The sequence below is a fragment of the Dipteris shenzhenensis genome, chromosome 33 (genome assembly GCF_047967505.1).
Source record: "Dipteris shenzhenensis isolate YYH24624 ecotype China chromosome 33, Dip_SZ_1.0, whole genome shotgun sequence".
Classification (NCBI taxonomy): Eukaryota; Viridiplantae; Streptophyta; class Polypodiopsida; order Gleicheniales; family Dipteridaceae; genus Dipteris; species Dipteris shenzhenensis.
Window position 1 is genome coordinate 42023686 of NC_141628.1, and position 72089 is coordinate 42095774.

The window sequence follows — 72089 nt, forward strand, 5'->3', positions numbered from 1 at the left end:
TTCTAGAACACAAAAAAACTTTAAAATTCAACAAGAATCATCATTTTTGTTGTTTTTTTATGTGTTTGGACATCACACACTCATTAGCAATCTCACAAACTAAGTTCCTATCAACTCAAGACACTAAAAAGCATAAAAAACAAGCTTCAAAAGATCCAAAATGACTTTTCAACACAAAATGACAACTTTCGCACTTTTCCGTCCACAATTCTCACTTCTTCACTCTTTCTTCTCCTACAAATCCACTAACAAAGCTCCAAGTTAAGCTTGAAGCCTTGTGCAATGGATAGATAATGAAGGAAGATAAGGGCAATGCAAAAGCATACCTTTATCCCCAACAGTGAAGCCAAAAATGTGTGGGATTCGGTGGTGACTCAAGTGTCATGGGGATGTTGAAGAGATGCTGATGGAGCCTCCACTCAAAGCTAGAACCCTTAAAATCACCACCACATCAAAGTATGCATGCACAAATGCCAAGTGGTTGACCACTACCACCTTGGATGACCCTATGAAGTTTACCATACCAACATGTACTAATGCTAACACAAATGCCAAGTGGGTGACCACTGTCACCTTGGATGACCCTATGAAGTTTACCATACCAAGATGTACTAATACTAACACTGTCTCCCTCTTTTTTACCATACCAAGATGTACTAACACTTTCTCCCTCTTTTTTGTCTCTTTTCCTCCACTTATCCCCTGTCTATGCTCCCTCTTTTTCCTCTCTTTCCCCTCCTCTTTCATCCCTCTTTTTCCTCTCTTTCCCCTCCCCCTCCCTTTCCTCTTTTCCTCCCATGCTATTCCCTTTTTTCCCTCTATCCCCTCCTTCATTCTACCCCCTGTTGAGAAACCATCTCAACATCATGTGTTAGGTATGTGCATAGCACTAACCCAATAGAGTGCTATAAAGGAAAGGGTTAGATGCCCTAACCCTAACCCTAACCCTAAAAGGGTTTGTATATATTCTACATTTTTAACTAAATCTAGTGTACAATTAGTCATTTGTGCTGTGCTCTCTAGCTGTGCCTCTGATCTTCACTCTTCTCCTCTCCCCTCTTCATATTTTGTCATGGTATTAGAGCATCCCTGTCTTCCACTGAGACATGGCGAACCTTGTGTGAGATTCCGTTGAAATTTCCATTCATTCAGTGTTCAATTCCATTGATTCATTTTCTTGAGCGCCCATTGAGTGATAGTTCAATCTACCTATTGAGAAAACTAAGAGAAGGAGCTTCTCCTACACTCAGTCTAAGAGCTTGAGTCTATCAAGCTTACAAAGGTGCCAACTACTAAAGATCTGGCACTACAACTACAAGCCAATTGGCTCATACAACAACAAACACGCTCGCACCAAAGCCTTCTACGAGCCTCCAATGCAACGGCAAAGGAGTTCCCCATGTCCTGCCGACTCTATTAGGTCTAAATCTCCCTCTTTATCTCCATCAAGCACCTATATAACATGTTTGTTGAAGTTTTAAAGCTTGTACAAGTACTTACTCCAAAACATTAAAATCAGTGTCTTTTTTTTTTGGGTATCAAACTTACCATCGGACGTATGCCAAATATTTTTAAGTTCATTTAGTACTGCACTAATATCGAACGGTACTCATCAAACATAATCGTACGTGTCAACCATGGTTTTGACATTCCAAAACATGCAGGTTATGGGATCCAATCACAAAGAAACCTCATTCTTTCCAAAGATATGTATTGGTGAGGCACCCTCATACTAAAGTGAGCTTGATTTAATCGAAAAATCTATGTCATCATCATGTGGCAAAATTCAAGCTTCATTTCTCTTACAAAGCAATTACATCCAACCTTGTTCAAAGTAATAAAAATACAACCAATAGGCTTATGATAGCAGCAGGGCTATGTAATGGCCAACCTCCTAGCCCAAACACCCTCCATGAGCTACTCCTAGAATTTGGACCAATAATTCATGATGGTCATGGTGGAAGTGGAATGGTCTAAGATTCAACAAACCATAAATTGCCTCCTAATATTCAATCCATCTCCATAATCTAAAGATTTACCAAAAAACATCAACACCCAATGGGCTGTGACTAAGATACATTGCCTACCTGAGTTGACCCTAAGTATATTTCTTTATTATACACAATGGTGCTCGGCTTCAATTACAATATTAATGCAAACTCTCGGATAGAACTAGAAGTCCTAGTACAAGAATAAGTAGTTCAAAATATATACAATGATCTCCTGATGAATAAAAAAGTGAGAACTCAATACATAAAACTATACAGAAATGTAACTAGTAGCTCTTGATTAAACCCAAGTGAAGGTGGACCAAAGCTCACCATTCTTAACAAAATATCTCTAAAATTATTAAATTGGTACCAACACATAATTCAAATAATGAATAGTTATTACTTTTACTTAAACATGGTTAGAATCTTCAAAATTATAAGGATATCTGTTAGGAATAAATAAATTCAAGTTTTAGAAAGGCCTACAAGTGAAAAATGAAATCTGGAAACCCTTGTCAAATGGGCTTATAGGTTAATTGAAATCATTATTTTTCAAACATGACCAAAGCTCTTAGAAGTGGGTAGGTTAGAAATAAAAGAATTCATTCCTAGAAGTGATCAAAAGTGAAAAACAAAATCTGTAACAAAGAAAAAAAGCTTGAAATTGAATCACAATTTTAGTAGAAGGTTGAATCTTAGAATTATATTTACTTCGAGACTTGTCGTCACAATTGTGGAAAGTGGGAAAACAATAATCTCAAGAACAATTTGAGCAATTCGTCTCAGTAGACAGCTGAAGGACATCGTGAAGCAATAGAAGAGGGAAGCGTAGTTGCCAAAGGGCAAGAGGATAGCAACGAAAGAGGGCAAATTAGCAAGAAGAGCAATAAGGATAGAGTGTGAATTTGCAAGAGAGAGCAATTGCACTACTTAGAACTGATCGCCATCTTCTTATAGACCTTGGCTGAAAGTAGAAAGCTTCAAAAAGCTGAGAAAGCACAAAAAGCAAGTTAAAAAGTTGAAAAAATGATTTCTAATATCTTGTTTTATTTTAATCCTTTAATTAGGTATCTTAAAAATTTTACCCAATGACCCCTCTACCCATGCACATAACGATAAATTAAATTGATGGGCCTAGACATCCTAGGTTTGTGAAGCTCATAACTTAACCTAGATAACTATGAATTTACCCAAAATCAAGCCATAATTTAGACCTCAGCATGCTCCATCTAATGTTCATGTGAGTGATTAAGATGCTAGACCTAACACTCAAAGATTAGGGGTTCCAAAGATCACATCCACCTCATGGGTAAACACTGTGTGAGCTTGATGTTCCCTCATTAATCCAAGCATCATTGCCTAACACATGAAGGCTCACCCCCAAATTCAGTCTGAAGGTGTCAAGAATAAACCATGGGTACCAGAGACCCATTGGGTGCTAGGAAACCCTTGTGGATGTGCAAAGCATCATCAGTTTTGTATGGCATGTTGATAATTTAATATAAAGTGGAGAGTGATTTAGTAGGAAATAGTCAAACGACTCGTAACTTTACAAATGTAAAGTCTACCTCATGTACTAGCTTCCAATATCTTGTCACTAGATGTGACTAATCATGATACTGAGATCAATCACCATATTGTATATGGTGAAAAATCATTAGAATTATTTAGTCTACAAATGGGCGATGGAGAGTCACTAGCAATGCATCTCAAGAAAATGCAATCTGTTATGAATTGGTTGCTGCAAGATCTCTCAATTCAGGTTGATGATGATGATACTAAGGCAATTCTACTTACTAATCTCCCTCCCTGGTATGCTGAATTAGTCACTATTCTACGCTTTACTTCAGATGCATTTACCTTCCAAGATATGGTATTAACTAGAAAAGAAATCAAAGCATGAGGCTTCACACTAGGCATGGCGACGCTCGAGGGTTATAGAGGAAAAGGGAACGTGAGGGGAGAAGCGTTAACATGGGTGGGGAAAAGGGATTAAGAGGGGTGGGACAAGGGGGAAGGGAGAGGGGGAAGAGGAGCATGTACATGATGGGAGGTGGAATGTAGAGATGGAGACATCAAGGGGAGAGAGTCATGCTTTATTTGAAAGGAAGGATGGGGGGAAATCAAAGTACTAGCTAGGTGGCCTTACAAGAATGAGCGTGTCCCATCAAAGAATGGCCCCCTCCTTTTATAGCCAAGAGAGGGGGTCTCTCCCAATAAATGCATCCTCCCACATGCATGGTGTGTGTGGAGGAATCTCCCATGTGGGCTAGGTGGGTACGCACTCTCAATTGTGTGCGACAACCCTTTGCCTCATTTTTCCACATAAATTAAACCCGATATCCTAAGTCTAAGATACTCCCTTGGTCTCTTCCCAATTTTATAATCCTTTCAAACATCTAAGAGGACAAGTGGAGGGTTGGCACAAGGAGTCTTGCCACCTCATCCTACTTTCCCCATTATTTAACTTGCATTCTTGGACTATCTACACCCCCCCCCCCCCCACATGGGCCTATTCTACATGGAGGGAATAATCAAATATAATATCCATCTCCACCTATTTTATATTACTTCTCCCATGGTCCTTGGGCCATATCTCACTAAATGCAAGCATGGGACCACCTAGTGGAGGGGTGGCACATGGAGGAACCATGCCACCTTAACATTTCATAATATTACTACCATGGATTATGTACAACACACCTTATGGGTCCTCTTACATGGAAGGGTGGCACATGGTCATGCCCTGCCACCTCAACCATGGGCCCTATGCACACCATATTTTATTATACTATTGCCACACATACAAGCACACACACATATTTATGCCTTTTACCTTGGTCCCCCAGGGTGTGGCAAATGTGGTTTTAAGCACATCCTCCTCGGCAATTCTAATTTGATAAAACCCGGAGTAACCATAACAGAAAGTATACATCTCATGACCACTTACCTTCTCAAGAATGAGGTCTTGAAAGGGCAGAGGATGATGGTCCCTCTTGGTGGCCGCATTGAGTTTCTTATAATCTATGCAGACCCACCACTTGTTGTTTTTCTTTGGGGTGACTACCACTAGTGAAACCCATTCAGTATTGTGGACCGGAACAATAAACCCAACTTCTACAAGCTTCCGCAACTCTAAGCGTAAGGCGTCGCTATAGGGGCCCTAACCTCCAATACTTCTGAGCTACTGGCTTAGCATCATGCTTCTATCTTGTGTTCTATGGCAATCACATGGCGAAGTTGGTGGTAGCTAGTTGCGAAGAGGTCAGGGAAACCTTTGAACATTTCTAGGAACTCGTCTTTCTCGCTCGGAGTGAGGTCTGGGGAGAGCATAGATTCAAGCTATTGAGGACTAGCTGTTACCTTTTCTGCGGGTGGCGGGGTCAGAGACACCCCCATCATGTAAACTTCTTCCTCTAAGAACTCCTCCCTCCCTTCTAAATCTTCCATTGATTCAGACATCGAGGATGAGAGAGTATCACTGCCCTGCTTCTCTTCTTCTTCTGATTTAGTGGCACCTGGTTGCACTAGGATCTTCTCCTTTGAAGCACCAAAAGACATGTGTCTTGTCTTCCAATAGCTGACTGCATCACTCTTTCTCAACCACGGTCTCCCGAGTATGGCGGGGTAACTCCTGCCTATATCTTCAATGTCTACTACATAGAAATTGACAGTGGTGGTCAACCCATTGACAGTGATGGACAAATCCTCAATGACTCCCAGGGTGGCGAGCCGTCGATCATCTGTACCTTGATTCGAGTGGAGGAATGCCTTATGCATTTCAAATTCAACTCCTTCATGATACAGGGCACCATGATATTACATGCAGCTCCCCCATCAATACACACACTTTTGATACAGCAATTATCTATGATGACATCGACTGTATGCGGGTGCCGATCAACTTCTTCAGAGATAGAAGAAATCTCTCATACCTTTCCCTTCTTCTTGCTCTTCCTTGTTGAGAGCCCTTGCTACAACTCACGTCTCACCTTAGGGCTTAATGCTATTAGTTGAGGAAGCATGATGCTCAAAGACCGATAAGCAAGGTCCTGAACGACCGAATAGTCTCCTTACCCTGAGCCGATAGGAAAATCCAAAGGCGACCACTTTCTCCTGCGAGATCTTTTAGTCTTCTCTATTGGTGGGTCTGCCATCTCAGCATTTGAGGGCTCTGAGAAGGACACCTTCTTCTTGGGGCAGCCTAGTCCATGGTTTGGAGAGGGGTCCAAGGTGGTACGACTTCTCTTCCTGAGGTCAAGGACCTCTACGTCAGAATCCTCGGTGCTTGATCCATTTAGAAGATTCACCCTTGAAATATTGGTGTGGGGGTTAAAGGTCACTGTGCCTTTACCCCGGTTATGTACAATACTCAAACACATATATGAATGAATGAAAAAGAAGATTAGGGCGTTCTGCACCCACCAAAACTTGTGTGGCTCTCTGTTTCTCTCTCTCCCTCTTCTGTTCCGCTTCCGTTGAGAGCACTCTCAACTGATATCAAAGCCCGGGTGATCTAGCTGAGCGTGCATGAATGCCTGGAAGCACAGTATCTCTGTGGAAGGAAGGAGAAGCTCTATGGGAAGCTTTGTGGGTGACTTTACTTGCATCCGAGTGTGCAGAGACCTTGGAGGAACCTTTGGAAAAGTCACTTTGGTTTTGCGAAGTGGTTTTGAGAGCCTGTTAAGTGTTTTTAAAGAAAAAGTCGTTTTTAAAGCTTTTCCCTATTCCATTCGACGACAGAAACTCCGTATTGACTTGTAGAGGCAACTATTGCTTGCTTTTGGTGTCCACTTCACTTCAGGAGCTTGGAAACACCTTCATTCTTGAATCAAGGATCATTTCATTGGATTTCTAACTCACTGTGTAAGTTCTTACGTTTTTCTACCCGAGTGTTGGAACTCAATTTTGGAGCAACCATTTGCAGATCTGTCAGTTCCAGTGGACTCAGAAGATCCTAAAACTTCTATGTTGCTCATCATTCGCACTCCGGTGGAGTTTACAAACAGTTCTGTTTCCAAAAACTTTTTTCAGTCCATGTGTTGGACCCAGTGATTGAGACCATGGTTTCCAAAACCATCTATCCCATTGCGTTTCGGACGCCCCAAAACCCCTACCTGTCAGTTCTTGCGCGATTCGATGGAGTATTTTCAAAGTTATAGATCTCTATGTATTGGATTTCGTCTCTCTGTTATGCATTTTTCATTCTAAGGTTTTGAAACCTTAGATTTATGCCACATGGCAATGGATAAGTGTTGACTCCCATTTCTCACTCATCGGTTGGGATTTTGGAGTTCCAGTAGAAGAGAAATATTTGCAAATTTTCTTGCTGAGTCCGATTATGCAATGGTGCCCATGTTTTGAGGCATCTCAGGTTCTATTTTTAGTAGCGGTCATTTCTGTGGGACCATGATTTCTTGAGCATACCTTATGCAGATCACTCTGGTTGCAGTTTGAGCCATGTGCGCTCATTCATGGTGTGTTGCAGTGGATGATTTATAGGCCATTTGGATGCATTGCAATCCTTATTGGATGCGCTGATAGGCCCGAATTGCCTTGTGGGATGCTATTTTTTATGGACGCTTTGCACATGGATGCTATTTTATGCTGAGGGACAGCTTTGACACATTGTAGGTGATGCACTGATAGTGTTATGCTCTCTTGGATGAGATATTGGTAATGCATATGCTCATGGACAGTGTTTATGCTTGAGCCATTTGGCACTTATTGGCATTTTGGATTGCCATTGCAGTTGGCATTTTCTTTTGGGCTAGATTTGCTCATATGGATGCATAGTACATGCACATGAGTCAGCTGTATCTTTTGATGCTTTGAGTTTTGGTGATATTTCACTCTATTGTGGCATACACATTTGGGTGCACCTAGTATTTGGTGTGATTATCTCTTGCAGGCACTAGCATTTGGGATTTTGCTTTATTTGCATCATGGCATCCTCTTCCATGTCTGAAAAGGAGTTTTTCAACATTAAAAAGTTTGATGGGAAAAACTTTTCTTTGTGGAAAGAACAGATAAGGGATGTGCTTATTCAAAAGAAGCAGATTAAACCCTTGGCAGGGATTGAAGCTAAGCCTGCAAATATGTTTGAGGATGACTGGAATGAGTTGGGTGCATTAGCAAAGTCTACTTTAGACTTCATCTTGCAGAGTCAGTTTATTTCACAGTAGTAAATGAGCAGACTACGGAAGATTTGTGGAAGAAACTATGTGCCACTTATGAGAAGGAAATTGCATCTAATAAAGTTTACCTCATGAAGAGGTTGTTTGAGCTACAGATGAAGGAAGGGGTCTCCATTGCTTCTCACTTGAATGAATTCAATATTATTCCTGATAATCCTGGCAGTATATGTGGATGATATGCTATTGGCTAGCAAAAATACTTATGAGCTAGATGCATTAAAGGCCAAGTTGCATGAGGCCTTTGATATGAAGGATTTGGGACTTGCAAGTCATATTCTTGGTATGTGCATCACGCATGATCAGAGTAGGAAACTCCTTTGGCTTTCACAGAAGGAGTATGTTACAAAAGTATTGTAGCGTTTCAATATGGAGGGGGGGAAGCCAGTGAGTACTCCATTGCCTCCATATGTGAAACTGAGTCATACAGATAGTCCCAAATCAGATGAGGAGAGGGCCATGATGGCCAAGGTACCTTATGCATTAGCGGTTGGGAGTCTTATGTATGTTATGATAGCTACTAGACCAGACATTACATTTGTAATGGGAGTTGTTAGCCGATATATGGCTAATCCAGGAAAGAAGCATTGGGAGACAGTTAAGTGCATTATGAGGTACATGAAGGGTACCAAGGAGATGTGCATCTGCTTTGGTAGAGGAGACATGCGTGTACTTGGGTACACAGATTCAGACTATGCAGGGCATGTGGATAGTAGGAGATCCACTTCTGGTTATGTGTTCACCTTTGCAGGTGGTGCAGTGTCGTGGATGTCTCGCACACAAAAGTGTGTTGCTTTGTCTACCACAGAGGCTGAGTATGTTGCAGCCACAGAGGATTGCAAGGAGGCTATATGGCTTGATCGGCTAGTGGGAGATTTGGGGATTCATACAGGTGTACCGACATTGCATAGTGATTCTATGAGTGCTATTCAGCTAGCACGGAATCCGGTCTTTCATGCAAAGACCAAACACATTGAGGTCAGGTACCATTTCATCAGGGAGGTACTTGAGTACAAGTGCATAGAGCTTGTCAAGGTTCATACAGATGTGATAACCCTGTAGATATGCTAACGAAGAGTGTACCTAGTCAACGGTTTTAGTATTGTCGTGTATTGATGGGCATTGGATAGTATGCTCCCTGGTTGTTCTCCCTTAAAGGCACATTATCCTTTAAGTGGGAGGTTGTGGGGGTTAAAGGTCACTGTGCCTTTACCCCGGTCATGTATAATACTCAAACACATATATAAATGAATGAAAAAGAAGATTAGGGCGTTCTGCACCCACCAAAACTTGTGTGACTCAGAAATCAACAACTAAATTTCTGAGTTCAAGGAATATGCTAAATTTTTACCTCTTCAAATTGTTTGCAAAGTTCCAATGCTTATTGATGTTGTGGAACCAAGCCTTCGCTCCGCACCTTTCACCTTCCACGAACTTGTTCACACATGAGTTGAGAATCTCCTCGCACCTCAAGTTGCTTGATGTGATGTTCTTGTGCCTTTTGTGGCCCAAAAATGAGTGCCGAGTACTCAACTTGGTTGCAAGTACTTGCAAGTGCAGACTTGCTATAACAATACACCTCACCCCCTGGTGAAATAAGCTTCACACCCACACTAGCAGCCTTGGTCAAAGGTTTGTATGCTCTGTCAAATTGAAGGATCCAAGATGTCATTACACCAAAACTAAAATCCGGACATCCCAGGTTTCTCAGTAGTCCAAGATAGGCAGAAGGAGAGGGTGGGGAGAATTCAATACTTGAGCAAGACATTCAGCACCAAACAAACTCACTATCCTTTGTTGATAGTTTATCTTTCGACCAAAAAGAATTACAACATGAAGTGCAAAATGTGGCGCAAAGGGTTGATTAGGTACAAAGGGATTCCTTGGTCGAAACATCACCAACCATAGCCGAGCCCTAGAAACCTTTGTAGTGAGGTTGAGAAGAAATTATTCAAGACGAGCTTATCCACAGGAATTAACAAGCAGATGCGCCAAATCTCACCCCAAGCTTGTGGATCATCCCACCCTTGGAAGAATGTCACCCTTTTAATTACCTTTGATGCAGCAAGTAGCTCGATCACCGCACAATGAGTAGAATTAGAATCAAAGCCCTTCCAATGCGTCACTAGTTCTTCACCTTGAACCATCCACGGTATATCATCCCACCCGTCGTCTGCTCGAGCAATGCCTTGTACAATCAGTTGTTGAAGGTTGACATGAAGATCAAGAAAGAGATCTCACCAATTGGTAGCCATAATGAGCAGAGGACCAAGCACCAAATCCTTGAACCCGTCGAGAAGTGACATAAATATCCACCCTCCTCATGTGGCGTACATACTTGAAAAAAATTCACAATCTGCAATCTAGTATGAGATATGAATAGAGCACATGAAGTGAAGTACTTTTTCTTTTTATAGCAAGAGGAAACTCCCCACGGTTAGAGAGTTACAGTTCATGAGGTTTCAACATATAAGCAATATCATTACATTTTCATCACTTTCTATTTGCTGGCCCATTGGTGAGTCTTCCTTTTGTGAATGGGGAGGTCTTGGGTTCAATCCCCACTCCTTAATAAGAGGAGAGGAGAGGAGAAAGAGAAGGAGAAGAGTATAGAGGAGCGTGAGGTCTGTTAAGGGAAAAAAATTTTTGGGAGAAGAGTATAGAGGAGCGCGAGGTCTATTACGAAAAAAAGTTTTTTTGAGGCCTGCGACCAGAAGGCACTGAAACACACAGCGCGGTGCGCGTCCATGTAGAGACCGCGTCCAGAACACCACACGGGCACGTTCGTGCAGAGACTGCATCACAGGATCCAGAAGACACGTGATTGTGCCTACGACCAAAAGATACATAGGAGCTGCGAACAGAAGATACATAGGCTGAAGGCACAAAAATGGAGAAGATTTGCAACCGCAGAGATGGAGAACCGTGAGAAGATGTCACCGATTGGAAGTGCAGAAACAGAGAACCGCGCATAGTAGATGCCACAGAAGTGCACAGTCATAGGAATGACAGATGTTGATGGATGGATTGTATGCCAATAGCCGTGGAGACTTTGAATCCCAGCAGCCACACCAATTCTATTAACTAGAAAGAAATCAAAGCATGAGGCTTGACGCTAGGCATGGCGATGCTCGAGGGCCATAGAGAAAAAGGGAACGTGAGGGGAGAAGCGTTAACATGGGTGGGAAAAAGGGATTAAGAGGGGTGGGAATGAAGAGGGGGACTATGGCACAAGGGGGAAGGGAGAGGGGGAAGAGGAGCATGTACATGATAGGAGGTGGAATGTAGAGATGGAGACATTAAGGGGAGAGAGTCATACTTTATTTGAAAGGAAGGATGGGGGGAAATCAAAGTACTAGCTAGGTGGCTTTACAAGAATGAGCGTGTCCCATCAAGGAATAGCCCCCTCCTTTTATAGCCAAGAGAGGGCGTCTCTCCCAATAAATGCATCCTCCCACATGCATGGTGTGTGTGGAGGAATCTCCCATGTGGGCTAGGTGGGTACATACTCTCAATTGTGTGTGACAATCCTTTGCCTCATTTTTCCACATAAATCAAACCCCATATCCTAAGTTTAAGATACTCCCTTGGTCTCTTCCCAATTTTATAATCCGTTCAAACATCTAGGAGGACAAGTGGAGGGTTGGCACAAGGAGTCTTGCCACCTCATCCTACTTTCCTCATTATTTAACTTGCATTCTTGGACTATCTACACCCCCCCCCCCACATGGGCCTATCCTACATGGAGGGAATAATCAAAATATAATATCCATCTCCACCTATTTTATATTACTTCTCCCATGGTCCTTGGGGCCATGTCTCACTAAATGCAGACATGGGACCACCTAGGTGGAGGAGTGGCACATGGAGGAACCATGCGACCTTAACATTTTATAATATTACTACCATGGATTATGTACAACACACCTTATGGCTCCTCTTACATGGAAGGGTGGCACATGGTCATGCCTTGCCACCTCAACCCTGGGCCCTATGCACACCATAATTTATTATACTATTGCCACACATACAAGCACACACACATATTTATGCCTTTTACCTTGGTCAAATTTATCCATAATAGTGGTTTCAATCTTGTTGAGTAAAGAAAGAAGAGTAGAGATGCATTCAGTTGGCAATGGTTAGCAAGCATTTGCAGCTAAGGGGAAAAAGAGCACCAAGGACAATGGAAAGAAGTTGATGGTGACTTGCAAATATTATGGGCAAGAAGGTCATGAAGAGAAGCATTGTTACAAGAAGGCATATGATGACAAGCATGGCAGTAGCTCGAAGGCTTTCCTACTCAAAGACAATGGTCCATATGAGGTATTCGGGTTAGCACGTGAAGGTGGTACTCCTATAACCGACTTGGAAGATGACAGTTACCTTGATGATGATTATGCTTTTTAGCTCAGAGCATTACAACTTTTTTGGCCTATAGTTTTTGGGTTGACATACATCTTGGTATGGTAAACTTCATAGGGTCATCCAAGGTGGCAGTGGTCAGCCGCTTGGCATTTGTTTATGCATACTTCGACGTGGTGGCGGTTTTAAGGGTTCTAGCCACTATCTTCTCTCTAACGAGTCATGAGCTCCATTAGAGTCAGAAGGTGATGACTTTTGGTACTAGTATGGAGATGCCATGAAGCAAGTGGATGAGCTCTATTGGTTCCCAGATGCTAGCAAAGGTTGTTGATTAGCATGGTGGTTGTTCAAGTACTGAATGGCGCTGACTATGCTCTTATATTGCTCACATCTAGATTGAGGGAGTGCTCTCACAGCCAAGGTGTGTGTTGCCATTCATTAGAGCTTTGTGCTCACTTCATAGAGCAGTGTATCTTTGCTTGTGTGTTCTTCATCCTTAGTGCAAGGTGTCTTGTCCTGTGTGACCTTTATGGCCGTTTGCTCGATTGTGTGTCAAGGTTTATGGTCACTTAGATTAACTGTAGCATTTGATAATTTTTGAGTTGTAACAAGCTTGGTCAGGCTGAGTAGATGTATCATCATATTGTATCTCTATTGTCCTAGAGAGTTTTTGGTATTAACAATATAGTCGACATCATTATATTGTTAGTTCTGGTGGTATTGATTTTTATATTAGATGTGAAAGCTTGTCTTTGAGTTTGTGAGCTATTACATGCATTCTAAATCCTCTACATTCCAAAAGAAGGATTGTGAAGGTGGAATGGGCGTAAGAGTGGATGTAAAGGATAGATCTGAGAAATAGAGGATAGGGAAAGGAGGAAAGAGTAAGAAGAGGGTGAAGGATGGGAGAGGATACATGAGAGAAAGAGGAGGGGGGGGTATTGTGAAGGTGGAATGGGCGTAAGAGTGGATGTAAAGAATAGATCTGAGAAATAGAGGATAGGGAAAGGAGGAAAGAGTAAGAAGAGGGTGAAGGATGGGAGAGGATACATGAGAGAAAGAGGAGGGGGGGAGAAGGATTGGAGGGTACAAGTCTAAGGAGGGTTGCAAGGATATTGGGGTAGAGACATGCTAGTACATGTTGATAGTGCACGGGAGCATGGATACAAGGAGAGCATGCACATTAAAACAAAAGGTGAATCAAACATTGATCCCTAAAGATTGTGGGCTTCCTTTCATTTTGAGGTATTTTCTTTCCTTGATGTTCACTAAAGGGAATAGTTTGCTACTCAAACACGTGCTTTTTGCTATGTGGTAGTTTGTTCCTTGGATTGCTCCTCAGATTGATGCACAAACAAAGTTAACGTTAATGTATGCATGCATGAGATGGAGCTTCAAACCAATGAGCACACATGTGGTTTTAAGCAATGGGAAACTTGTTGTTGTTAGGACAAGAGAGTGAGCATACATGCAATAGCAATAGTAGCTTTGGTTGAGTGTAAATCCTAATTAATTTCTGAATGGATTCATGCTAAAGTGCATTCATGTACAAAGTCAGTGAGTTTAACCCATGCTGCAAAAAATGCATGATAACATGAAGGTTGATGGTGGGAGTGCATTTAGGGCCTAGTAATTAGTAGGAGCCGTTAAAGAACTAAGCAAGGTCCTGCTTACAAAGTAATAGTAAAAAAACTTGAATCTTATTGAATTAGAAAGTCGATTGTATTTTATGATAAAGTTGCACCAAAAAGGTAGGAGGAATATTAAATGGTATAGGACACAAAAAAATAGGAGGTCTACATAAGGAAAGAAATTGGTTTATATAACGATCCTTAGAACCGAGGCTTTATGTGTGGATGTTACAAGAGTCATTATTATCATTTAACTTACTATAACATGTAACATAAAAGCTAGTGTAATCATCGATATATATTTAATGTGCATTGAATATGTTTATTTATATGACAATATTTAGAATGGAATTTCAGCAACTTGTTGGGACTTAGATATAAAGTGAGTAGTTGACCCTACTAACTCAAACTACATTTACCCTTCTTATTATACCAAAATATAAACTTTTCGTTGATGATAAAATTTTGAAACTTGTTTAAACTACAACCTTTTCCTTGATGATAATTTCATGAAAGTTTTTTAAAATACAACCTCTTTTATCATCCATAAGGTGGAAAATGCACTGTAGGAGGCCAATCTCATCTTCGAATTCAACCTCAAGCCATGAGCAATAAGGACAATGTACTTGGATGTGCTTGGGCAATCCTATTGAGTGGAGTTGTAATCACCAATGGTATGGAGCACCATTATGTTTCACATAAGACATAATGAATCGAGAGTCAATTGTGAAGTGTGATTAGGGTAGTTAACTCTTAGAGTATATGAATAGTGAGAGGGCTTCCCCGTGCCTACTAGTGGCACTCACCTAGTCCCACTAGCAACAAGGGATGGGTTAGCAGAAAAAGCTGGGAGTCGAACTCAACGAAAGTAGTGGAGCGTTCCACTACTGGATTGGGACATCCAACACCTACCATTGCCAGAGGCCAAAAGCCATCCTTCGTGCACAACGTTATGTTGTTTTTTTTCTTTGCATTGGGGTTGTAGTAAACTGGCCAGGGTGATCATCGTCGATGACTTAGGATAGGCAAGGTATCAAAAGCGACCGCCTAGTTGACAGTCGACTGTTGCTTCCCAAAGCTAGCGGGGAGCTCCACTTAGACAACAAGGGGGCCATTTGATGTTGCTGAACCAACCAATTAAAAACGCTTTCCCTCGTTGGCCAGTAGTGCTGGAGAGGGCTATTGGCTTGGCATTTTCATGGTCCTATGTCTTCATACTGCCCTGTGAGTCGTCTAGCTTGGCGTTGCACCACTAGCTTAGCTCCATGGATTTCCAAGATTCTAGCCCAGACTAGGATCTTAGCAAATAACTAATTCTTCTGCCTCTCCAAGCTAATTCTCTCGTGTTGGAGACTTGCAAAGTAGGTTCCGGAGAATTCATCCCCGTCAGCCATCGTAAACTGGGAGGATTCATTCGTTAGTCTGGGAGCTGACACACGGGATGCAGAGGGACCTAGTCTCCAAGCCTCAAGCATATCATTTGCTAAGAGGTGTTGCCAAGTGGGCAATATAAGACATTATCATAACATGTCTCAAAGAGCAACCCTCTTTTATAAAGGAGGCAAGACTGATTGTTGTGAGCTCCAAACCCTTGCCAAAAGCTAGCATTTTACTGCCTTTTCTTCATTGCCTCCCCTCCCCTCCATGGCCTCCAAGCGCATCCTCAAGGAATTGAAGGACCTCCAAAAGGACCCCCCCACTTCATGCAGTGCAGGTACCCCCTCCTTCCTTTCTCCTTTCCTTGTCCATCTCCAGCTCTTCATCGGATTTCGATCCTTCAGCTCATAATTCTTCACCCTTTTCGACTTTCTTATCTCAATTGCTTGTCGGAAATCAACTTCGTGCATCGTAGCTTTCTATAGAAATTGGATTTCAAGGGCCCTCAGTATTTGCAACCCCAGCTGATGATCTGAATTCATCCCGGCGAGACCAATGCGTCGGCGCAGATATTAATATAATAGCATCCCCTGAGTAGTCGTGAACAATTACGGCGCAGGCTCAAGGGGGTTTTTGCCTCCTGGTATGAGCATTGGGCCATGCCGTGACTTAAATTTTGGGACCTCGCACACTAAAGGGACGTCCCTCCTTTAGAGCCGCATATTGTTAGGACAGGAGTAAGGGAAGGGAAGAAAAATAAAACAAAGTGACGAAATAAAATTTTAACGTTCGTGACGTTATGATTTGTGGTAATTCTTGTTGAGCTCGGCTGGAAGCTTACGCTGTCGTACTTTATAACGTTTCTCTGGCCATAGTTTGGAACGGTCCAATGGGTCTCGTAGGTTGTGACACGTATATGCATGGCCTTTACGCAGGGCAATGGTCTTCTGAGACCTGAGAAGTATCAGTAGTAATTGCATGTATGGATACATGACAGGATGGAAGCCAAGGATAGTTTTCAGGTCAAGCACGATAAATCACATTCTGTGGTCTGATGCGTGAGAGGAGCAGTAGCTATGGATTACCAGGTGGGACATCCCATTATCGGTGTAGCCCAACTAGGAACAACTTTATCATGCACGGACAGATGACTGACCAGCGATGGTGCAAAGGATTACATCGCCCCCTATAAGTGGTTTGCCAAACTAAGAATAACTTCACCAAGTTCTCCATGGATTGGTTCCTATACCACCTTCTTCCATACCTCTTTTTCTCACCCCAGTGTTTGTTTCGTATGTTTCAAGAAAAACTTTAATTTATAAAATTGGATTTATGAAGGCATATATGAAACAAAAGTAAGGTATGATGTTTATAAGAATTTGGAACGCCAAGTTTAGAGCTGATCCTAATCCCCAGTAGCAAAGGATTTGACTTTCTTGACTCTGCAGGTCAAAGAGCACAATATTTTTAAAGTCTCTACAAGGAAAGTTGTGCTATAGTTCTTTGGCTATCTAAAGCTGGGTTAGAAATTGCAATGTGAAAATAAGGAGAATTGCACTCCACCCATCAGTTATGCAAGGAGCTCTGTTATTTGCTAAGCGGTCCATGATGAAAATGATAACATAATTTTAGACAGAATAGGGTATGTTGGGGGCTCACAAGAATCAAAGTGATGCCAAATTCGGCCAAAAGAGCCACTAAAAGAGCACCAAGCGATGGCCTTGCAGTAGTTGATTGGTAAATGAGTTAAAAGACAGCTCTCATGTAAAGTTGCTCTTAAGTCCTTGAAGTTCATTTTGTAGCATACACTCAGCTCATTTCTTTCTGTGGTCATACTACCTTATATCTTTAGATGTTCTTGAAGACAGAGGCTTTATCTTGCAATCTGTCTAATGTGCTCTGTAGTACTGCAATGTCTCTGGATTTCGACTTGTATAAGGTAAGATACTTCACTTTCTCTTTGTGGTCCATAGGATGTTTGTAAGACTCAGGCAGAGGGCTACAATTTCTCATCTTGAATCTATTGAATGTAGGTCATGGAATTAGAGAACACATCAATATGTGGACACATACATAGAAAAACATCCTGCCCATGCTTTAAAAGTTTTGATTGATAATAGGATGTACCATGCATTGCTAATCAGTTATAACATGTAATAAAGGGTATTTGATTTCAAATAGCAAGGTAAAAAAGTTCATCAAAGTGTAAAAGACTTGTTAGCAAGGAGAACATCGCGTCAATGCCTTGTCGGTCAATCCAAGGAGACATCTATGTGTACAGCTCCAAAATGAGGATAGCTATGCGCCAAGTATTAGGATATGTGGAGGGCACTTTGGCTAGCAAGGCTTGCATGGGACCTGATATCCCAAGCCCGTTTTCACCCTTGGGGAGCCATATGTGCCGAATGTTAGTAGCTGTTGTGCGACCTTTGAGGGGCAGTTGAGGGCCTTAGATATGTCGAAGTGCTGGTCTGTGTCCCTGAACAGTAGACTTACCAAGGGTCAGTTACACTGGCCCTACACCTGATGAGTCTGCTGGGCGTTGGGCAATTTTGGAATTGGTGTTAGTAGTGTGGGACACTCATTTTCATGGGTAGCAACTATTGAGGCAAGCATCTATGTGTCTGTATGAGCTTTGAGACAGACTCAAAATGACAACAAGATTTAGGCTCTGGTGATTCTTTGAATGGCAGATTGTCTCGTGGACTAGATTTGTTTGGTTTTTACCATCTGTGTCTCTAGATACAAACGGAACTCAATCTCAAGGCTGATCTCATCATGTTTTCAGCGTGCATGATTTTGGATGTAGGAATGAATTCGCAACGATTAGGACCGTTGACATTTTGAAATTCTAATGATCAATTAAGTTGCATGAATTACTGTGTGATGTTCGGTTTGTTTGATGCTTAGCATCCATCACAAATTTGTGCTTTACAATGTCCTTGCTGGGAAGTCATGTGTAGAGTGTTTTAACTCTTGCTCCCTTTACAGCATATGGATGCTCCTCTTTTTCAAGGTTTGTTGGATTCGTCTGTGTTCTGATTTTTAAAGTGAGGCATGATTGATCAATATCTTAAATATGAGGCCTTTTAGTTTTGAGAATTTAATATGACAGTGCTGTCACGGGGGCGTGAAATTCTAAGTACTTTAATGTACTACAAGACCGTGACAACTTTGGTTTTAAAAGTCTAAGCATGGGCTTAATAATGTGTAATTAAACGCGGCATGGTGCTTAGCACATAAGCGTAATTAATCCCTAGGCCCAAAGGCATTCCAAGGAATTAAAAGAGTGGTTGTTGCTTTGCTTGCTAAGTATGTCTTCCTTTTGCTTTTCATAAAAGTTTTTGTTTACCTCTTTTTTCTTCTCTTTCATTTTCTCTTTTATTTTCTTTGTAGATTTTTGATCTTTAGAACAACAAAAAATTCTAAATTTGTATGATTGGACTTATTCTAGTCTTACAAAGGTATATGAATTAAAAGAGTGGTTGTTGGAAAATGATGATGTGGCATTTTTAATGGGCCCCATGTACCTTCAGTGGCCCCCCTAGAGTTCCAGGTGGCTCTAGTGCCTTCTACATGCTCCTTTGCCATTCTTGGACCTTCCTGGGGCCTTCTAAACTTCACATGTGTGGTTTTCTCTCTCATCTTCTCCCTTTGTTGAGATTTTGGACTGGTTTTTCAGCCTCCTTCAGCTGAATTTCGTTTTTCTTCATAACTCACTCGTTTGGATTCCTCGACTTCCATTTGGCCCGATGGCTTCCCCTCTGCCTCCCCTTTGTAGTGATACCCTCCGTTCTAAACTTTACATGTGTGGTTTTCTCTCTCATCTTCTCCCTTTGTTGAGATTTTGGATTGGTTTTTCAGCCTCCTTCAGCTGAATTTCGTTTTTCGTCATAACTCACTCGTTTGGATTCCTCGACTTCCGTTTGACCCGATGGCTTCCCCTCTGCCTCCGTGATATGCTTCTCCCTCCGTGCGTTTGGTAGAACGGGCAGAGCTGAGCACTTCTTTTGCTGGTTGAATTTGCAAAAGTGGCTTTTTCTGGACCTTTTTGCTTCTACCGCCTCCTGGGCCTCTCCTCTTGCAAAGATACAGCTTTCTGTTGAATTTCGAGTGGTCCCACGTGCTGGTTGACTGGTTTTTCTTAGTTTTGGAGGACTTTCCGGTGATGAAACTTCTCTAAAACCTTCTCAATGCATTCCTCTCTGAAGCACGCTTCTTTTGAGCCCAAGAACTCCCATTTCTTCACGACAGAAGTGCTTCTTTTCGCATTTTTCAGTGGAATTCTTGCTGGTCGGCTCTTGTAAATGCTCTTTCTTCATGCCTTTACACTCCTCTTTGGTTGAGAATGCAATTGGGCATTGGCTACTATGTCCTCTTGGCGATTGAGGACTTGGTTCGAGTTTTCAGGTCTTGGTGAGTTGTGATTTTGCTGCTGCAATTTCTTTTTGCCATAAGCTATTGATTGGCCTCGTGTGCTGCCTCTTTCTTGGCTCACAGGTGCCCAGGCAGTGCTACACGAGTCATTCTTTGGTTGGGTACTTTGCTGATTTTATTTTGGAGCTTTGAAAAGCTTTGTGAATGCCATGTGGAAACCACTCAAAGAGAGTGCAGCTGGGGTGTAGTGTGATTGCATCTGGACAGCCAATGGAATTGCACTCGGAAAAGAGAATGCCTTTGCATTGAGCCTATGGGTTAAGTGCACTTATGTGATGGTGTTCTATGCTTGAAAGCCTTGCGAAGGCTTAGTGAATTGGGGCTGCGTGCTCAGTTGCAGGGAAGGTCTCCCAGATGCAACTTGTAATCATTTCACTGTGAAATATAAAGAAATACCGAAAGGGGCACCACGGTGTTTGGGGCCAATCGGGTGCACTTGTCTATGTTTGTTGCGAGCAGGGGCATTCTAGCCTCCATCCCTTTTTCAGTGGTTTTGTTTGTGAACAAATGGGTAGATGCCAAATGGTGATCATGCAATGGTTAAATAAGTGCTGAAGTGATTAAAGGTTTAGTTCCACTGCCCTCTGAGTGATTAGAGGCCGGTTTCAGTACCTCAGCTGGTTTGTTTTTTAATTTTAGAAGTCTAATCTTGTTTTGTTTGCCATGGAAATCTGAATATTACAACCATAAACATGGTGAGTACCCATGAGCAAGAGAGCTCCACAACTCCTCAAAGGAGAAGCCAGGAGAGCCTTAATGATCCAGCTAGTGTACAGCTGTAGGGAGCACAACAAATGCCTTTTGAGCAGACCACACATGAAGCTACAATTGAGCTCAACGGTGATACTAGTTCTAGCAGTGAGTCAGATGATGCTACTATGTTTAATGCACAGCTTGCAAGTGCAGTGACTGCTTTGACTCGGCTGGCTCAAAATTTGGCTCAAATTGTGCAAACAAATACCAAGAAGAAGAAGAAATCAAGAAAGCACAAGCACGGAAAGAGTGAGTACACACATGCATTAGTTTCTCATGGCGGACCGCAGACTCATGCATCAGTTTCCCATGAGGGACAGCCATAAAAAATGACTCAGAAAGTGACTTCCAAGAGAGAGGAATCACCCAAAAGAGCACTTGAGAAAGAGGTACAAAAAGTACAGCCAGTGCAACAGTATGAGCAGCCAGCACAAGGCCTTGGTTTGGGTACTTCTACTCCTCAAAATAATAATGTACAGTCCATAAATGTGGCTCAACCACCTCAGCCATATTTGAGGCAGCAACCTGAATATTTTGGTACAGATTCTATCTTTGATGCTATGTTGATTTCACGGCCAATTGGGCATAGAAAGCAATCCATGTATGACAATGTGGGAATGCAGCCAAGCATGCAAGCCACATCATATGCTCCCATGCCTAATGTTCAGCCAGGCATGGTTCTCCCTAGTGAAGGGAATGCTGCAAATATACAGCCATCTTTGGGACAGCCAATATCAAATGTATATAAAGAAATTAAGGATGGTGGTTCTCATGTCAAGTTTGATACATATAATGGAGTACAGGACAGGTACAAAGCCCTCACATTCCTTCAACAGTTTGATGCTGCATTTCTTGGGGGTTTGTTTATAGAAGCATCCAAGATGAGGAAGGTCGCCACATTTTTGAAAGGCAATGCACTTAAGTGGTACACCAACCTTATGCTTCATGGAGATGCACCTGCTCCTTGGCTGGAATTTAAGCAAGTGTTCTCTTCTACTTGGCTTACTCCAACTTTTGAAGTTGAAGTACTTTCACACTGGCATGACTTGTCATACAAACTTTGCAAGAATCTTGATGATTACACTCAGAGGTTTTGGGATGTTTTATTGCCATTGAGCTCTTACAGGCATGTTTCTTTGAAAGAGCAAATAGAGAGGTACTGTTGTGGATTGCCTAGTGAGCTACGTGATTATTGCATCAAAACCAAGGTGGGTTCTATGACTCAATTAATTGAGAATGCAAGGACAGCATATGCATGGATGTAGGACAAGAATTTGGGCTTTATGGACAGCAAGAAAGAAGACAACAAACGGGCTGCCAAACACCAAAATAAGGACATCAAATCTGAAAACAAAAATTATGGCAAACGACCGTTTCAAAAGCGAGGAAAAGCCCAATTCAAAGCTGGTCAAAGGCATGGACAGCCTAATAAACAGCCCTGTACCAAGTTATCTGATGAAGAGAAAAAGTCACTCATGGAGCAAAACAAATGTTTTATATGCAAAGGAGAGGGACACCGCTCTTATGATTGCCCATCCAAGAAAAGAGACAGGTCAGATGATGATAAGAATGGTGATAAACAGACTGATCGGAAGGGCAAAAGGCCTAAACCTTCTGCAGGACTTCTTCCAGATGTGATTGGGAGTTTGCCACATGCACATGATGAAGAGGAAACGAAAAAAACTAAGATGTGCAGAGCATGGGGAAAAATCAGAAATCAGAATTGTTTGTTTTTCTTTGATTCTGGGGCAAAGGCGAATTTCATAACTCCTGATATGGCAGGAAGGCTTGGCATCAAGCCTGAGGAAATGGGGCCATCCGGCATGTGTGATATGGCCAACCCTGAACTCAACACACCTGTCACTCCTATCATTGGCAAGTTGAGGATGCATATCCAGGGATATCAGGATGCAGAGGACTTCTACATTATGCCTTTGCCAGAGTGTGATGCTTTGCTTGGGATGCCTTGGATGTACAGGGTGGGAGCTGATGTGCAAATGAGAAACAAGAAGATTTCTTTAACTCATAGAGGCAAAAATCATGTACTTGATGTAAAGTTGAAAGGGGAGTCCATCCCTGTAGTTTCAGCTTCTTGTATTTCCAATGTAATAAAGTGTCATATTTCAGCGTACTTGATTTTTGTCAAAGAGGACAGCCAACCAGTTCAGGAAGGCTCTACTCTTTTTGCTTTAGATAGAGAAAGGGTTGCTTTTATTTCAGATTTTCAGGATTGTTTCTCAGATGCACTTCCTCAAGAATTACCTCCCAAGAGGCCCGAGGATCATCAAATTGATATAATTCCAGGAAGCTCATTGCCTAGTATACCTCCCTATCGTGTCAGTAAGGCACAATAGGAAGAGATAATGTCACAAGTGAAGGAACTCTTGGAAAAGGAATTAATACAGCTAAGTAATTCTCCTTACTGTTCCCCTGTGTTGCTTGTGCAAAATAAGGATGGCAGTTGGAGAATGTGTATTGATTATAGGGCTTTGAATAAAGTCACAATTAAGAACCATTTTCCAATTCCACGCATTGATGATATATTGGATCGGTTGGAAGGTTCCTCAATGTTCAGTCGTATTGACCTTAAAAGTGGATACCATCAGATAGGGATACGACCTGAAGATGTCTACAAGATTGCCTTCCGCACTTCATTTGGCTTATATGAGTTCCTTGTGATGCCTTTTGGTTTGACTAATGCACCTGCCACTTTCAATAGAATGGTGGACAGAATTTTTAGAGCACATAGAAAGTTTGTGGGCACTTTCTTCGATGACATCATTGTGTTCTCTAAAAATGAGCAGGAGCACAGGAAACACCTCACTATTGTTTTTCAAGAGTTGAAAAGACACAAGCTATTAATAAACACCAAGAAAAGTGAGTTCTTTATGCATGAGATTCATTTTCTCGGTCATATAGTGTCAAAGGATGGAGTCAAGATGGATCCTGCAAAAGTTGAGGCCATAAGGAGTTGGCCAATTTTGAAAAATCTGCATGAAGTCAGAAGCTTTCTTGGGTTGTGTTCATACTATCGGAGGTTTATAAAGTACTTTGCAGAAATTGCTTCTCCCTTGCATGCTTTACAAAAGAAAGCTGTACTGTTTCGGTGGAGACCAAAGGAAAATGCAGCTTTTGAAGAGCTAAAGCAAAAGTTGTGTTATGAACCCGTTATTATCTTGCCAGATCTTGCAAAACCCTTTGCTGTAACTTGTGATGCATGTGGGAACAGCATAGGAGGCACTTTGATGCAGGATGGCAGAGTGGTTGCATATGAGAGTAGAGTTCTCAAAGATGCTGAATTGTACTTGCAGACATACGAGAAGGAAATGTTAGCAGTGATACATGCTTTGACCACATGGAAACATTACCTTCTTGGAGCTGATTTTTATGTGTAGACAGATCATCAGTCACTTAGATATTTTCTCACGTAGAGAAAATTATCTGAAAAGCACATGAGATGGGCTAACTTCCTCTCAATGTTTCATTTTCAAATTGTACATGTGCCGGGTAACAAAAATGTCGTGGCTAATGCACTTTCCAGGAAACCACAGCCTGAAGCAGTGTCCAAGAAACCTAGTGTTTCAGCAGTGAGCATTGTTTACAACATTGTGTTAGATGTGATGAAAGATCAATATGTTAATGATGCTGATTTTTCAACTATTTATGATCAGCTTTCTGATGGTCAAAGGCATGATCACTATATGTTGAAAGAGGGTTTCATTTTGATGCATGGACGACTCTGTGTCACTGATCAGATGCGACAGAAAGTCATAATGGAAAGTCATGCTCCTCCATATGCAGGACATAGGGGAATTATAGTTACAATTACAGCAGTGGAGCATACTTTTATTGGCCATCTTTGAGGAAAGATGTGGAAGAATATGTGAGAACATGCATGGTTTGTCAGAAAGTAAAGTTTGACAGGCAGAAGGCACCTGGGTTGTTACACCCTTTGCCAATTCCGGATAGACCATGGCAAAGCATAGCTATGGATTTTGTGTTTGATCTTCCATGTACTCCTACTGGACATGATGGATTGTGGACAATAATTTGTAGGTTTAGCAAACAAGCCCACTTTGTGCAAGTAAAAAAGAAAATTACAGCAGATCAAATGGCCAAATTGTTTCTGTAGCATGTCTTCAAGTATCATGGGATGCCTGAATCCATAATCAGTGATAGAGATCCGAGGAGGACTAGTCTCTTTTGGAGAGGCCTGTTTGAAAATATGGGCACTACGCTGAATTTTTCGTCATCTTTTCACCCTCAGTCTGATGGACAATCGGAGCAGGAAAACTCTACCATCTTGGATATGTTTAAATGCTATGTCTCAGACCACAAAAGCAAATGGGAGCATTATTTGCCTTTGCTAGAATATGCTTACAATAATACGGTGCACACGTCCACAGGTAAAGCACCTTTTGAAATAGTGGAAGGTGCCAGGAAGATACCTCCCATTTTGCATACAAAAGAGAAAATCTTCGAAGCTGATCGTTTTGTGGAAAGCCTTGAAGAGGCTTACAAGAAGATCAAATATGCCTTGCAAAGAAGTCAAGACAAGCAGAAAAGAGCAGCAGATAACCACCACAGGGAATTGGTATTCACAGAAGGTGATTGGGTTTTGCTGCGTTTTCAGAAGGCAAGGCTTAAAAATAAGAAAGGCAAGGAAAGGTTGTATACAAAGCTGAACATGCGTTACTATGGTCCTTTCCAGGTTTCTGAAAAGATAAACGAGGTAGCTTATAGGCTGAAGTTGCCTCCGCATTGGAAGATACATAATGCCTTTCATGTGAGCTTATTAAAGCAATATCATGGAGATATTCCCGAGGATTTACCTGATGAGGTGCAGCCTGAAGTGGAAGAACAGGATGAACTTCTGGTCCGAGAGCAGATTCTGGCACACAGAGATAGAAAGCTCAAGGGTAAAGTTATCCGTCGCTACTTGGTAAAATTTCAAAATTACCCATCACTTGATGCGAAATGGATGGAGGAAGGTGAACTGGCAAATTCACATGGGATATTGCAGCTTTACCTTGATGCTTTTCAGTTAGAGCCGATTGCGGTTTGGGCTCCTATAGGTAGTTCAGTAGAGCGAGCGTCTAGAGCATTACCTGGTGTTCGAGAGGGGGGTAGCACCTCCACTCCCTCAGTACAGATGGGCTCACCTTGATTTCATGAGGTCGCTTGATGACACGGTATGTTTCATCTGAGATACTGAGTTGACAGTATTTTTGCTGTCAGACTTCATGATATTGATGCATCTTGACTATTGATCGCCGAGGATCACATAGATTTTGAGAAGTGTATATGGATGGATGCATGCCTCTCCTAGCCATATTTTCACTGTCTCTGTATACTATAGCTGCGGCTTTCTTGTATACTCTTTTATGCTATATTTCATGCTCACTCCTGTGTTTTAGGGCAGCAAACCACAGGGCAGCAAACTGTGGTTTGCTGTTTCAAGAGAGGGGTATGTCACGGGGGCGTGAAATTCTTTTCTTTTGCGCAAAAAGTAGCGCTAGTTATATTACTTGAAAGCGAGAGTACAAGAAGGCCTGAAGGCCAGCGGGCTGTAATCACAAAACGGATTCAGCCCGAGAAGTCAAAATGCTAAATACAAGCCTCCTAGGGCATAATCATCGGAGAGTGGACAAACAGCCACGGTGGAGGGGCGTAATGCCACTAAAGACTCTGAGTGGAGTGCTGGAAGAATAACTCCCGGTGGTCCCAGTCGCGAAGGAAACGTCGTCTCTTTTCCTTCCCTGCCCGGGACTCTCCCTAAATCTGATCCCACTGACCCTTGAGCGTGTGAATGATCGTGCTCCAGATATCTGCGAGGGTCTAGGTAGTAGAAGAAGTCTGAGCTCCTACAGTCTGCGCGCATTTGGAAGTCCAGATATGCCAGCCTGTGATGCTCCCTATGATCTCCCAAACTGGGTGCCGAGGCATCGCTCCTGCATCTGTCTCTGTCAAATGCCATGGAAAGCTGTCCATGTATGCCCAAGTGGCCTGCGTGATGAAAAAGATGGGATCCTGTCTAGAGAACTCATAGGCCAAGTGATGTCCCGGCTCAGTGCTGCACCAACAAACGGCTCCCCAAGTGATCGGTCCTAGCTCGGGTGTAGCCCTAGCTAAGATCCCTATGATTCCCTTCCAAACCGTCTGCGCGTGCGAGTAGCTCCAAAGGCAATGCTTCAGGGACTCCTCCTCCTGAAGACACATCTGGCAAAGGGGGCGTGAAATTCTAAGTACTTCAATGTACTACGAGACCGTGACAACTTTGGTTTTAAAAGTCCAAGCATGGGCTTAATAATGTGTAGTTAAAACGCGGCATGGTGCCTAGCACATAAGCGTAATTAATCCCTAGGCCCAAAGGCATTCCAAGGAATTAAAAGAGTGGTTGTTGGGAAATGATGATGTGGCATTTTTTAATGGGCCTCATGTACCTTCAGTGGCCCCCCTAGAGTTCCAGGTGGCTCTAGTGCCTTGTACATGCTCCTTTGCCATTCCTGGACCTTCCTGGGCCTTCTAAACTTCACATGTGTGGTTTTCTCTCTCATCTTCTCCCTTTGTTGAGATTTTGGACTGGTTTTTCAGCCTCCTTCAGCTGAATTCTGTTTTTCTTCATAACTCCTCATCCGTTTGGATTCCTCGACTTCCGTTTGGCCCAATGGCTTCCCCTCTGCCTCCCCTTCGTAGTGATATGCTTTTCCCTCCGTGCGTTTGGTAGAACAGGCAGAGTTGAGCACTTCTTTTGCTGGTCGAATTTGCAAAAGTGGCTTTTTCTGGACCTTTTTGCTTCTACCGCCTCCTGGGCCTCTTCTATTGCAAATATACAGCTTTCTGTTGAATTTCGAGTGGTCCCACGCGCTGGTTGACTGGTTTTTCTCAGTTTTGGAGGACTTTCCGGCGATGAAACTTCTCCAAAACCTTCTCAATGCATTCCTCTCTGAAGCACGCTTCTTTTGAGCCCAAGAACTCCCATTTCTTCGCGACAGAACTGCTTCTTTTCGCATTTTTCAGTGGAATTCTTGCTGGTCGGCTCTTGTAAATGCTCTTTCTTCATGCCTTTGCACTCCTCTTTGGCTGAGAATGCAATTGGGCATTGGCTACTATGTCCTCTTGGCGATTGAGGACTTGGCTCGAGTTTTCAGGGCTTGGTGAGTTGTGATTTTACTGCTGCAATTTCTTTTTGCCATAAGCTATTGGTTGGCCTCGTGTGCTGCCTCTTTCTTGGCTCACAGGTGCCCAGGCAGTGCTACATGAGTCATTCTTTGGTTGGGTACTTTGCTGATTTTATTTTGGAGCTTTGAAAAGCTTTGTGAATGCCATGTGGAAACCACTCAAAGAGAGTGCAGTTGGGGTGCAGTGTGATTGCATGTGGACAGCCAATGGAATTGCACTTGGAAAAGAGAATGCCTTTGGATTGAGCCTATGGGTTAAGTGCACTTATGTGATGGTGTTCTATGCTTGAAAGCCTTGCGAAGGCTTAGTGAATTGGGGCTGCGTGCTCAGTTGCAGGGAAGGTCTCCCAGATGCAACTTGTAATCATTTCACTGTGAAATATAAAGAAATACCGAAAGGGGCACCACGGTGTTTGGGGCCAATCGGGTGCACTTGTCTATGTTTGTTGCGAGCAGGGGCATTCTAGCCTCCATCCCTTTTTCAGTGGTTTTGTTTGTGAACAAATGGGTAGATGCCAAATGGTGATCATGCAATGGTTAATGGTTGTGATATATGCTTTGTGAGCTGTAAATAAGTGCTGAAGTGATTAAAGGTTTAGTTCCACTGCCCTCTGAGTGATTAGAGGCCGGTTTCAGTACCTCAGCTGGTTTGTTTTTTAATTTTAGAAGTCTAATCTTGTTTTGTTTTCCACGGAAATCTGATGACTGGAGTCACGAAGGTTTGCTCTGTAAATGGTGCAATGTTCCATACCATTTTCATCTTTATTGAGCTTATATAATAATATAAGTCTGAAGGGTTTGAATGTACTAGTTGAAACTATGACCATCTATATTTGCATTTTATGTGATAGGCCCTGTTGCTGAGGATATGTTCCACTGGCAGGCAACTATCATGGGGCCTTCTGAGAGCCCTTATGCAGGGGGTGTATTTCTGGTCACAATCCACTTTCCCCCGGACTACCCTTTCAAGCCCCCGAAGGTATGCATTTGTTTTCCTGCAAACTCATTTGAAATGTCGCATTGTTTGTTGATTACATGGTTGATTTAGTGAACGTGGAATCCGTTTGTACTGCTTATTGGTTTTTATAATTTGATGCTAGAAGATGTGAATTATGCCTTTCATTGTTTTTTATGTCTTGAGGTGCCAGATTTTCCTTTACTAGGTTTCTGCTAGCTGGGATTATGCTTAGGCAATAATTTTCTTTGTCTAGAAGTAAGAACATATAGAGAAAGCCCAGCTGTCCAGCCAGAGGGAAGGGGAAAGAGGGAGAGTGAGGAGAGAAGATTCAATTTGGATTCGTTGATCTCTGAAAGTGCAAAGCAGCATATCGTTTCCAAGATGAATGGATAATGGTCCCCCTAACATACTTCCAGACCTTTTGTAAGATTACATCAATATAATTCAGATTATTTAGTGTGTGCCACATCGCATCCCTGCAATCAGATACAGTGTTTATATGGGATACTACTGGTCCACAAGGCTCTGTATGCCCTATATCTAGAGCTCTAGTGCTAAAACACAAATAAGCACTCGAGATATATTTAGAGAATAAGACCTAGCTAACTCTGATTAGATCCTTGCTTAAGAAATATTTTGTTCTGAAAACACAAATACAGACTTGGTGCTTTAAAGGATTCAGAGTGTTTCCAGCTCACGAGGGGGAGAGGTGGACTTTTCTTAGTACCCGGATTGTTTGAAGAAGCTGACATGCTTGTGATCGAGATCGGTGGTGCCAGATCGAGATTGGTGGTGCCAGAGGTGGATGGTGTTGCATAAGTGGAACCTGTGTTTCAGGATGGCTTGCACGTTGGGAGCTGGACCTAATGGAGCAGGAGCTGCAGAGTTCAGGGACCCGAATTCAAGGAAGCCTTCTAAATGTTGTGTAGAGGTCCTCTTCAACGGACCTGATGGAGCATTTGTGTAACAGATGGTTACTTTTTACTTAGGCTAAACTTAGGCTAAAAGTTAGTAGAAAGGCCTTTATTGGCTTGTAAGTGTTCTTTTCTTTTTTTAGGGGATACCATAAGTTGCCACGTGGCATCCTAGGAGGTAATCCCATAAGCAATACTGCTTTGTGCTGCCGTGGGCCATACCTATATAAAGGCTCTAGTTGTACGTGGCAAGGCAATTCATGACTTGTACTTCATTACTGAAATAGAATACACAGCAAGAGTTCCAACACAGCTGAATTCTAAAAAGGAATGGCTTCCTCCTGTCCTTGTGCAGCCCCTCACAAGTCTCTGTTGCAGGTCCAGCCCATGACCTTCCACCCCTACCTTTTTCCTAAAACATAAGGTACTACTCTATTCTAACCTTCCTGCATATTCTACCAAATTTGGGTGTGTTTACTATCAGTTAGGAGCAGTCCTGTTGCATTGGTATCAGAGCTCTTTTCGTGGGAATCGGTGGGAAATTCTTTGTCCAATCACTTTGAAATTTCGAGCATCTACTCTTGAGCCTAGAGCCTACCTCTTTGCAAAAATTCAGCGCCAGAAGTGCTCTCTGTTGTGAGCTGCCACATGGTAGGCTCTGAGAAACCCTGATTTTCGAAATGCTCAGAATTTGGGGCTTCTTACATCAGTGGAAAGCCCTTGCTTCCGTGATCATTTCTATGCGTGAGATTCCTAAAAGGAAGGAGGATTGAGTCAACATTGACGTTTTTTTCTCTTTGGTGCAAGAAAGTGAAGAAAGCGATGATTTGCTGTTTTCCTGCACCAAATTAGGACATTCTTGGCTTGTTCTGTTCGCCCTAACCTCATAAGGCTGCTCCCTAAGTCTGGTGGTGATCTGAGACTATTTGGAGGAGCTATGAGCAAATTCGACTGGCTGGAACTGATTGGCTCTATGGTTCATTCTTAGCATAAGGATCGCCTCATCAAGTGGGAAATTTCAAGTTTTTTCTCAAAAATTTGACTTGCGAAATTAGGGCAAAACTAGCATTTGGGGTTTTTTTACTGGTTTTTGATCAGGGCTTAAGACAGTGCATTTACTCTTGATTCGAGTCATTAAAGATGCCTGTAAAGAGGTCTACAGGTCAAGCTAGTAAGCAAACAATGGGTATCCTTGATTCCATCTCAGAGAAGGAAGCAATTGATGATCAGACTGTAGTATTGATGATCAGATTGTAGTTTCTGAACCCAATGATCCTCATGTTGGCAATGTTCAAGGGGATTTGGCAGCAACTCCTCAAGTACAAACATCCCTTAACCAAGAGGAGATCATAAAGAATTGTATGGACCCAATGCTACAGATATTCAATTAGCTAACTAATGAGATTAAGACCAATAATCAGAGGATTGACCAAAGGATGCAGAACATGTCTGCCACTTTTAATAAAAGGTTGGACTAGTTCAAGAGAAGCCAAATTTATGATGGGAAGAGACCTGTGGGTTCCCAAATTGATGGAGACTCAGGTTCAGATGATGATGATGATCATCCTATACATGTAATTGAACCGGTTGGTTTTATGGCTTCTGCCCGAAGGATGTATCACTCTAGTGGAGTTACAGCTCATATGGATAAGGATTCAGCACATGGTAAGACTCCTAATAATAACAGTTCAGCAGGTGAAGAGTTGTGTCAAAAATTCCATGAATATAAGTTGCTACCAGCAGACCTTAGGGCAGCAATGACATTTCAGGAATATATACAAACAGTTAAATCTATTGAACCAAAAGGACGTGTTCATCAAGACAAAGATATGAAAGACAAGATTATACTTCCAAGTTCAAAGGTGATTCTACCTATCCTAAGGAATTGGAGGAATGGCTCAGCAAGATGGATGACTACTTCCTTCTATATCCAAAGGGTGGTCAAGGTAAAATCAGATTTGCTGTTCTTCATTTGGAAGATTATGCCCACTCTTGGTGGAGGCATCTACAGCAAGAAGGGTTAACTTTTAATGCTTGGGATGAATTCAAGGCTGAAATGCTTAAAACTTTTATATCTCCTTTTACTAGGGATCAATATATTTGTAAGTGGTATGATCTTACTCAGCAAGGATCAGTGAAAAATTATATCAAACAGTTTTGGAAATTAGCTCTGTTTGTTCATGGTATTGATGAAAGAGTTAGAATGCTCAAGTTCATCCATGGTCTGCACCCTAGTATTGCTTTAGATGTTGGAGCTCAAAAGCCCAATTCTCTTAAAGAGGCCATGCAGTTGGCAGAGCTTTATGAACCCAAATGCAATGGGAAGGAGAAGACTTTGGGTATTGGTCACTTTGGAACTAAACCTATGGTCAAAGGGGTTTCCAATGATGAAAGCAAACTTCCTGCACCTGCTACAACTTCTTCTATTTCTAGGTTCCCCACAGTGTATGGCAGTGGCATGGGACAACGTAAGGCTTACAAGGCTACAGATGTAAAGTCATCCTTTAAACCCACTCCAAAGGATGATCTGAGTGATAAAAGAAACAAGTTGGTTAAGCAGTTATCTCAAGCAATTGTTGATGACAAGAAGAAGAAGAATTTGTGCTACCTTTGTGGTGAGAAGTGGACCCCTGAACATAGGAATGTGTGCAAAGCAAAAATAGGAGCAAAGTTGAGCTTGATTCTAGAGATTGATGAGGATTTATCTCCTAGTACATCTGCAGCAGAATCTGAATTTCATGAATATTAGGACTGTGTGAATGAAGGCCTTGATGATGATGAGGATCATAGTTCCAAAAAGGGGACCACCTTTCCCTTTGATCCAAGTGGGTTATCCATGTTTAACACCACGCTTAGGGAATAGTTTACCAAGGTGCTCAAATAGATCTTGACATGGAACATTGAAGTTGTTGAAGATTATGAGGATGAGATCAGAAATTCTGATGGAAATGATGCTGTTGATGATGATGAAGTGTATTGGGGTACACAATCAGTTGTGTACAGCATATCTCCTGATGTTTTTATGGGCTGCAAGGACTCTTAAACCCTTAGGTTAAAAGGAACAATCAATAACAGACCAGTCCACATTTTGGTTGACAGTGGGAGCACTCATAACTTCATTAATGCAAAGACACTTCAAACAGTGAGGTTATGCCCATCCACTTTGGATCATGGGATCAAAGTTGAGGTGGCCATTGGTCAGCATTCCCACAGTAAGCAATATTGTCAGGCTGCTCAAGTGCAACTTTCTCAAGACTATACTTTTCATGGAGATCTATTTGTCTTGGAAATGGGACCTATTGACATTGTTCTTGGTTGTGAATGGTTGAGAACCTTGGGAGAATTCTCTATGGACCTTGACATGCTATATATGAAGTTTATGCATGAAGGTAAGCACATCACTTTGATGGGTCACCAATCTCCTAAATTGTCCTTAATTTCTGCAAGAAGAATGGCCAGAGACCTCAAAAGTGTTTGTGGAGTCTATGCTATTCAGTTGACCAAGTCTCAAGAAGGTAATGGGTTGTTAGTGGAGGATAAAGACATGCAGTCCCTATTACAGCAATACTCTGATGTATTTGCTGATCTTTCTAACCATCTCCCTCCCATGAGAGATGTGGATCATGCAATTGTGTTGGAGCCAGGATCTAAGCCAATCAACATGGCTCCATCTAGACTTTCTAGAGCTGAAAGGGAAGAGGTGGCAAGGCAAATAAAGGAACTCCTTGACAAGGAATTTATTACACAGTCTGTCACCCTTTGCCTCTCCTGTGTTATTGGTTAAGAAGAAGGATGGCTCATTTAGAATGTGTATTGATTACAGGGATTTGAACAAAATGACAGTTAAGAATAGGTTTCCTATCCCTAGAATTGATGATCTACTGGATGAGCTTAGAGGGGCAAAGTACTTCACAAAGATTGACTTAAGGTCAGGCTATCATCAAATAAGGATGAAGGAGGGAGATGAACATAAAACTGCCTTCAGGACAGAACGTGGGCTTTATCAATTCAAAGTGATGGCATTTGGTCTAACCAATGCACCTGCAACTTTCTAGGCCTTAATGAACAAGGTATTGCAGCCTTTCCTCTATAAATTTGTGTTGGTATTCTTTGATGATATATTGATCTACAGCAAAACGAAAGAAGAGCATTTATTGCATGTCCAACAAGTATTGGAAGTATTGAGGACACACCAATTGTATGCCAAATCAAGTAAATGCACTTTCATGGCTGAAGAAGTGGAATATTTGGGCCATATTGTCAGCAGTACTGGCATTAAGGTGGATCCCAGCAAGGTGAAGTGTGTAAAGGATTGGCCTATACCTTAGAATATCACCCAGCTGAGAGGGTTCCTTGGTCTAGCATCATTTTATAGAAGGTTTATAAGGCATTTTGCCAAATTGGCAGCTCCTCTCACTGATCTTCTAAAAAAGAATGCTTTCTAAGAGCTTTGAAGCATTAGAGGAGGCATTAACTTCAGCGCCTATCTTGGTATGTCCTGATTTCTCTCAACCTTTTATAATTGAGGCTGATGCTAGTGGAAGGGGCATTGGAGCCGTCCTAAAGCAGAGTCATGGAGTTATTGCCTTTGAAAGTCGGAAATTGGATGACAAGGAGTCAAGTTTCCACATTTATGACCAAGAGATGTTGGCAATACTTCATGCAATCAAAAAGTGGCACCACTACATTTATGGCAGCCATTTCAAGGTCAAGAATGATCATAAGAGACTCAGATATTTTCTATCTCAGTCTTCTCTATCACCCAAGCAAAGGAGATGGCTATCCATTGTGCAAAACTATGACTTTGACATAGATTACAAGATGGACAAAGAAAATATTGTGGTAGATTCTCTTTCCAGGATATGGGCTTGTACTTTATCATCTATTACTGAGGTTTATAAAGATTGGATCCATGGCATTCAAGAAGAGTATCTCAATGATCCTCAAGCAGTTGCTATGTTCCAAGACTTGTAAGATCCTGACTGTCAGCAATATCCCAATTTCAAGTTGCACAATGGGCTCTTGTGGTATAATGATAGAATATTTCTTACTGAAAATTCCTCCTATAAGCTGCTAATCTTACAGGAATTTCACTCATCTCCTATAGCTGGGCATATAGGCCTCAACAAGACGTATGATAAGGTAAAACAGAGTTTTTACTGGAAGGGACTTTGGAAGGATGTTCTTGTTTATGTTCAAAGCTGTAAGCCCTGTCAACAAAACAAGGAGTTGAATTTGAGGCCAGCTGGTCTACTACAACCTCTACCTATACCTCAAGGTAAATGGACACATATCAGCATGGACTTTATTACAGGTCTACCAGTGACCTCTAAGGGTTGGAACAATATCTTTGTGGTTGTTGATAGACTTACCAAAGTTGCCCACTTCATTCCTACAAAGAGTATATTCCTGAAAAGATCCTTGGATTTAGAGATCATGTGCTGAGGAACAAGTCCTACATGGAATATCTTATCAAATGGAGAGGTCTACCTGATGAGGAGTCTTCTTGGCAGCCATCTACAATTGTGGAGCAGTACCCTCAATTGCTTAGCTGAATTCTATGGCCAAAATTGAGTCTTTATGAGCAGATTTGATTTTCTCTTGCTATATGGCGTATATGGACATGCTGCAGCCAGCATTCACTATCCTTTCTCAGATCAGCATGTCTCTCACTGGATCATATGATCAGATCTGTTATGTTGGACAGCATAACTCTTCCGCCCGATTGCTTGATTTCTTGGGAATATTATATGATCCATTTACAGATCAGCATTGCTACAGGGAGGTATTTGACTAAGAAACTTCATTGTTCAGCTGATATGACCAGAATTGAGCTGTTCAGGTTTACAAGGAGCATTGTATGTCCAGGTTACATCCTTTTCAAATTTGAGGACAAATTTCTATTTGAGGAGGGAGGATTGTAACAGCTGGTTACTTTTTACTTATGCTAACCTTAGGCTAAAAGTTAGTAGAAAGGCCTTTATTGGCTTGTAAGTGTTCTTTTCTTTTTTTAGGGGATACCATAAGTTGCCACGTGGCATCCTAGGAGGTAATCCCATAAGCAATACTGCTTTGTGCTGCCGTGGGCCATACCTATATAAAGGCTCTAGTTGTACTTGGCAAGGCAATTCATGACTTGTACTTCATTACTGAAATAGAATACACAGCAAGAGTTCCAACACTCAGCTGAATTCTAAAAAGGAATGACTTCCTCCTGTCCTTGTGCAGCCCCTCACAAGTCTCTGTTGCAGGTCCAGCCCATGACCTTCCACCCCTACCTTTTTCCTAAAACATAAGGTACTACTCTATTCTAACCTTCCTGCATATTCTACCAAATTTGGGTGTGTTTACTATCAGTTAGGAGAAGTCGTGTTGCAATTTGCATCAACATGTGGGAGGGCCGGTTGTGGATCCATGAGAGGGGACCAAGACCCATAGGGCTAAGGATGCAAGTCCTCGCTTAAACCTTTTCCTAAGGATGACACTAAGGTTAGAATAGAGAAGATGGTTAAGCAACTATTTTGAGAGGAGTGTGGAGAAAAGTGTAGAATTGTATCCAAGGCCAAGTACCGTGAAATGTATGTATGATAGTGATGAGACAGTTGTTGATGAGCAAGTTGCAGACTCAGAATTGAATGAAGTAAAAGAGAGTCAAGAGTATCTTAATACGCCATAAGTTGAGACTCTTTCCCATTTGACCCAAGTGGTTTGAGTTGGGAGAACTCAGTGGTAAGTGAAGACTTCCATTCAAGTCTTCAAAGCTCTTTTCGACAGTGGAATTTGGAAACTATTTACGACTATGCTTGTGATGAAAGGGATTCAGAAGGCACTTATGTGTGGATGATGATGGATTAATTGGGATACTCAATTAGTTCTGTACAATCTCTCTCTCTAGAGTCTTTAATTGTGCACAAAATTTCAAGGTAAAGGGACATTTTGGTTGATAGTCGGAGTACCCACAATGTCATCACTCCATAACTGCATAAGCAGTGAGGTTACATCCTATTGCATTGGAGCATGGACTTAACAGTAGAAGCTGCCTATTGTAAGAATTCCGTCAGTAATATATTTTAGCTGAACACTCACATACAACCGTCCTAGATATACTTTTGTCAGTGATTTTTTAATCTCTCTTGACCCATTGATATTATATTGGGCTGTGAATGTCCAAGGGCTTTGGATGAATTCTCCAGGGACCTAACTGACATGCCTATGAGGTTCATGCAACATGGCAAACGGCTAACTTTGATGGGAGTTTAATCCCTTAAATCAACTCTCATTCTATCAAGGAGATTGGCAAGGGATCTAAAGGGAGTGTGTGGACTGTATATTTTACAATTATCCAATCAAGAGCAGGACAAATGGGCTTGTGGTCGAGGACAGACACATGCAGGAACTAGGATGCTGACGTATTTGGAGACCTCCCTCAGCATCTTCACCCATAAACATCCAAATGTACTTCCTCTTTTCATGACATACTCATATACAACAGATCCCAGAAAAAGCATCTAATAGTGGAAGCAGAATTTAGATTTAGCAAAATGCGCTCATGGCTTGCAAGGTGGAATAACTTGGGACAGGGCTGGCTTGATTCTATGGAAGATTCATTGAGTTTATGCTAGCATTGCAGCACCCCTTACTGATCAGCAAAAAAAAGGAGGCTTTCTTTTGAACATCAAAGAGTTTCCTAGAGCTGAAGGAGGTGTTGACTTGAGCCTTTATTCTTGTTTGCCTTGTTTTTCGAAAGTATTTATCATTGAAGCTGATGCAAATGGTAGGGAAATTGGAGCTGTCACATGGTGTTATAGCTTATGAGCTTGATCAACAGGACAGACGATATCATATATATGATATTGAAACGCTTACTACAAATGCAGTGAGGACCAAGGCAGTGTGGAGCATAGTGGCTTGATAGTTTGAGCAATGTGTTGTGGGGGGCACTTGATCTATGCATCATCTTGGTAATAATTCCTATGGTTTTGTTAAAGGTCTGAAGTCTTATATCTTTCATCCAAACTGTGAGTAGACTACTGCATTGCACCATGCATGGTTGCTTTAGTATTCGTTATTCATGGTAACCGGCCTTCAGTTGCCTAAAGGGCAGTAGACCATAACTTGCATTGCATATTCATTATTCACAGTCACATTGCATCATTTCCAACCACTTAACTTTAAACAATACCACTTAGAAACAACTTGAGAAATAACTGGATGGAGGCTAGAGTGCCCCTACTCAATGAAACAAAGTACAAGACACCCAAACACTTGGCGCCCCTTCCGGTATTTATTTATTTCTTCAGGAATGAAATTGGTACATACAACAAGGGCTCTCCCTTGTGCTCTGCCCCACGGGCAATTCCACTGTCCAAGCCAAACCTTGGCTATACTCTGCATTCCATCCTAGTGCACACACTAGCACCCAAGTGCCAAGGCAAAGCTAGGGCATTCACCATTTGTCCATGGCCAACTGTAAAAGTATCCAAGCATTCCACAAAGAATGTAACCAACTGTTATTGAGCAGGCATCCAGACACTTCCCGAAATGCTCAAGCAGCCTCAAGGATTCCAATTGCAATACACTGCCCCTCTGGCACTCTCCCAGGCGCACCCTCTGTAACTGAGTGTCTGCTTAAGCCTGTAAGGTCCAGAGGAAACTCCAAACAACAGACGGAACAACAACAAGCTTCCAAAAATCACCAAATGCAATCGCATGAAAGGGATAGTGACAAGAGAACTCAAACCAGCTTCAGACAACTTCAATCCAGCCCCAGATCAGCTCCGAGGAACTCCAATCCGGTCAAGGAAACCTCCATGGGCAACAAATCCAATGTGGAGGCTAACAGGAGGCAATGACAGCTTGGAGAGGGGAGGGAAGAGAGAGATAACGGGCTGGAATCTTGGGATGCGTGCTAACTGATCCGTACAGCAGGCCCGTTCTGTACAGCAGCGATGAATACTATGTACAATCAGCCTTGGGGTGCGTACCTCTTCCGTACAGCCAGCAATGAATGCAATTCAGCCACCTTGGCTCACGTGCCAATCAAAAGTTCTGTCCGGACAGCAGGCTAGCAATCCGTACAGCAGCGTTGAAAGCACCGTACAGCAGCACTTATGGAATCCGTGCAGCAGCCTGTACACTTGCAGCCAGCCTCGATCAGCAGCCTGTACAGCAGTACGGCTGCTTCGAATCACCAGCAGTAGGTCCGTACAGCCGTACGGTGACCTCGAGGAGCATGCAATAGCGGTACAGCATGCAGCGTGCGTAGGATTCCATACAGCCAATGATCAAAGCGCCTTGGGATTCGTGCCAAAAATGCGAGCAAAGGAGCAGCCTCGAAAATCGCGCAATAGCCAGTAACGTGGGGAAAAGGCGATCTCCAAAAGAATGGGTGAAAAATGAATCCCCCCCATAGAAAACGTACGTTGGCCTTGGAAGGAGAGGAAGAGGGTAGGTATGCATGAGGAAATGCCACGTGGCCCCCTCATAAAGCTCTAACCCTTCCAAACCAATGGAACATTGGTTTGCCCCTCACATTAAAATCCTAACCCTTTCTAACCAATGAAACATTGGTTTCCTTGGGCCTAATTTTAAGACCCCTCTAAACCTTGCCTTGCCCCTAGCAAGTAGGCCTAGTGTGTGCACCTAGGGACTTCTGGGAAGTGTCGCTTCCCCTGGGCTAGCCCCCTAAGCCAAAGTTAGTCACAGTTCATAACTTCACGTCCCCGTGACATACCCTCCTCTTGAAACATCAAACTATCAAGTTTGCTGCTATAAACATAAACCACCAGCAATGATGATATGGTCTAGGAGAGCGTGCGTGTCCATCCATATATCAATGCATCATCCGTGTGGAGTGACTAGTACCTCGGGTGAGACATATAGTGTCACCAAGCGACTTCTAGATACCGTGAGCCTGTCTGTTGACAAGGGGGTGGAGGAACTACCCCCCTCGTGAGCATTAGGCAATGCTCCAGACCTATGCTCTGCTGAGCCTGAAGGAGCTACAACCGAAGTCCGCTCAAAGCACAACAACTGAGTGGACTACACCACTCTGAATGAAATCTGCTAGTTCACTCGCCTCCAATAACTTGAACCACACACACATGGCAATAATGGATCCTAGGAACATAGATCCCGGTACTCGATATCCTTTCAGACTTGCATCACCGCAAGCTGAATCGGTTCAGCCAATCTATGCTAGACTTGGATCCTTGCCTCATGGTTCAAATTAAAAAAACCAACTAGCATGTACTAAATGGATTTACTGCTCGAGCCATGCCGGGCAACAAGAGCATCCAAAACAGACATGTGATACATGGATGTGCTGCTCTAGCCATGCTGGGCAACAAGAGCAATCCAACAAGAACAAGGACTACTTATTCTGCAATTTACCATTCAGCCTAGAAGAGGAGACTCTCCATCTTCTGACTGATACAAAAATCAACAAAACTAGCAGGGAAGAACCATCCTGCAAATTGCCATGCAAAGCTAGCAGGGAATAAACATCCTACAAATAACAAAGCAGCCTAGAAAGAGGAGACTCTCCAATTTCTGGCTGTTACAATTATTCATACCAATATTACTGCTTTTTACCAAAGGAAAACAAATCTCCTAGCGCGCGGGGCTTTCCTTTTTCGCTTCTTGTGCTCCCATAGGTTGTTTCCGTTTACGATTGGGGCAATCTTTGGCCTGATGGCCCTCTTCTTTGCAAAGGAAACACTTTCCAGCTTCAAATAGGGCTTGCCGTTCCTCAGGAGACAATCTCTCTTTGGTAATGGGCTTACTATTAGGTCGCTGGTCCACATCAAAGTTAACTTTGGTTGTCTTGGCAAATTTTCTTTTCGTGAAAGAGTCATCCTGCTGCTTACCTTTGAATCCTGGAGTCATCCCTTGCATGAGAGCATAGGCTGTAGTAGCATTCTCAATCAGTTGAGATATGTTGGAGACCTTTGTCTTGGTGCAATAGTCACGAAGCTCCTTTGGCAGCCCACAACAATACTTTTCCACCTGCTCAGACAATGATACGGTCCCATACGAACTGACTGGCAATAAGGCCTTCCAGAACTTTTTATTATACTCTTCAAGATTCTTACAGTTTGCGGCATCCAGCTTATGCCATGCTGTCATTATATCCACTTCAAAAGTGGTGGTGAGCCAAGCAGATGAGAAAACTTGCTTGAACTCAATCCAAGTGTTAGGGGCTTTACCCTGCAAAAGCAAATTGGTCCACCATTGGAGTGCGTTACCCTTCATGAAGGTGGCTGCCTTTCGTACCTTGGAAGACTCTGTGAAATGACCACCGGAATAGGCAGCATCAAACTGTTGTACAAATGTCAGAGCCTTCAATCTATCTTGCATCCCATTGAAGGTTTCAAACTTCACAGCTGCCCCTCCTTCCTTATAATCTTTCAGCTTACCTTTGGGAGTAATATTATCATAAACTGGGGGCTGTAAATATGGTGGAGGCATCGTGGATCCCATATTCTGTACCATATCGCCTGTGCCCATGGTGGGGTTGACCATTCCAGATCCCATTCCTTGCATCTGTGGCACACTCCAAGTGTTGCTTATCATTCCTGGCATCCGTGTTTGCATACTGGGCTGCATCCCTATGTTTGCATACATCATATTGGCATTTGCAGGGGGCATTCCACCCTCCGTATGCTGCTGCAAATTCTGCATTCCTGGCTGGAAACTACCCAAGTATGTACCAGGCATACCAAGCCCTTCGGTGGCCTGTCCCACCATTGACTGAAAAACCGATCCTCCGCCAAAATATCCTGGATGCTTCATGGGCTGAGGAAGGACTTGCTGTCCTTGATTAACTGAATGAAAAGTTTGACATTACCCGCTACAGGGGTGACTGTGGGCATCTCTGGTGGCTGTCTATTGAAAGATACACGCCTCTGAGTCTTCTTATGCTTTGTCTGCTTCTTCTCAGCTGTCTTTTTGCTTCCAGGGGGAGCATTACCACCAGAATAAGCTTGCATAATCTCCAAGAAAGTCTGTTGCAGCTGTGACAGGGCTCCCACTGCACTTTGCATTTGTAACTGAAAAAGGGCATTGCATTTGTAACTGAAAAAGGGCATTGGGATCAAGCTCCTCTGTCTCATCCACCTCGTCCTGCAAATCCTCAGTGGCATGCTCAAGAGAAACGTGATGTCCCTCATCATTTTGCTCTTCTTCACCCTCACTGGTATTGTGCGCCTCATCAAAGCTGTCTGTTTCCTGCTCGGAGTTAGTCAGTGATCTCTCGTGGTGCGACATGATTCTTGATGATATGGCTGCAACAAAAAATGCAATGGGGCTTTCTTCACCCAACACTCCCAGGGCTCACCTCTGTAGGAAGATGGTGATGTCCCGGCAACGGAACCACTATAACCGGCCTTCAGTTGCCTAAAGGGCAGTAGACCATAACTTGCATTGCATATTCATTATTCACAGTCACATTGCATCATTTCCAACCACTTAACTTTAAACAATACCACTTAGAAACAACTTGAGAAATAACTGGATGGAGGCTAGAGTGCCCCTACTCAATGAAACAAAGTACAAGACACCACACTGGCCCCAAACACTTGGCGCCCCTTCCGGTATTTATTAATTTCTTTAGGAATGAAATTGGTACATACAACAAGGGCTCTCCCTTGTGCTCTACCCCACGGGCAATTCCACTGTCCAAGCCAAACCTTGGCTATACACTGCATTCCATCCTAGTGCACACACTAGCACCTAAGTGCCAAGGCAAAGCTAGGGCATTCACCATTTGTCCATGGCCAACTGTAAAAGTATCCAAGCATTCCACAAAGAATGTAACCAACTGTTAATGAGCAGGCATCCAGACACTTCCCGAAATGCTCAAGCAGCCTCAAGGATTCCAATTGCAATACACTGCCCCTCTGGCACTCTCCCAGGCACACCCTTTGTAACTGAGTGTCTGCTTAAGCCTGTAAGGTCCAGAGGAAACTCCAAACAACAAACGGAACAACAACAAGCTTCCAAAAATCACCAAATGCAATCGCATGAAAGGGATAGTGACAAGAGAACTCAAACCAGCTTCAGACAACTTCAATCCAGCCCCAGATCAGCTCCGAGGAACTCCAATCCGCTCGAGGAAACCTCCATGGGCAACAGATCCAATGTGGAGGCTAACAGGAGGCAATGACAGCTTGGAGAGGGGAGGGAAGAGCGAGATAACGGGCTGGAATCTTGGGATGCGTGCTAACTGATCCGTACAGCAGGCCCGTTCTGTACAGCAGCGATGAATACTATGTACAATCAGCCTTGGGGTGCGTACCTCTTCCGTACAGCCAGCAATGAATGCAATTCAGCCACCTTGGCTCACGTGCCAATCAAAAGTTCTGTCCGTACAGCAGGCTAGCAATCCGTTCAGCAGCATTGAAAGCACCGTACAGCAGCACTTATGGAATCCATGCAGCAGCCTGTACACTTGCAGCCAGCCTCGATCAGCAGCCTCAACAGCAGTATGGCTGCTTCAAATCACCAGCAGCAGGTCCGCACAGCCGTACGGTGACCTCGAGGAGCGTGCAATAGCCGTACAGCATGCAGCGTGCGTAGGATTCCATACAGCCAATGATCAAAGCGCCTTGGGATTCGTGCCAAAAATGGAGCAAAGGAGCAGCCTCGAAAATCGTGCAATAGCCAGTGACGTGGGGAAAAGGCGATCTCCAAAAGAATGGGTGAAAAATGAATCCCCCTCATAGAAAACGTACGTTGGCCTTGGAAGGAGAGGAAGAGGGTAGGTATGCATGAGGAAATGCCACGTGGCCCCCTCATTAAAGCTCTAACCCTTGCAATGGAACATTGGTTTCCCCTCACATTAAAATCCTAACCCCTTCTAACCAATGAAACATTGGTTTCCTTTTGCCTAATTTTAAGACCCCTCTAAACCTTGCCTTGCCCCTAGCAAGTAGGCCTAGTGTGTGCACCTAGGGACTTCTGGGAAGTGTCGCTTCCCCTGGGCTAGCCCCCTAAGCCAAAGTTAGTCACGGTTCATAACTTCACGTCCCCGTGACACTGAAAGTTGAAGTTCATACATTTACATTTGCAAAATAAATAAAGAAAAGAATCGTCTATTAGAAAATTTGAGAAAAGGATACAGCTCAGTAATCCATGGGATGCATCATGCTTGGCCAATCAAAATGGGCAGCTGGCTGGCATGCAAGCTGCCCTGCAAGATCAAAGTCAGTGCCCAGGGTATCCCGAAGAGGAACCTACAACCAGGGTGAGCACTGAGCAGGTGTAGAACCAGTGGACTTTTCGATTCGTGAATGCAAAAAATGCAGAAACGCTCCCCCCTTTCAGTGATCTTTCTAGGCGCCTCTGGTGCCTTGCTCCCAAGTGGCTTGTAAGGTGTAGGTGATGTCATGTTAGATGTTGACGAGGGTGGCTGCAGGCCGAGTTTGCTTCCCCTCATCACGAAAGTGCAGTGGTGTGCAAACCAAATATTCTAGTATGGGATGCTTGCAATTGTCTCCTAGACACTGTCCTTTGGTGAGAACTCCGGTCTTTGGCGAGAGGGAGGGACTGGGTCTTGTATCTCCAAGAAAGTGACACTCAAACCATGTATCCTATAGGCCAGAGAGACCATCTCGATGGTGAAATCATGTGGTCCCTTTGTCAATGAAGTCATATTGGGTATGTCACATCTTGGCCACTATCCTAAGGGAGCATTGCTAGATCCTATGAGGTGTTGGACAGCTCCACAAGCAGTGACTTGTCGTCTCAAGGTCTATGGCACTACAGTAGTGACAGACCCTGTCTACACTCATCTGCTCCAACCATGATTATGAGCTACGAGTGAGAAGTAATGTGAAATCTTCCTCTTGCGAAGGCAGTCCAAAGGCAGGCCTAAAACCTGGTAAGAATCTCATGTGGCACCCACTGCTTGAGCCAGGGCCCCTCCTAAGCCGACATGTCCAGCTAAAGGCATCTAACAATGCAGGTGGTGTAGAAGAAGAAGGGCTCCTCTGCCACATGATTTGAGTGCCCTACCCATTGCATCTCACGCAAGGGTCTCGACTCTCCCCTCCCATAACCAAAGGCGTCGCCTAGAGTGATCTTGCTCAGACCAAAAAGATTTGTGGTTGACGGTCTAGATCGGCCTACTTCTTTGATCCTTTGCCACTCCATTGAGTCTAAGACCCCATTGCCCCCTGAGTATTTGTCTCACTCCAACTCCATCTGGAGTAATCCACTTGAGTCGATGTTAAAGAAGGCCGGGTAGGGCTTGTCACGGTCTTGCTATATGTCGAAGACTCTGAGAAGAACTCGTCTTGGACAATTGCCCAAACTAGTGTGAAGGGTTTGTGGCATCTGGGGTCTGCTGCTAGGATGGTCTCCTCAATCTCCTGAATCCTACTATTGGCTTCTCTGAGGCGGGCAAGGGCGTTCAGCCTTTCCTTGGGTTGCTGGGGGAGCTGACTCCGTGCCCCCAAGGATTTCACCGTGCTGCTGTCGCATTGTGCCCACTCAATGTGTGTATGCTGCCCCAACATGCGACCTTCCTAGTCTTGGATGTCCGGTGCCAGATCAAGGGCTGTCACTCGAACGCATCCTAAGAAATCGGTTCTTAAAAAAAAACTTTTCGAGTAAAATTCCTCCCATTTATTGGCCAAACACAAGCTAATCAGCTACCAATCATTGTATCTTGAACATCCATCCATCTATCTATCTTTGTCTTCTTCTTTGTGTGTGTGTGTGAAAATATAGTTATATACATCAATGTCATTCACAATACAAAGTCCATGATAGCTGCATGGTGCATGTGTTACAAAAATGTAGAAGAGTCCAACACATGTATGAATCTGCATTGGCCTTCGGATGGGGGAGAGTGAGTGGGTAACACATGTATTTTTGCTACAAACTGACTCTATATGCAAGGGATCATTGAGAATGAGGGGAATAGAGAGAATACAAGGCAAGGGAGAATTTTACGAGACATCAAATGGTACCACCCTTGCAAGGGTGGCCCTTGAGAGCCGAAACTCAGAAGCATGTGTGAGTGCTCATTATTTATATTAACATCAAATAATATGGCATGAATACATCGTTTTTTGTAAATCATGCTTACTGTATTGCTTTATAGACTTCTGGTGTGTTATCATGACAAACTCAAGAGGTGGCCACCTGGGTTTGGAGTCTCGTATTTAGTTTCTTTTTCACTGTACATGTTACTGCAAAGGACAAAAGGTTGGCAACTCAGATGTGATTCTTTCATGAACTAGATGATGCCTGACTTGGTCCTGTTTGATGCTCAAGCAGGTTGCATTTCGGACTAAAGTATTTCATCCTAATATCAACAGCAATGGAAGTATCTGTCTTGATATTTTGAAGGAGCAGTGGAGCCCTGCATTGACAATATCAAAGGTACTGCTAAAATTCTCCTTGTATTGAAACAGTTCGTTTATTGACCGTATGTGATTTCAGCATGTGCTTGTTTTATCTTTTGCCAATTGTGACGGGATTTCATCTGTCTTGATGCTTAACTCATGGGACTTCTTGACACAGGTCTTGCTGTCCATTTGCTCTCTTCTGACGGACCCAAATCCAGATGATCCTCTGGTCCCTGAAATAGCACACATGTATAAAACTGACAGAGCTAAGTATGAATCTACAGCTAGGAACTGGACACAGAAGTATGCAATGGGCTGATCAAGCATTGTTTTGTTTCTGGTTCATGCTATGGGTATTGGCAAGTCAAAAGAGAAAATTTCAGCCTAGGCTGAAAGGTTTACTAACACATCCAACATTCTGGCCCAGATGTTTCTGTGGTTGAAGCTATCAATTGTTTTAAGACGGCTAAATTCTTGATGTACCTTTTCAAAACATAACCATACTTTCTTGGCCTCATTTTCTGGGTGTCCTCACCTTGCCCTTTTTGCTTTAACTTAGTTTTTCTTTTCTTCCTTTTCGAGTGTGCGGGGGCTTCCTACGGATGAATTTGTTTTCATTTCTCTTGTTATTACACAGTAGTATGCTATGGGCTTATCAAGTATTGTTTTGTTTCTGTTCATGGTATGGGTATTGGCAAGTCAAAAGAGAAATTCCAGCCTAGGCTAAAATGTTTACTTGCACATGCAACATTCTGGCCCAGAAGTTTGTGTTTGAAGCTATCAAATGCTTTAAGATGGCTAAATTCTTGATGGGCCTCATTTTTTGGGTGTTCTTCTCACCTTGCCCTTTTTGTTTTTCCTTAGTTTTTCTTTTCTTCCTTTTTGAGTGTGCGGGGGCTTCGTACGTATGAACTTGTTTTCATTTCTCTTGTTACAGAAGTATGCTATGGGCTGATCAAGTATTGTTTTGTTTCTGTTCATGGTATGGGTATTGGCAAGTCAAAAGAGGAATTCCGGCCTTAGGCTGAAATGTTTACTTACACATGCAACATTCTGGTCCAGAAGTTTGTGTGGTTGAAGCTATCGAGTGTTTTAAGACGGCTAAATTCTTGATGTACCTTTTCAACATAAGCATACTTTCTTGGCCTCATTTTTGGGTGTTCTTTTCACGTTGCCCTTTTTGTTTTTCCTTCTCTCCTTTTTGAGAGTGTGGGGGGGGGGGGGCTTGGTTCGGACGAATTTTCTTGTATTTCTCTTGTTGTTACTGTTAATTTAGTTGGCCACTGCATAATAAAAAGCATTATTTTGTGCTGAGCACTGTTTAAGTGCCATTGACAGGTTTGATTGGTGGACAAATGGGAAGAGTGATTGAGTCATGTTAGATAAATGCAGGGAAATTTCACAGATTTATAGCAAATGCTTGCAGGGATGATTCGTACGCCAAAATATCAATAAATAAAACAGTATGATAAGTCGGAGATGGGTCGGGAGATGATTAGATCACCCAAGTAATTGTCCAATACATCACATATCCTTGGTGAATGAAAACATGCCCAGTGTCCACATAGACGCAAGTAGCTCTAACATTCATTCAAGTGAGGTCAATTGGCATGTGTCTCCCATTGCCAAGTGTTCCGTGAGGTGAAAGAAATTGATGTGTTGCACTCATCACGTTAGTCACATATTACATTTTGCTAAATTGGAAATGATGTTTTTTGTCCCAAAAATCTTATTGAACCCTCTCTCTCTCTCTCTCTCTCTCTCTCTCTCTCTCTCTCTCTCATCTTGCCTTCTTGTTGCGCCTCCATTCCCTGTTGTCCTTGCTCCCTCCTTGTAGCTTTAGTCCTCCCCACCCATTGCTCTCCTGCGTTTCGCCTACCTGATTTCCCTAGCCCTCGCATTCCTCCACCCTATGCCTTCAACCTGTTTGGACACCCTCTCATCTCCTCCCTCCCCTTTTGCATTCTGGTTTGCCCTTTCAACCCAAGGGCTCCCCCAACATTGTAGCCCTTGTAGAAACTATGGAAATGGGTCCTTTTCCCCCCTCCTAACATAAACAAAACAACAAAGTGAAATTTCAAAAGGAGACAAAGGAGAAGAAGGAAGCGGAGCGGCAAAATCAGCAACTTGATTTGCCCATAGTAGAGAGTGATGACATCAACCACCACTGCAATCAGAGTGGTGTGCAGATCGGTAATTTAGTGAGGTCTCTAAGGGTGGTTGGGTGGAACACTTCAACCTCATACCTCACTTTTGTTAGAGATCAACATCTCTTGATGAAAGAGGGCCAGTGTTTGTGGGTGTGCTTGCCCAGTATGAGGCTAGGGTAGGGAGAGAGAGGGCTTGTGCTGTGGGTGTGCTCGCCTCGCGAGAGTAGATCTCGTCGTCTAGGTAGCCTCCTTGTCTGCTGGAGAAGGTGAGCCCTTTATAGGGGGCTGTAGGCTTGATCGTCTTATGTAGAGCTTGTTGCCTCTAAGCATAGAGGTGTGTGCTCTCTTATAGGGTTGTGTGCCATGAGCAGGGTAGGTGGTCATCCCTCTAGGAGATGCAGTAGGGCTGTCAGCTAGCCCTTTATAGAGGGCAGAGGGGAGTTAGTCCCCTTGCATATGAGTCCGCCAAGGAGAGTAGCTGGCCTACTGCCCTTCTTGCTAATCGACTAGGGAGAGGCTGGGGCTACTTATAGGCCCCCCTCTTAGGTGTTTCATTCATCTTCTGGAGCAGCAGTGCGTCATCTCTTGGAGGGCTTGGCAAAGGAGTAGAGCCAGCCATGTTGTGCACTAGAGGAGTAGGGTAGTGGAGTAGTTCATCCACTCCCTTGTGCTCCCTTCCTTTGGCTGTTGAGCTGTGTTTTCGGAGCTCTCGAGCAGCCTGTTGTTTCCGAGGTTTCCCCCAGATGTAGTGGGGTTTCATTAGAAAAAAAGGAAGCTGATTTTGGGGCCCTGAGAGAAATTCATAATTTCTTGATTTTTCTTTCCTCAAACAATAAAATATGACAACCCCATTGACGTACGGTGCATAATTTGGTACCGGGGTCCCACCTGTCAAATCACTTTCATTTGTAGAGGTCGCTTTTCGAGCCTTCGAGGGCTCGTTTTCGATGTTTTAAAACTCTTTTCGGGGGTTTTGGCTCGCTCCGGATGCGCCACTAATGTCAGAAATACCAAATTATGCACTGTATGCTAGATATAATAAACTAGCTCAAGTATCCTCATTTAATGCAAACTTGATGGTATTTCTTTTTCTTTTCTTTTTTTGACTTTTTCAACGTTACGTTGGCCCTTCTTTGATTGGTGGAGGGCTATTTTCCTTCTGGGCTAAAAGGCCCCAAAATGAGCTCCCTTTTTTCCTAATGTCTTCAGAGATCACTTGCAATTCTCCTGTGCCTCTCTCTCCTCTCTCTCTCTCTCTTTCTCAGTGTGTGTGTGTGTGTGTGTGAGGCGTGCTCTCTCTCTCTCTCTCTCTCTCGTTCATTTCCGTTACACTTCTCACAACTTTCGAGCTTAGGGTTGCTAAATACTTCTTTCTTCTATCATCCTCATTTTGCTCAAGTAACTCGAGAAGAGTTTTCAAAACGTAGCTGTAAATTCAGTGTTACTCTCATTATCGAATTACGTACACCTTTCCGAAAGGAAGGGCAGGTTCTCTTCATGCCTCGGCAGCATGAAAGTGGCGTTCAGTTGCTCCACGAACTTAGCCCATTTTGGGCTCTCTTTCTGTTTGTGACAAAGATCACCACATTAGAGCATCCTTTTGTAGATGCAATGTGGCAAATCTCTTGCTCTGTCTTGTCTTGATGGGTAAAGTATAGCTCGAAACGACGAATCCAACTGAGCATTTTGTCAGCCTCCCTTGCCCCATCATATTTGGGGAATTCGATTCTCTCTCACAGTTAACTTGGATCTCTTCGAAGGGATACTTAAATCTTCATCCCCAAAGTTTAGAACACTCTTAGTCCCTAATCTTCTCATAATGGAGTGTTTAATCGTATTGCTAAGCTGAGAACCTAGCTTATCAATGGGAGACTCCTCTCTCCCTCTTGCACTTGGATTATAATCCATGTGTACAAGATTTTGAGTTAAAGGCGTAAATGGATAGACTCATTTCTCCCTTCATTTCTAAAGGAGAACTTCCTATCAAGAGGTTCTTGAAAGAGAGATGCAGGTAATTCTATGTGTGGGTTATCATACTCAAGATGTGTGTAACTCTCATCTAAACTATCCTCTTTAGGATGAAGTGATGGTGTGCTCTCCCTATCCCCTTCAGGTATTGGAGAAAAAAGGACAAGCTCATTATTAAATCTCCCTTCCCCTTCCATTCTTTCCTTTTAGTAATACAAGAGAGAAAATGACTTGCTGTAATTTCAAAAATAAGATTTATTTTACAGAAAAAGTCAAGTGTTGTAGAATTGGTGGTACTTATTTGACTCTCACTTCGCTTGTGTCGAAAAAGTTCTTTTGATATGACCTCTTGTTCCTACTCTTTTGGCCTTTCTTCCCTGTTTTTATGCTGTAAACTGGTACACTCCATTTGGGCTACTTGTTTTGAGTGGATTGGAGCTCTGGACACCGTTAAAGGAGTATACTTGGCGGGTGGATCATCCCCTTAAAATCTTGTTCCAATCCGACTTCTTGTTAGAAAGAATGGGCGAGGGGGGTCTCTTTCTTCATGGTTTAAGGGTTTTAAGGACACATTCGCACGGGGGAGTCACGCCATTAGGGCACCCCGTTTCCCATCCAATAATAGAATTTTTAGAGAAACCCCTTGCCTTAGGCCCTTCGAAATTCAGGGTTGTAACACAAAAAAACTCAGAGAGACTTGCTTCCCTAGTTCATGCCTGCCTTGCTTGGTTTATCACTATCGCACGGTTCCCAAGGCCTGCCTTCATGTGCGTCATCGTATGCATCCCTTCAAAGCTTGCGCTAACACATGCATCTCGTGCGAGTCCCTCTGCGTGGCCTTTCCCACTGTCTCACCTGCTTGTCCGTACCACACTATTCCTTTGCTTTGCCTGTGTGCGCCAACCTCTCTTTGTCCCACACACTGCCTCTCTCTCCTTTCCCTGCTTGCTTCTTCTCTTTCTATTGTCGCCTCTGTGATACCAAATGTGAAGTTCCAAGCTTTTCAAGAATGCAAATGTGTGCAATGCATGCAAAATTTAAATGCCGATATGCCCTCCAACGGGGAAAGAGCACCCTCATGAGAGTACTTGTTTCTCTTTTTGACCTACATGCAAGATGGAAGAAAGATGGTAGATGAATGCAAGGTGGTAGAGAGAATGCTACATTAGATTCACAATGAAGGATTATACCCCTTCATTAATGTACCTTGAGATCACTCAAGTTCCATCTTCCCATTTAGCATACCCTAGCCTATGCTCCATGCATCTACCATTCAATGCACCTAAATGCACCCTCCCCTTCCTATTACCCCTTTCTCTTGTCATGAAAAGTATGGTTGAGCAAAAGCTTGTAGCTACAATAGGCTCATCGTCAGCCCTAGCCTCAGGCTACCATCATCATTATCATCACCCTTGGCATCATCATCATCATGATCATCATCATCAGTGACATCACCTTCAGCTTTGGTATTGGCATCTGTGCTAGCTTCGACATGCCCTTGTAGTTTGACCCCCACCGTACCCCCTTATTGCCATAGTATACTCCACTTTCTTGTCACCTCCACCCCTTAGCCAGCTACCCTTTCCATCTACAGTTGTGCTATCCCATCCATCTCCTAGATATCCCCACAACCTCATTAATCTTTTTTCATCTCCACCCCTTTGCACCTCTCCCCTATCCCACTCACTGAGCCGCCCTTCATACCTTATCCATATCAGTCACACCGGTCACATCAGTTACACCTAACTCCACCTAAGGATTAAAGTGTAGCTTATCCTGGAGGTTCATCACCTACGCATTAGAGATGGAGCAAGATAGATTTATCCATAGCCTTGATGAGGAGGTGTTATGGCTTTGTGAGGACCTTGTGCCTTAGCAACAGTCTCGAGCAATGGGCCAATAGTGGAGGCACATAAGCCACCACATAGTTGGCCATGGAGGAGACCTCCAGATGGGTGGATGTCACAAAACAAGAGCTTGCAAAGGCCACCGTTTCAACCATTATTCTTGAGTAGCACCAAGGAGCAAGTAAGGCTCTCAACATTATGGCCCAAGGCATTCCTCATACATCCACCACTACCATTTGATGATGCGGCCAACTTTGTGGCTTCCACCCTAGGAGCTCGGGAGTAGGAGTGCATCATGAATAGGATGGGATCCCACTCAAGAGTAGCCTCTCATTATCTATTTTAGACACTCAAGCACATGGCACATAGGATGCAACCCCACTCGGGAGCAACCTCTCATCACATCTGATTCAAAGACACTCAGACTCGCATTGCAGCACTATGGAGGTAGATAGTTTTACGGGACCACCCTCAGATCAACTTGGATGAGGGCATCACACCCTTGTAGGTAGAGGAGAGGGAACACTCTTACAAGAGCATAATATTAGTTTGAGATGGATGGCTTCTAATAAGCCCTCGACAGGGATCTAGAGGCCCCCCTTTATAGAAGGATGGGATCTATCAGATCCAGAGCACGAGGCCCTAACTTGGAGCTATAACGGTACCTTATGGACAGATTAAGGGAATTTCTTGGATTCATACACATGATGAGACATAGCTTTCTTCATCATATCCCAAAGCACTCTATTGAGTCAGGGATTATGGCTCCTCGACCTCAGGTTGACCAAGGTTACCATGGATGGGCTTATCCTCATCCATGACATTAGTAGCTCAGGATGATCAGAGGTGTTGGTTTGAGAGCTTGGGACTCCATATGAACATATTTCCCCCTTTTAGTATATCCTTGAGGCCCCCTCTAGTTTGCTCACTTACCATGAGACTAACTAGGTTATCCAAGAGGATCTACCTGGTTAGCCTCTAATGAGTTTTTAATGGTATTTTACCCTACCTCCTGAGTTGATTGGCTAACTACCCCATGATCGATCTTAGTGTGAGTGTTCTCATAAGAGAAGATGCCCTTTCTTGCAATACACAAGTTGTTGTGCAAGGTTTCCTATTCACAGTGCAAGGACGAGTGGAATGAGACGTCAATGTAGAACTAACACAAGGCGACACATTGTGTGAACAAACTATATGAATACAAGTACACAAATACTTGAGCAAGAGAGATACAAAAGGAGTTATAAAAGTAATTCTCTCATTACAATAGCTCTTAGCTGCACAGACTCATGATAGTTCCACTCAAACTCGGACTCACTTTCCCTCGCCTCACCTCGAGTAGAAACCCTATGAGCAAGCAGCCTTTCTTGGACTATCTAGTTCTATGCTAGTCTCTATCTACACATGAAACTTGTCACCTTTGAGTAGTCTCTATAATCCTCTCTTCCTAATCTCAATATCTACCTGTAAGTAGGAGCTTCACCAATGCAATTAGAGGCGATCCCACCAACTTCTAATTCTACTCCTAACTAATAAGGTGGACTCCACAATTGGTCACTGCTATTTGTTTTCTACATTCCTCCTAGATCAGTGGAGATGCACCGTCTTCGTAGTCGGCACCAATCAAGTCCTTCATCGCATGAGATTTACTATGCTGAGTTCCTTGCTGTTGCTGCTGAGTTAGCTAGTTCTCAGCCTCCTATTAACCATAGAGGTTAACACTCGGCGCTTGCCTCAACTTAGTTTGAGATGTGTCCTCATAGCTCATCTTGAACTACACGCTCCAGCTATTGTTTGAATGATAGTGTTCCACCAACTAGGCATCTTCGTGTCTGTAGCTTTTTTGGGGAGGGGCTTGGTGCTGCTAATGTAATGCTGATGGCTTCTCAGGAGTGGGTTCCTCTAATTGCCTTTGTAGCATCAACTACTCTATGGTGGACATGACTGCTTGTCCTTCAAAAGGTTCTTCTGTAGTTCTAGCCAGTGGCGTAGCTTGTGGTGGAGTAGCCCATAGGGACACTCCTAGTATCTGCCATTCAATCTCACACTGATAGGTCGGGGACTTAGGTGGCCACATAGATGCCTTGTATGTCTATTGGAAAGATTGTTGGGGATGCTTGCCAGGCATCAATCCAAATACAAACAAACTCGCCAAGGTTGAAGTGCATCCATGCTCAAGACTCAAACATAGTATTGTATTGGCACACCACCCGACTATTGGGTCTGAACCACTTTTCATAGGGAGGATGGAAGAGCTATTTGATGTGATTAAAATACATCTCTGCCTTTATGAGGGCATTCTCGAGTAGCCGTTCCACCATTTAGAGAAGTTGGGCAGAACATGAGGGAAACTGGGACATACTTAAGAATATATTATTGATCAAATGGTGCACAATAGCACCTCGTTGTGCTACAAAATCTTGTTGCTTCTTGTATGACACAGTTAGCACCCCACCATTGAATGCACTAGTATCCCATTGGTATGCTATTACTTCCCAACAAGGGATCAACATTGCTGTCCAAAAATGTCTGTTGGAACCATATATTGTGGGTATGCGTATCCACCCATTCTTCCTCTGTAAAGAATAAAGGCCAAGGGGGAGCCAATCTTGCTAGAACCCGAATCTATTCTAAGAGTGCTTGAGTTTACTAACTGCTAGCATCAAGACATCTTGTTTGTACTCCCACCTGGGACTCAAGATCCAATAGAAGTAGTGTTTGTGAAATAAAACCATCTTCAAATACTAACTCTACTTCTCTTAAATGTGGGGTGCCCTTTACTGAGTTTGCTGACTGCAGCTCTAAGAGGAACTATGGTAGCAGCACTTGCATTGTCTCTTGCCATCTCTGCTTGAACTTTGGTGCCAATGCTTAAGTCTCAGCTTGGCCGCGCTAAAACTAGTACCCTCCCCTTCATCATGTGGGTTCTTTCTCCTGGGAGGTACACACCGAGATGCTCTTCCAGTTGGCCTAAATGTTGCAAAAGGGCTTGAATCTGCTTTAGCTTGGCTTGTACAACACTTTGTTTTATGCTCGTCTTTTTTGCCTGCTGCTCGGTCTTTTCTCCCTTTAGCACTTTGATTCACTCCTCTTGGTGTACCACGAGTTTTCTTTAGGAGGCTATGGTTTCTTGGTCTGTAGTGAGGGCATCCATAGACTCATTATACGGGTACTAGGTTGTGATCGAGGTGGAGTTGCTCGTCTGTGGTTCGTACCTAAGTGAGTTTATCATCTGTCTCATTTTCTCTATCTATCAGGAGCTGAAGGATATCATCATACCAATTTCGTAGCTCCCTGGCATACTACATATGTTCTTGGCATTCATAAATGAGAGCCTGTGGTGGAGCCATATGGTGTGTATTCTAAGCTATCTCCTTCACAGACTTCTTGAGCTACTTCTAGTTCCTTGGAATTTCCTATGAACTCCATAGATCCTCACCTAGTAAAACAAGTCGAGGAGGTATGTGCCTAACAGGGTCTAGGGACAAAACTAAGAATCACCGAGTCTGCTGTGGCTGATCTTCCTTCTCTTCTAGGACCTTTCCCTTCCCCTTGGTAGCTTCTTGCTTTTCTAGAGCATCTGGGACCTCTAAGACATCACCCTCTCAAGGTGGGTTTCTAGAACCTGGGGATTGAGAGTCCATGACCTCATCTTGAGGTTCAGTTGTGTATGGTCAACACAAGTGACCACTATCTATACGTTAATTAGGGGTACAATCCCAATATTGGAGCTCGAGATGTTAGAAGTCTTGACATTGGTCTAGACCTATGTCACCATGTTAGATGCCTCTATCTTGTGTGTCCCAATTGTGGATTTCTTTGAGCTTGTGGGTGTAGTAAATGACTTGCCTGATTATTCTGTGTTGGGCTCGGTGATGGGCCTCTCTTCTTCCATTCTCTTAGCTTAGCCAAGTTATCTCTAATAGCTTTGGCTTCATCCCTCTTGGTAGCATGACTAGTAGCTACAATGACATATTTATTATGATCTTTGGTTGTTTTAAAAGGACCAATGAAATTGAGGCCCCACTATTGAAAATCTTCCCAAGGCTCACTTAGTTGCAAGGGCAACTGATCAAGGAGAAGCATTCTCCCGGTACACTGAGAAGCATCACATGGAATACTAATACCGTGTGCATCTTGAAATAGAGTGCTCCACCATAAACCTACTTGCAAAACTTTCCTAGCAGTGAGGTTGCTTGCAAAATGACCTCTAGCCAGATCTTTTGGAGCTCTGCAAGCACCACGGTGTGCTCGTGTTGGTAAAACCCACGATCGTAACACACTATCAACACATTGGAAATATAATTAAACACTAACTAAAATGTATTTCCAAGACTTAACAGTGAGCTTTTGTTGCTTCTCTTTAGACATCTACACAAGGAATGTACTCTAAGGGAGATATTGCAAGAAATCATCATATATAGTATCAATGGAATCAAGAGTAAAAACATTACCATCAAGAATCTTGGTGGTGACTCTTGACTTGGTTGTGTGATGTAGTAGTAAAAATTTACACCTACATGTGATTTGCTAGGTTTATGAACAATTTGGAAATTAAATTTATGCAACAAGAGTATCCATCTAACCAATTTGCCCTCAATTGCAATTTTGTTGATAAGATATAATAATACTTAATGATCCACATAAATTATGAGCTGATTGCCCAATAAATAATGTTTGGATTTTTGGACACTATACACCAAACCCAAGGCTTCTCACTTAGTTGTAATAGAGTTGCACTAGAATAATCCCAATGGCATATCCAGAAGCATCCAATCAACATGAAAAATGACATCCCATCTTGGTTGTTTGAGAATGGGTGTTTTAGAAGCATGTCTTTTTCAGTTCATGAAATGCATCAGATAACTCCGTTGTCCATTGGAGCTTCACATCTTTCTTTGTAAGATCATACAATGGTGCAACTATTTTTGCAAAATCCTAAAATAAAACATCCATGGAAGCTGATAAACCAACAAAAACTCATAATTGAGTCAAAGTCGTTAGTTCAGACATCCTTTTTTTAGTCCTTATTCCATTCTTGTTTATTACATGGCCAAGTCAGACACTAACTTGGGCACAAAAAACACTTTTTGCTAGATGTAATGAGATACCAACTTGTCTGTACCTCTCAAAGACCTTACCCAAATATTTCAATGATGGGAAACAGTCGAGCAAACTTAAAATTCATCCAAATAAATAGCATTGAGCTCATTTAAATAGTCTCTGAATGTCTCAACCATAGGTAGATGGTACATTTCTAAGTCCAAAAGGCATGATTTTAGTGGTATACGCACCCCCTTGAATAATAAAGGAAGTCTTGCTCTGATCCTTTGGTGCAACATATATCTGACTGTAACCATTGTAACCACACATAAATGATTACATCTCATGTCTTGAAACTTGGTCAAGTATACCATCTGTGAATGGGATAGGAAAAGTATTGGGTACAATCTAAACATTTAGCTTCCTATAATCCACACAAACTCGGAGTTTTCCATTTTTCTTAAGAACTTCCATAGTAGGAAATAACCAATTAATTACTTATGTCAATGGAGTAGATGAATCCTACATGGATTAGCTTATCCAGCTTGGTTCTGACTTATTCGACATAGTTGGGGTTCATTTTGTACCTATTCTACCTAAAAGGCTTAGCATCAGGTACTAAAGGGAATTCTATGCTGGCAAATTTCTATAGGTACTTCCTTCAAATTTGTATAACTCCAAGCAAATACATCTTTATACTACATGCATAAATTCTTGACTTTCTGAAAATCATCATCAACCTCATAGGCACTAAGAACTATAATTCAGGTTTTTGATCTGATCCAAATTCAATTCTTCATTTGGTTTTGGCAATACCTATTCAGAACCTAACCGAGTGATTATGAGCTAGGGCTTAGCAATTTCCCTCTCACCAATGACATCCTCAATAAAATTACTGGAACATAATTGGTGTTGTGTAGCAATTTTGTCTTCCTTGACTTTTTGTTTTAGGTTAGCAACTACCTGGAAGATGTCAAGCTCTCTCATTGGTAAGATCAGAAGCCATAAGCCAAGTTTCAACATCTTGTGGAAACAGGTCTTTGACTTCAAGATCTTCAAGTCTACAGCTTTTAGGCACCTTACTTGGATTGGTCAGAATTTGTACTTCCTTTTCTCTAGTTTTTATTGTCATCAACTCGGTTCCTTAGTCAAATGACACCTTGGCACTCTTCAACAAAGTTCTACCCAATTATAAGGGATAGGAATTTTCTTCCATTGGAATAACCAATAAATTCACAGCATAATGACTACCACACCAATAGTAAGAACATCAGAAGGCATACCTAAGGGTTCCACAGGTCATTGGTTTGCCATCTGAACTTGAAATGGAGAAGGCTTCATGTTCTTCAGCTCAATTTATTAACGAGAGCTATATATAAAATATCTACTCTAAAAATACCATCCAAAATGACTCCTAATAGCTTTTTCTTTTTAATTTTGATAGTAATAGCTTGTACTTCATCATCGACCATTGGAGTATCAATTATTAGAACAGTAACCTCACAAATGAATCCATGGTCTTAACAGGAGCTTCTTCATTCTAAAGTTGTTACCGTAAAAACTCCCTACAATAAGGTATAATTTTGAGAAACTCTACTATGTTGAAGCTGACCTTCTTTTGCTAAAAAATAATCCCATGCTTTTGCAATTTTAGAAATGGGGTCCTCTTCAAAACTTGGTACTATGCCTGAAACTAGCTTGTAGAAGCTTCTACTGAGTTATGGTGCCATATTCAAATCAAAAGGTAAGTTTACAACTTGAGATTTACCTTCCAATTCCTGAGTTATTTGTGAGGCGACCTATTTTTGCAACTTCCAATTGAGATCTCCCATAGGAGATGTTGATCCATCTTCACTGGTGACCAGCTATTGTGAACGAGTTACTACATGAGCATCCATAGAACTCGGTATTTCTACCAATATTTCTTAGTATCTAGGGTCTACTCTCATCATTAACTATTGCTTTGAGGCAATTTTAAGTGTTCTTGCCACAACGAGCACTCAACCTTGGTGTGGTTACCTTTACAAAAGTAATAGCAAATCTGTGAAAGACATTGGTACTTATCCTCCCATTTTTGTTTTTATCCTTACCTTCCTCAAGTTTTGGTGGTCATGCCTCTTTACTCTTGGACTCAGGCTCAACTTGATTCACTTCTAGCATCTTCTTTTTATCATACCAACAAGTAGACTCATCATGCCCATATTTAGAAGAAACCCCACAATACCTTGTCATGTAGTCATCTTCTGTGTGTGCCTTCTTGGAGCACTTGTTGCACCATTTCTCTTCCTGAATTGGCTTCACTATGAAGCCCGTTCTTTCAAGGACTTTTGACGGGCGACTTTAGTTTATTATGATTGGTCAAGGCATCATTGTCATGACTTGCTTTAGTCTTCTTTTGGGTCTTCTTTTTGGAGGGTGCACTCTTTTCTAGTGCAATAGCTTAGTTCAACAATTCTTCATATGTTTTTGCTTAATTGACTACCTTTAGAGATCAAAGATCGATTTGAGTACATTCTGTAATCAACCAGGATCACAATCTTGTAATTGTATGGAGTTGTGCTAAGTTGATTGATCAAACCTCACTACCTGAGCATAAAGTCTTCAATAGACTCGTGTTCTTTCATCTTCAAGTCACTGATTTTAATACAAACATCTTCATCATTGATCTCTTGAGGAGTTCCTCAGATATTCACTGCCAATCCCTAAAATAACCAATAGGAAATCAATTAAACCAGTGTTAAGCCATTTTAGTGAGTGTGCACAAAAAATATCTCACGTGTTCCTCCTTTATCACAACACCATTTATATGACAAACTCGCAGGAAACTCTACAAGTGACTGTAAGGGTCTTCATCTTCTGTCCCGTTGAAATTTTGGAATGTCTTTGATTGGAGTGGTCGGTTTGACTCAACTTTTTTGTCATCCCCATGGTGGAATTCCCCTATGTGGATGTGCTTATGGTGGCATCCTTGGGTAGATGAAAGTCAAGACATCAAAAGAAGCATGGGATATGTTCGCAGCTCTCTACGAGTCCAAGAACACATCTAGGCTTGTCACCCTGAGAAACTAGATCAACCAGAGTTTCCGCAACAGCAGTGAAGCTGGTCATGCTTATGTACTCTGCATCAAAGACTACAACAATCAACTTGCAGCAGTAGGAGAGACTATGAATCCCGCAGAAATGGTTCAAGTAATCCTGAATGGACTAGGAGAAGGATACGAGAATCTAGTCCAGAGTATTGCCATCCAACGGCAAATTCCAACACTGGAAGGACTTCAGTCAGTTCTACTTGGTGAAGAACTCAGGACTCAGGTCATTCAAGCACGTAAAGGTCATTCTAATGATTAGGCATTCACAGCTTCAGACAGAAGCAGAGGCAAAGGTAGAAACAGAGGTAGATCATATCAGAAAAGTGGTCATCATCAACAAAATCAAAGTCAGCATCAACATAAACATCAGCATCAGCATCATCCTCAGCAAAATCAGAATCAACAAAGAGGAAATCATTCCAATCGAGGAAGATTCCAAGGATGAGGGAATGCATCCACCAATGTGTCAAACATTCAGTGCAACTACTGTCACAAGTTTGGACACTATGAAAGAGATTGCCGCAAGAAGCAGTATGATCAAGGCCGTCAATCGAGGGAATTTCCGAGGAAGAGGAAATCATCGTGGTGGACATTCTAGTCACAGTCATTTTGCAAATGAACATGGAAATATGTTTCTTGCAAGCGAGGAATTGCATCAGACTGATACAATGCACCTAGACACTGATTTCAATCCCAAAGAGGATTACAGTTATCAAGTCGACCAAGTGGAACAGGATCCTTGGTATATCAACAGCGGTGCATCATCTCATATGACAAATCATCAGGAATGGTTCACAGAAATGAAACCATCAGAAGGACAGAAAAATGTCATCTACACAGTAGACAATACACCGAATCCAGTTCAAGGGACAGGTGTTATCCCTATGAACAATTTCACTAGTATAAAAGGATTAGTCAAAGATGTCCTCTATGTTCCGAAGCTCAGGAAGAAACTTTTGTCAGTAGATCAAATGACGGAACACAACTACAAAGTCATCTTCGACGGTGATGAATGTATTATCAGAGACAAATCCAAAAGATGTCAGCTAGTAGCAAAAGGTGTCAAGGAAGGACGCTTATACAGAATGCTAGCTACAGTACCAGATAAGCATGCCATGTCAGTGCAAATGCAACAAATGCCACTATCTGCAAAATGGCACAAGAGATATGGTCATGTCAATTTCAAGGACTTGTTAGATCTCAGGAATCAGAATATGGCAATTGGGATTCCGAAGCTACAATTTCTTGGAAAGGTTTACGAAGCATGCTGTTTCGGTAAACAAAAGCGAACCAACTTTGTCAGAAGTACCTCTCGTGCACGAGGTATTCTTGATTTGATTCATACAAATGTATGGGGTTATGCCCAGACCCGCAGCATCAGTGGTTCACTTTACTACTTGACCTTCATCGACGACTACAGCAGATATTGTTGGGTCTATTTTTTGAAAGAGAAATCTGAAGTGTTTTCCAGATTTCAAGAATTCAAAGCCATGGTAGAAAACCAGATAGACAAAAAGATCAAGGTCATGAGATCAGAGAGAGGAGGTGAATACATGTCTTCAGCATTCATGAACTTTTGCAAAAGTCACGGCATTCGAAGACAATTCACATGTGCAGATACTCCTAAGCAGAATGCAATAGCTGAAAGGAAGAATGGAACTTTAGCAGACAGTGCTAGAGCAATGCTTAGTGAAAAGCATCTTCCGAATCAGTATTGGGTAGAAGCAATAGCTACAGCAAACTACTTGCTTAATCGGCTTCCTACCGAACCGATACAGGGTATGACTCCTGATGAAGCATTCACTGGACACAAGCCACACATTGGGCATCTCTGCATATTTGGTTGCATAGCATATGCCCACATACATGATGATCATCGCAAGAAATTGGATGCGAAGTCATGCAAATGCATCATGGTTGGCTACAGTGAAGAAAGCAAAGCATACAAATTGTATGATCCCATCAACTGAAAAGTCATTATCTCCAGAGATGTAATCTTTGATGAGGAATCAGAATGGAAAACCTCACCTACATAGGAGATAGAAGCATCGACTTCACAGTCATCTACAGAACAGGTTGATGAAGAAGAGCAAGAATTGCCAGCAACAATCCAAGCAGAGCCCCAGCAGCTCAGATGGTCTACTAGGGAAAGCAGTCCTCCAACCAGATTGACATATGCTCAGAAAGGCAAAGCAATTCAGGTGGAAACCACCAACTATGCTCTTATGACTACCATCGTGGCTACAGAAGAGCCAGTGTACTTCGAAGATGCAGTAAACAAGCCAAAATGGCAAACTACTATGAATGAAGAAATGGATGCTTTGTATAAAAATAACACTTGGGAATTATGCGACCTTCCACTAGGAAAGAAGGCCATAACCAACAAATGGGTATACAAAGTGAAGTACAATCCAGATGGCAGTATTCAGAGATACAAAGCCAGATAAGACTATGATGAGACTCATGCTCCAGTAGCAAAGATGGATTCCATATGGTTCTTGATATCACTAGTGACACTCAATAAATGGAATGTGTATCAGCTCAATGTCAAGAATGCATTTCTCAATGGTTATCTAGACGAGGAAGTCTACATGCAACAACCCGCAGGTTATGTTGAACCAAGAAAGGAGAAAAAGGTTTGCCATCTCAAGAAAAGTCTCTACGGCTTAAAGCAAGCACCCAGAAGTTGGTACAGCAGAATTGACAAGTATTTTGCTGATCTGGGATACATGAAGTCCAATGCAGATCATACTCTCTACTACAAAGTTCAAGGGGAAGACATTACTATTGCACTTTTGTATATAGATGATTTGATTGTGACAGGAAGCAAGGATAGCTTCATCAAAAAATTGAAACAAGACTTATCTGCAGAGTTCGACATGAAAGATCTTGGACTTATGCACTATTGTCTTGGAATTGAGTTATGGAGAGATTCAGATAGCACATTCATGAGTCAGCTCTAGTATGTTGACAGTCTCCTGAAGAAGTTTCATATGGCAGATTGCAAGATTGCAGCCACTTCCATGGAACAAAGTTTGAAACTTACTAAAGATTCAGAAAAGCCTACAGTCAATGACATATACTACAAGTAGCTCATTGGATCTCTTATATATCTGACAATCACATGGCCAGATATTTGTTATGCAGTAAGCTCACTAGCACAGTTTATGGCAAATCCAAAACAGTCTCACTAGAATGCAGCCAAAAGAGTCTTGAGATACATCAGAGGAACAAGACAATTTGGGATAGAATACAGAGGAAGTCATCCACGGTTGCATGGATACTGTGACAGTGACTATGCCGGAGATCATGAGACCAGGAGATCGACACAGGGATATGCATTTTTCCTTGGTCAAGGTGCTATATCATGGTTGTCCAACAAATAGCCAACTGTTTCTTTGTCTTCGACTGAAGCAGAATATAGGGCACTCACTACAAGTGCATGTGAGGCTATATGGCTCAGAAGACTATTGTCAGAAATAGATTACTTTGATGAGTCAAAGCCAACAACAATATACTGCGATAATCAATCGGCTCAAGCATTGGCCAAAAATCTAGTATATCACTCCAGGACAAAGCACATTGATGTCAGACAGCACTTCATCAGAGAGAGAGTGTTACTTGGTGACATCACACTGTAGCATTGTGATAGCAAAGAAAATGTTGCAGACATCTTACCAAACCACTCGGTAAAGAGCTATTCAAGAAACACCGACTAGCTCTTGGTTTGACGCAGAGGAAGGACATTCCCATTAAAGGGGTGTGATGAATGTAATGCTCAGTCCTTCTTCGATTCCCCAAAATCATCATCTTGAGGGAAGGCCTACTTCATGATGTTGATCTTGAGGGAAGGTGTTGAGAGTTCACACTCAACATCATGTGATCATGTGTGCATAGCACCATCACGTGATCATATGTGCATAGCACTAACCTTATAGAGTGCTATAAAGGAAAGGGTTAGATCCCCTAACCCTAACCCTAAAAGGGTTTGTATATATTCTATTTTTTCAACTAAATCTAGTGTACAGTTAGTCATTTGTGGTGTGCTCTCTAGCTGTGCCCTCTCTCCTCATCTCCACTCTTCTCCTCTCCCCTCTTCATATTTTGTCACCAATCAGTATGCACCATGGTGATATCACAACCTGGCTTCAACATGCATACTTTGAGGTCCTATTAAGAAATCCGGCATGATCTTTGCTACTTTTCTTTGTTTGCTGCATATTCTATACCACGTGACATTGAACGGTCATGTTCAATGCTGGACATTGATGGTGATCCACCAAAGCTTGCATTCAGCATCTACTTGAGTCTTCACCATCGCTGGTTTTTGCATGCACCCTTTTGCATGACTAGACAACAGCCACCACCACAACCACATATATCTAAGGTTGCACCGCACCTGCAATAACCTACAATGGACTCAACCACAAACAACCATAGAGAGTGTGAAATTGTATCTCCCTACCCTTTGTGGCATACTGCTCATGAAAATTCCATGTTCAGGAACGTGCACTCTTTCATGAATGCATCTTTGTGATCACCATTCACAAGCATGATCGGATGCCTCCCTTCCTCATGATAGTAGACCTCACTGCATCTCCGCAGCAGGAGAAACATGTCAACCAATTGCTTCATGCACTCTCCACATCAAAACGCAGTCTTGCATCTGCTTTGCATCTACATCATGCCGCAATCATAGTAGCATCGTAGTTGCATTGGCATCTCAACCACATGCTCATCGATGAATCACGTCTTGAGATGTTTACATTGATCGGTTGACGTAAACATGATGTTAGAATTCGGTAATGTTTATGTTGAGAGCTCCATTGATCTACATCAAGGACAATATGATCTATGAGAATATGCATTTCAGAGTCATAGATGTGGGTTGCTCACTATTGAGGGAGCAATGACGGATATAATAGATGATTGTGTTGTTAAGCCTAGCAGCAACATCGGCGAGGGAGTGATAGCACATTGTTATAAGGCTCTACAAAACATTAGAGACTTGCTGGAACAGATAGATAGTATAGATCAACATCTGACAAATCACCAAGGGTCACATGCCTTTGTGGATTGATCGCCATGTTTTGGGGCCAAAGGCCCCAATAGGGAGAGAAATACACGAGTCTCAATGCAGAGGTCAAAAAAATACATGAGACAAGAGAGATAGAAGAATGGGAGAGATATACCCCTTCGTGCCTCACACATGCACCCCTTGGCATCACCTCTTAAGGATAAACTTGTGTGTTTCTGCCTAAACAAAATCCACATTCAATTGGGCTAGTTTCCATTTATCGAGCAAAAAACCCCAAGCGACGAGCAAACAAAAGGCCCGGGGTGTCAACTCAATATGTTATATGTTACTACCCTCGTCCAAAATCTAGGGTATGGGGGGACAAGGTCCTTACATAATATGCATGGATTTCCTTTAAAATGTTCAAATATGCAAGAGAAAACTATGAAAATTTCATGTCCCCCCACCCTCAAAATATAAGGTATATACCATGAAAAATATAAAAGATTTTAAATTTTGTAAATTTCATAATATGTGAGGCCCAAGGGGGGGGGTTCTTTTGGATGAGGGGGGATAATACAAACATTTTTGGTATTCGTACGAATGTAGGCACCTACCTTCCTTGCTACCTCAGTTATTTGCTTGCTAGCCCTACTACCTCCTGCTTGCTTATGGTACCTACCAGCTCACCCACCTTTCATAGGTACCTTCTTCGCCCTTGTTTGTGACTTCTTGCGAGAGATGTGTGTTACAGTCTTTCGTTATTAATTAATGTTTGTTTTGTTTTGTTTTGTTTTGGACTGGCACTCATCTCTCTTACGAGAGTTGTGTGCTGTAGTCTTGTTAAATTATTTAATGTTTGTATTGTATTGTATTTTAGTGTATAGACTGGCACTCATCTCTCTTGCGAGAGTTGTGTGCTGCAGTTTGTTTTTGTTAATTAATGTTTTTTTGGTAATGTAGTCTTTTTAATGTTTGTTTTGATTTATGTTTGAGACTGGCACTCATCTCTCCTACGAGAGTTGTGTGTTGCAGTTTCAATTTTAATATAAATAATTGTTTTTTACTTGAGGCTAGCACTCATCTCTCTAAAGAGAGTTGTGTGTTGCAGTCTCAGTTTGTATAGACATGTTTTTTTGTAGGAACTCTTGGGCTAGCACTCATCTCTCTTAAGAGAGTTGTGTGTTGCAGTCTAAGCTTAGTGATGTTTTCATAGATGCATAGTATGGCACTCATCTCTCCCTTGAGAGTTGTGTGTTGCAGTCTAAGTTTAGAGATGTTTTGAAGCACACTTATTATGGCACTCATCTCTCTCTTGAGAGTTGTGTGATGTAGTCTAAGTTAGATATCATGCGATGTGCTCTTAGACACTTAGTCTGGCACTCAACTATCCCTTGATAGTTGTGTGTTGTAGTTGAAGCCTAGTGTTAGATGGTGAAGTCCACGGTTAGTCAAGGTTACATGCTTATTTTTTATGTTTTGATCTTTTGTAGTCTGTTACATGATGTGAGCTTGAGTTGATAGGTTATACCTAGATCATTTTTAAAACTGCTTGCATTGTTAATTGTTATGGCTTAATCAATTTCTTATCGCACCTGGCACTGAATTATTTTTAGAATTCTGTGTTGCAGCCTATTGCATATTAGATGGCTCACGTGGGTGAGAAAAGGAAGTTTTAGCAACCTGATCTTAGTAAGACTCAGAGGAAGGTGCTAAAAAATGAGAATGTACACTTCTTAATGAATGTCAATCAGGACACCATTAAGACAGATTTCAACAATGGTGAAAGCAATGTACAAAATTTGGTTAGGACAATGGCAGAGTGTGAACCTATGTGAATGATATCCAGATGTATTTACAGTAGAGTCTATAGACCAATTCATGCACCACTTCACATTGGAGGACTTGGTCAAATAGATCGAGACATCACCTCCTGTGACACGAAGTGGGAGGGTCCCGCTATAGAAATGAGGGTCACGTACATCAAGAATGTGTGGCGAGGTTTCAAAGGCAAAGGAGTTGCCTCCTCCTCCCTTCCATCAATGCACCCATGCCCCCAAGCACAACCACAGCCACAAGCATCAATACACCCATGTCCCCAGTCACAAGCCGCATTGCACCCACCATAGCCACAAGTACCACTGCAGCCACGCCATGCATATGCACCAATGCATCCACCACAGCATGTCTTCCCCCCGCAGCCACCACAAGCATCAATGCACCCATGCCCCTAGTCACAAGCCGCATTGCACCCACCATAGCCACAAGCACCACTGCACCCACGCCACGCATATGCACCAATGCATCCACCATAGCCTATCTTCCCTCGTACCCCTTTTTCCCAAGTTCTTTCATACCCACAAGCAGTTCCTCCATCTGGTCCACGTCCATTTCCTTCATACTCGCTTGCACCAAGAATGCACAATCTATCTGCACGAGTAGATAGATTTCCATCTCCTTCATTCTCACCTGCACAAGCACCACCCGCATCACATGGCATGCATGAACGTGCACCAGTGGCAAGACCCATGCGACCCATACTACTTCAGTGATGAGACGTTCGATTCACACCTAGTGCAGTTGTGGGCACAGGCACATGCAGAACTGTCAGCATGTGCAATCTTCTTGTCACTCCATTTGATCCGCACACAATTTATGCATGTAAGATGTTGAAGCTTTCTATGCCCATCTATGCATTGAAGGATGGAGCCTTGGAAGAAGCCATGTGCTTGGGCGATGTCGTACATTCGGGCATCATCCGAGCTATAGGTCTAGTCCATGATGATAATCCAATTATACTATTTCTGTTTTGGAATGGAAATCATTTGGAAAGATGGCTAACCTACCTCGGACATGATGGAAAGCGACCATCTCCAATGTTTCATAGAGATGATGCAGAAATGCTTGCTAGAGTTCCTCAGCATGTATTTGATATTTTAAGTGCACTTGTTCACACTATTCATTACATGCACCAACACAATGTCCTGCATAATGATTTGCATGTGCAAAACATTATGCTACATTTCTTAGAGTCATCCGAGGAAGTGTATGTGGGCATTTGTGATTAGGGATTGATGGCACCGACAAGCACTAGCAAGCACTATCTAGCATTACCTAGTGACAACCCCAACACTGTGCTGAGTTCCATTGCAAGATTTTGCCACGTTGCCCCAAAGTGCATATGCACCAATCCCCCACCTTTCGACGTTGCACAAGATGTGTATGCTATGTCTCATCACATCTTGAAGATCATAGACATTTGTGCACCATCGACCAGTATTAGACCTGCAGAAGCTCTAATTGGGCATCTACAATGATTTGTGGTTTAGGGAAACTTAGCACAACTGAACAGATGTCCAAACACTGCTGATTTTTGTGGGGTTTTTTATATTGCTCCTAGACGTGGCATACAGTTCACTCCAAACCAAGGACTTAGACCAGCAAATGACTAAGTCTTTCTTGGACAATTTGTAATATGAATTTTTGAACATGAATACTTGTAACATTGTTATTTTTGTATATCATCCAAGTCTCCACTCCATCATTCAATTTTGTATATTTAAAATGAGATGATAAATGATGCGATAATTAATGTTTAAATAATGTTTGTATAAGTTAATGATGTGATCATAAATGTTTAAATATTGTTTGTATAAGTGAATGATGCGATAAGTATCCATGTTGAATTTAATTGTTTAATATTGTTTAGGGTTATAAAATAATTCTATCTTGTTATCATTTTTTAGGTTAAGTATGAGCATGGAGGGAGAGAATGTAGAGAACGTTCTCCCACAGGATCCTCCCCAACTAGAGCAACCTCCACTTCACGAGGGTCTAGAAGCCGCTTTTGTGTCTCAAGAGGCTGATTTAGCGAACGAGCCAAATCACACCGAGGCTCAAGCTATCTTGCAAGCGCAAAGTGCTGGGAAGGGAGGGACTTGGTATCTTGGCCACTGGTCCAGTGGATGATGACACCATGTAAGGTGACCCGCTCTCTTTGGCAAGTACAAAGGCTTTGTCCATCGGAGTTTGTAAGAAACACCTTGTTTCTTCGATCCAGAAATGCTAGAAACAAATATGCACAACCCAAGTTGTCAGACTTGCGGCACAAAAACCTTTCCCACATCCTTATCCAATGATTCACAGAGGTGGAAGGGAGCATCCCCAACAACCAACAGATACCCATGTTGTTCATTGAGCAGGTGTATGTCCATAACGTCTTGCATCGACGTGTGGATTAGAACGAGAAGCATCACTTGTCAGGAATACAAAAGGGACGTCTTGCAGAGCACAAGCGAGCAAGAACAGAGAATAGAGAGCCCATGTCTCTAAGGCCTCATGTGCTGGCTTCCCAGGCACATTGTGACCTTGTTGACTTGGCAACATCTGCCATACCTCTTTGTCAACATGGTGTTACTTGCTAAGGAGTTACAAGCTCGTCTTGCAACTCAAGCCAAAGAGATCGAGGGCTTGGTTGGAAGCTGAGCTTGCACGCTACAGACATATTTTTGAAGACTTGGATGTCGCTGTAGATATTGAAACATTTGATTTTGAGGAACTCACCAATATAGATTCGCAGGCTGCAGGACCAAGCACTCAGGGAATGGCAAATGTGGGACCTAGTGCATAATTATGTAAACTTCATACATAACTTTGCAATTTTCTTCTTAGAATATAATGATCTAGATTAAGTGCATAATGTGGATTGATGTGGATTAAGTGGTTGGAATTGATTACATGGTTTAAGTGGAGTAAGTGGGTTAAGTGATTTAGTGTGAATTAAGTGGACTAAGTGGAGCTAATGTAATGTTAAGTGAGTTAATGTGAATCAAGTGGACTAAGTGGAGCTAATGTAAAGTTTAATATGGATTAAGTGCATAATGTGGATTACTATAGAATTTAATGTGATTTAAGTGGTTTAAGTGATATAAGTGAATGAAGTGGTTTAAGTGGTATAAGTGCTTTAAGTGGACAGGGTGGTTTAAGTGGTATAAGTGAATGAAGTGGTTTAAGTGGACTAAGTGGTTTAAGTGCTCTAAGTGAGCTACGTGGTCTACCTGGCTTAAGTGGACTATGTGGTTTAAGTGGACTAAGTGGTATAAGTGATTTAAGTGGTTTCAGTGGATTAGGTGGACTTGTAAAGTTAATGAAGAAATGTTGAAATATATTGACGTGAATTAGTGCACATGATAGCTAGATCAACCCTTGCGACTTGAAAATATAAACTTCGATTGTTCTCCCCTTTTTCTCGATGTTGCCTTGAAAGTATTTGCAAGTCACAAGGATGGCTCTAGCTATTATGTTACCAAATCATCCACAATCTGATAATTACAACACAACAACATAACTCGTAGCCCATAAGGTTCTAGCTTTCAAGTACAAAATGAGATGAGATGAATACGAGCATATGCACTCTTCCATCGCTTGACATATTCTCCCATCCATCCCCTCACATACAACATACCATCCTACATATTTAGAGCTTCATCCACCACTTCCAAGTACAAAATGAGATGAGATGGATATGGTCATATGGCTCTTCCATCATCTATCATATTCTCCTAAGTCCCATCCATCATATTAACGAGTTTACAATGGTAAAGTTGAAGTGGGATAATGTATGGGTGAGGGGAAAAAATTCAAAATTTGCATTTAAAAATTGAAAATTTTAGTCTTCAATTTTCTCAAGGAGACCTCTCACACATGAAGGGGATTATAGGATTAGTGAGTGCTAGAACTGAGGAGGAAGACACTATTGCTTAAGGCTGTGGCCCAACCATACTCTACATTAGTTGTAACTTTAAAAGAACTTCCCAATCCTATGCTCGAGGGATTCATCTCGTCGCTTCTTGATGAGGAGAAATAAATTAAGTCCACTAGAGCATCACATTGGGCACTTTGTTTTTTGTTAATGAAGCATTTTACTTTAAGTATAACTCAAACAAATGCTCTTATTGTTGTAAAAGAAAATGGCACACTGAAGCTAAGTGCTTCAAGAAGGATCTGATGTAGAAGAATTGTAGGAAATGTGGCAAGCATGGCCACTGTACTAGGGAGTGTGCCATCAGGAAAGAATTAAGGGAAATTCACATCTTCTTCTTTACTTAATACACTACGCTAATGATATATTTTCTTGTTAGTACCACGATCTTATTGATCCAATCTTGTTTGATAAAAGGTTTTCCTATTCTTGTATCAAATGATATAGTGCAATACTCCTTTCTTATTTTGTGTTGAGGGAGGGTGTTGAGATATTATCTTCATGTTGATTGGGTACCCAACATTGGATTAGATCGGATAGGGTCATGGTTGTTAATAGTCAAAACCTTGTGTGTATTGTGTGGAACACAAGAAGCCTTATCCTCTACAAGGATGTAATACAAGCTTTATGTGTTGGCTACTTCTTCTCTTGTGTCCCTTCCTTATTCCACATTTGTTGAAAGCTCTTCTTTTTCTCTCCGCTCCTCTCCTCTCCTCTCTCCTCTCCTTGTCAACACTTTAATGGTTGTGGTCTTATTGATGATGATGATATAGAACAATAGAGATCAAAATGGATTCTGACATAGAGGATGCATCCAAGAGCTTTTAAAAAAATATTTAAAAAAAAAAGAAAAAGTGAGTATTTCATTAAGGAGATTTTCAAGCCGAAACAAAAATTTTCCAAAGCAAGCGGCTATCCCTTGGCCTACATTGCACATGGTTCATGGGTTATGCTACCATACTAGCCGCAAAAAGGAGCAAGTTCCTATTGGTGGTAATATGGTCACTACCTCCTAGGAGAGCCATCCTAGGTCTCTCAAGTTAGACTTGACCTAGGTG

The 72089-nt window shown here is 42.4% G+C and overlaps 2 protein-coding genes across 2 annotated transcripts; one reads left to right on the plus strand and one right to left on the minus strand.

The window, feature by feature from the left end:
- Positions 1–15725: 15725 nt before the first annotated feature.
- LOC147880119 (ubiquitin-conjugating enzyme E2 8) lies at positions 15726–46673 on the plus strand. Its single transcript, XM_087372158.1, has 4 exons — positions 15726–15895; positions 28781–28908; positions 46086–46190; positions 46332–46673. The coding sequence occupies exons 1-4, from the start codon at positions 15826–15828 to the stop codon at positions 46473–46475; spliced, it is 447 nt and encodes a 148-aa protein (XP_087228284.1). The 5' UTR covers positions 15726–15825; the 3' UTR covers positions 46476–46673.
- Positions 40413–41309, minus strand: LOC147880120 (uncharacterized). Its single transcript, XM_087371389.1, has one exon. The coding sequence runs from the start codon at positions 41307–41309 to the stop codon at positions 40413–40415; it is 897 nt and encodes a 298-aa protein (XP_087227515.1).
- Positions 46674–72089: the final 25416 nt, after the last annotated feature.

Coding starts and splice junctions, on each gene's coding strand:
- LOC147880119 (XM_087372158.1), top strand. CDS start 15,826: ATGGCCTCCAAGCGCATCCTCAAGGAATTGAAGGACCTCCAAAAGGAC. Junction 15,896..28,780: donor CCCCACTTCATGCAGTGCAG/GTACCCCCTCCT, acceptor TTTATGTGATAG/GCCCTGTTGCTGAGGATATG. Junction 28,909..46,085: donor ACCCTTTCAAGCCCCCGAAG/GTATGCATTTGT, acceptor ATGCTCAAGCAG/GTTGCATTTCGGACTAAAGT.
- LOC147880120 (XM_087371389.1), bottom strand. CDS start 41,309: ATGGGCACAGGCGATATGGTACAGAATATGGGATCCACGATGCCTCCA.